Source organism: Ranitomeya imitator, chromosome 2, assembly GCF_032444005.1.
Source record: "Ranitomeya imitator isolate aRanImi1 chromosome 2, aRanImi1.pri, whole genome shotgun sequence".
Lineage (NCBI taxonomy): Eukaryota > Metazoa > Chordata > Amphibia > Anura > Dendrobatidae > Ranitomeya > Ranitomeya imitator.
In genome coordinates, this window is record NC_091283.1 from 369,143,820 (window position 1) to 369,215,908 (window position 72,089).

Here is a 72,089-nt window from a genome sequence, read left to right on the forward strand (position 1 = left end):
TCTGACAAATAACAGATAAAAGTATCGCATATATTGAAAAACATCACTTCAAGGGATTAATTAAACTAAAATTCCTAACTCCTAGGGAAATCTGAACAACAAAGTATGTGCTCAGGATTTCTGTTAGATATGATATCCCACAGTGGAAACCAAAAATTAAGGAGACTTTGTGTAAGTCATGATGGTTCTTGTCTCATGGGTGGTGAAGTGGGCTGAGCGGAGTTTGGTCTTCCTAATTTCTTTTGACTTGCTTACCACAGTGGGGGAGGGGAGGGTGATGGTAATCTTAGTTCCCAGTCGCAGATCTCTGGGAGCGGAATGTTTAAAGTTTTGCAGAAGGAGGGCAAGTCACTATGAGCTTTCAAGGATGCACTCTAGCTGTGAGAGAGAAGGGGAATCACCATCAATAGATGATGTGACGCTCCTGTAGAGTGGAGAGAAGGGGGCGAAGATGTCACCTTTCCTGCAATGTTATACAAGAATAGCTGGAAAGCTGATCCTTTATAGTCCAGGTTTCGCGTTGTGCGTGCCTTGGAGACAATAGCTTCTTTAGTAGCAAAGTCGTGAACACAGCATATAGTCATATGGTAAGGCTGAGGATCCCTTTGGCTTTAGAGCACGGTGATCTCTAGCTTAATTTTGTTAATGTTTGGGATTCTATTGAACATGGATTCCAAAATTTTGGGGAGGTCCTCATTTCCCTCTTGTTCGGGAAGGCCACTTAATTGGATATTAGTCTGTCATCCTCTATTATCGAGGTCTTCTAAATGCCAATTAGCAGCCCTAAGAGCTTCTGCCTGGGTGGACACGGATTCCTGGAGCCGAGTCAAATGTTTACGTGTGTTGTCGTGGGCTCCTTCTAATGACTCTACACGTTCCTCAATAAATTTAATATCTTGACACAACACAGCAATCTCGGATCTGCATGTAGACTTCATTTCCGAGATGAGGGCCCCCAAATCCTCATTAGTGGGAGTTTGTTGCAAGTAGGCATGTATTTCCTTAGGAAGAGAGGGTCTTAAAGGAGAATTAGTAATGGAAGAAGCAGAGCCAAGGTTACTGTTCCCTGACTCCAATTCCTCCATAAGGCTAAAAAGGATGGGGCAGCCCCTAGGTCTCCTAGGGAGTCAGTTCGGTTTGCAAAGGTAAGGGTGTCTTTGTTTATGCCCTTTGATGGGGGTCTTTGTGGTTTAGGAGGCACATTGGAAACAAGAAATTTTGCTGCTATAGGGTCTCCAGTAGCTTCTGTTGAAGATAGACAGATTTCTGTCATAGGGAGTTTGTCCAATGATGGGTTAAATTCCAGAGCTGAGGGAGCGAAGTATCACTGTCTTAGTGGTGGCATTTTATTGTACCATGGGTTTGTTAGACCTGTAATATTTGCAGTGTAAGAAGACGTCAAGGCTCCAAGATCGTCCAGAGAAAAGTTTGGTGGCGCACTAGAAGTGCGTGTCAGTGCACCAACCCGTTTGGAGGTGCACCTTGGATTTCCAACTTTGAGAGTTGTCAGGTCTATGGAGGAAGTTGTCTAAAGTCCCAGAATTAGTTAATGACATCAGCAGAGATCCAGCTTTTCCCCCAGATGTCTTTTTCCCCATGAGTTCTGGGGTAGGGATAGTGCGCGGCTCCTCTTATTTTTTGTTGCTAGGTAGTAGAGTTAGTGTCCTACATGTCTATTTTCTCTTGCATGTGGATATTCCTGTGCTTTAGGGACTGTGGAGTAAAGTAGGGTATAGGTAGGCGAAGACCATTAAAGTGTTGTCATAGTTTGTGTAAACATAATCACTAAGGGTATGTGTCCACGTTCAGGATTGCATCAGGATTTGGTCAGGATCTTATGCAGGTAAAATCCCTACCAAATCTGCACCTGTGGTCACTGGCAGGTCACCTGCGCTGTCCTTGCGTTGTTTCTGCAATGTAAGGACATGCTGCGTTCTTAAAAGACGCGCCGCATGTGCGTTTTTGCGGGTCTGCCGCATGCATCTTTTAATGCATAGTGGAGACGGGATTCCATGAAATCCCCGTCACATCTGGACGCTGCGTTTTTGACGCTTCGGCTCAACGCAGCGTCAAAACGCAGCATTTCCTGAACGTGGAAACATACCCTTGGAAATAAGGATGTGGTTACACGAATAGGCTACTTGATGTCAGCAGAGAGCAAGAGAAGAACCCTTTATAATGAGGAAAAAAATTTTAGGCCTTTTTAACAATATAAGTAATATATTACAAGATGGTTGAAAAGTATAAATACAGGAAAACCCCAACTAAAACTGCACCTCAGCATCTGCAGTACTCTCCTTAGTGGTTAGGAGGGCTTTTGGGATGCCGCTCTTCATGACAGCATTCCTAGATGACTGTTTTTCCAGTAAAGGGTTACTTACCTCCTTTAGAGTTTTATTATTTGAAGAGCATGAGGCTGTTTAATCAGAAAATGCAGTCAGTTCAGCCAGGTTATAAGTGAAGCTGGAGGGGGCTATGTCGGGAGAGAGGTTTCCCTCTCAAGTAACTGAGGTATTAGGGGAGGGAGAGCTGCCAGGAGTGATATTTGCACAGGCAGCACAGAACTGAGGGTGTGACAGGGCAGGAGAGCGCTCAGATAGAAAACTGAGCTGAGGCTACTTTCACACTAGCGTCGGAATCTCCCCGTCACAATGCGTCGGGCAGAGATTCCGACGCTAGCATTTAACGCACTGCACAACGGAGGCAGCGGATGCATTTCTCCGGCGCATCCGCTGCCCCATTGTGAGGTGTGGGGAGGTGGGGCGGAGTTCCGGCCGCACATGCGCGGTTGGAAAAAGCGGTCCGTCAGGAGCAAAAAACGTTGCATGTAGCGTTTTTTGCTCCCGACGGTCCGCCAAAGCACGACGCATCCGTCGCACGACGGATGCGACGTGTGGCAATCCGTCGCAATGCGTCGTCAATACAAGTCTATGGGGAAAAAACGCATCCGGCAAGCACTTTTGCAGGATGCGTTTTTTTCTGCAAAACGACGCATTGTGACGGATTGCAGTTAACGCTAGTGTGAAAGTAGCCTAAGTGGAGATTCCACTGATGTGGGTGATAATTGATTTATAATTCAGGCTGGGAGATTTCAGCCCCCAGATAGCTCCAGGCAGTGACAGCCGTCCTCTCTCCATAACCTTCCACAAGACCTCAGGAGACCTCAAGCCTTGACAGCGATGATGCTAGGACCCAGGGAGCCTCCACAACTCGACCAGGCAGGGAGACCGGATGCCCTAGTCTTCAAAAGGCCCAAAGAGAATCAAAGCAGATGAGGGCTCAACCTTGTGTTTGGCAGATATTAAAGAAGTTGTCCACTACAATATTTTTTTTTTTCATAAAACTTGATATTATGTGCCACTAAAAACATCTACTGTGTTTATTTTAGCAATATTACCTGTTATCATGCTGCATCAGCACATCTTCAGTGCTGGATTCAGCTCTCATGGGGTTAATCGACAACTTCCTTTCTCCTGAGTTATTGTGCTCTAATACTACAAGTTCCATGATGCTTTGCACTGCCACTAAGCCCGAACCTAGCACACCCACTCCAAAACACCCCCAAACCCCTCCTCTAGCTTCAAAAAGATTTGTGATGTCATTTCTGTCCAACCTCCTCTTTTACATTTGTCCAACCCACACTCCATTACACACAGATAGATGGATGGATGGATAGATAGATTTTTTCGTTTATCGCTCCCCTTCTTTCCAGAGCCATAATGTTTCTGTTAATATGGCTATGTAAGGGCTTATATTTTGCGGGACAAGTTCTACTTTTGAACGCCACCATTGGTTTTACCATGTCGTGTAACAGAAAATGTGAAAAAAATTCAAAGTGCGATGAAATTGCAAAAAAAAGTGCAATCCCACACTTGTTTTTTGCTTGGCTTTTTTGCTAGGTTCACTAAATACTAAGACTGTGTGCACACGTTGCAGATTTGATTGCAGATCCGCAGCGTTTTTTGCTGCACAGAATTGCATCAAATCCGCAGTGTAGTCAGGGGCGGATTATCAGAGGGTCAATATGGGCGGTAGCCCAGGGCCCAGTGGTCTGGAGGGGCCCTGGGCTACCGCACAGATTAATCCTCTGATAATCGTCTGTGAATGCCCGCCGGGCGGCGTTTATGTGCCCCCGGACCCGGTGGGCATTGGGCACTGGGCCCCTTCTCATCTGCTCACCGTGCCCTTTCCGGCGCTGCGGCGGTTTCCTATTGATGTGCGGGCACGCGCCCGCACGTCAATAGTTAACAACAACAGCCGCCAGCCAATTGGAGGCTGGCAGCTGAAGTCGGCCGCAGCGCACAATGACGTCAGACGCCGGCGAGTGTGCGCTGCTGAAGGGAGCTCGCCGCTCGACGGTGGACACACTGGGGGGCAATGCTGGAGGACACACTGGGGCAATGCTGGAGACACTGGGGCAGATTGCTGGAGGACACACTGGGGGCATTGCTGGAGACAGTGGGGCAGATTGCTGGAGACAGTGGGGCAATGCTGGAGACAGTGGGGCAGATTGCTGGAGACAGTGGGGCAATGCTGGAGACAGTGGGGCAATGCTGGGGACAGTGGGGCAATGCTGGAGACAGTGGGGCAATGCTGGAGACAGTGGGGCAGATTGCTGGAGGGCACACTGGGGGCAATGCTGGAGGACACACTGGGGGGCAACGCTGGAGACAGTGGGGCAGATTGCTGGAGGACACACTGGGGGGCAATGCTGGAGGACACACTGGGGGGCAATGCTGGAGGACACACTGGGGGGCAATGCTGGAGACACTGGGGCAGATTGGAGGACACACTGGGGGCAGTGCTGGAGACAGTGGGGCAGATTGCTGGAGACAGTGGGGCAATGCTGGAGACAGTGGGGCAATGCTGGAGACAGTGGGGCAGATTGCTGGAGGACACACTGGGGGCAATGCTGGAGACACTGGGGCAGATTGCTGGAGACACTGGTGGTAATATGCTGGACACACTGGGGCAGATTGCTGGACACACTGGGGGCAGGACTGGAGGCATGGGCAGAATGTAGACACAGGGCATGATTGGAGACACGGGGTAGAATGAAAGACATGGGGCAGGATTGGATCATGGGGCAGGATTGGATCATGGGGCAGGATGGATACGATGGAGACAGATGGGGAAGGATGGGGAGATCATATGGGGCAGGATGGATACTCATGAGTGCAGGATGGGAGAACATATGGCTGGAGTGAGGAATGAGATACACGGGGCCAGGGTGGGGAATAGTATTACCATAGGGGCTAATTAAGGGATATTATTACTTCAGTGATGTATTTATTTTATTTTTTGAGTATACTGTTTTAAATGGGGGGCGGTCCTGTTACTGTGCAGAGTGACACTATATCGCCTTTTTGTCTTCATGTGGTGTAATGTAGAAGTTGTGAAAAATTAAGTAATATGTTCTGCAAGCGGAGCTCGAGATAACTGTGTTATTTCCTGCAGAAACGAGTCCTGGCTGGAAGAAATGATGGCGGTCTGTGCTGGATGAAAGATGAAGGACTTCACCTAGAGACGTCACTGGTGAGTCAGCGTTACCTATACACTGACACTATACACTGTATACTATACAGGTCCTTCTCAAAAAATTAGCATATAGTGTTAAATTTCATTATTTACCATAATGTAATGATTACAATTAAACTTTCATATATTATAGATTCATTATCCACCAACTGAAATTTGTCAGGTCTTTTATTGTTTTAATACTGATGATTTTGGCATACAACTCCTGATAACCCAAAAAACCTGTCTCAATAAATTAGCATATTTCACCCATCCAATCAAATAAAAGTGTTTTTTAATAACAAACAAAAAAACCATCAAATAATAATGTTCAGTTATGCACTCAATACTTGGTCGGGAATCCTTTGGCAGAAATGACTGCTTCAATGCGGCGTGGCATGGAGGCAATCAGCCTGTGACACTGCTGAGATGTTATGGAGGCCCAGGATGCTTCAATAGCGGCCTTAAGCTCATCCAGAGTGTTGGGTCTTGCGTCTCTCAACTTTCTCTTCACAATATCCCACAGATTCTCTATGGGGTTCAGGTCAGGAGAGTTGGCAGGCCAATTGAGCACAGTAATACCATGGTCAGTAAACCATTTACCAGTGGTTTTGGCACTGTGAGCAGGTGCCAGGTCGTGCTGAAAAATGAAATCTTCATCTCCATAAAGCATTTCAGCCGATGGAAGCATGAAGTGCTCCAAAATCTCCTGATAGCTAGCTGCATTGACCCTGCCCTTGATGAAACACAGTGGACCAACACCAGCAGCTGACATGGCACCCCACACCATCACTGACTGTGGGTACTTGACACTGGACTTCAGGCATTTTGGCATTTCCTTCTCCCCAGTCTTCCTCCAGACTCTGGCACCTTGATTTCCGAATGACATGCAAAATTTGCTTTCATCAGAAAAAAGTACTTGGGACCACTTAGCAACAGTCCAGTGCTGCTTCTCTGTAGCCCAGGTCAGGCGCCTCTGCCGCTGTTTATGGTTCAAAAGTGGCTTTACCTGGGGAATGCGGCACCTGTAGCCCATTTCCTGCACACGCCTTTGCACGGTGGCTCTGGATGTTTCCACACCAGACTCAGTCCACTGCTTCCTCAGGTTCCCCAAGGTCTGGAATCGGTCCTTCTCCACAATCTTCCTCAGGGTCCGGTCTCCTCTTCTCGTTGTACAGCGTTTTCTGCCGCATTGTTTCCTTCCAACAGACTTACCATTGAGGTGCCTTGATACAGCACTCTGGGAACAGCCTATTTGTTGAGAAATTTCTTTCTGGGTCTTACCCTCTTGCTTGAGGGTGTCAATGATGGCCTTCTTGACATCTGTCAGGTCTCTAGTCTTACCCATGATGGGGGTTTTGAGTAATGAACCAGGCAGGGAGTTTATAAAAGCCTCAGGTATCTTTTGCATGTGTTTAGAGTTAATTAGTTGATTCAGAAGATTAGGGTAATAGGTCGTTTAGAGAACCTTTTCTTGATATGCTAATTTATTGAGACAGGTTTTTTGGGTTATCAGGAGTTGTATGCCAAAATCATCAGTATTAAAACAATAAAAGACCTGACAAATTTCAGTTGGTGGATAATGAATCTATAATATATGAAAGTTTAATTGTAATCATTACATTATGGTAAATAATGAAATTTAACACTATATGCTAATTTTTTGAGAAGGACCTGTATACAGAGGTCCTGTGTACAATGTCACCAGTGATCACTGTATTACCTATACATTATATATAGAGCTCCTGTGTATTATACCACCAGTGATCTCTGTATTACCTCTACACAGACACTGCATACTAAGTACAGATCTCCTGTGAATACTGGCACTTATGGTGACAGTATTGTTTTTTTGTTTTTTTTTAATTACTGATCAGTATTGTAGTATTCAGTCACTATGTGGTGGTAATATGTGGTCTGGAAATGGTGTTGTGGTATTTGTCCCTTGTATGTGCTATTTGGTCACCAAGTGGTAATATGTGGTCTTGACATGGTGCGGTGGTATTTGTTCCTTGTATGTGATATTATTCGATCACTGTGGTTGTAATTTGTGGTCTGGTCATGGTGCGGTGGTATTTGTTCCTTGTATGTGATATTATTGGTCAAGATATACCTAAATTGTATTGCAGATTTTAACAAATATTTAATAGGTTACAGTAGAGTAGGGCCTGGCCATTTTTCTGGAATAATCTGGTTCGGGTATATCATGACCCCCGTCACATGACCGGGGGGGCCCACAGTGTGTGAACAGCCCGGGGCCCTGGCTACCCTTAATCCACCCCTGAGTGTAGTGCACAATCAATGTAAGTCTATGGGAGCCGCAGACTTGTTGTGCACATGCTGCTGCAAAAGCCGCACCGAAACGCAGCTTTTTTTTTTCTCCACAGCATGTCACTTCTTTTGTGCCGAACTGCAGCGTTTCTGCACCTTTAGGCCGGGATCACACTACAGCGAGATATGGCTGAGTCTAGCAGGCTAAAACCAAGCTCTGGCACCGGCACTCTGGAGCGGAGCGTGTGGCCGCATAGCAATACATGGAGCCGTACGCTCCGCTCCGGAGTACCGGTGCCAGAGCTTGTATTTAACCTGCGAGACTCGGCCGTATCTCGCTGTAGTGTGACTCCAGCCTTAGACTTTCATTGAGTCGGGCACATCCGCTGCAAAACCGCAGATGTAAAAAAGATCTGCAGTTTTGCTGCAGATGTGGGTCCGAGAAACGCTGCAGTTCGGGAGGAGGGAAGTGTGTGGGTGGTGACTGTGTGCGTGTATGTGTGTGCGAGCGGGGTCTGCGGGCTGTTCGGGTGTGTGCGGGGCTGTGCGGGGGGTCTTTTGGAGTGTGTGTGCAGGCATCATCCGATGGGACTACAAGTACGCAGCATCCAATCTGCAGATAATTTGGATGTAAGGCTACTTTCACACTACTGTCGGTACAGGGCCATCGCAAACCGTCGGCCCAACGTACCGACGGTCGTTGTGCTAAATTTAGCACAACGTGGGCAGCGGATGCAGTTTTACAGCGCATCCGCTGCCCATTGTGATGAGCAGGGAGGAGGGGGCGGAGTTCTGGCCACGCATGCGCGGTCGGAAATGGCGGACACGTCGCACAAAAAACATTACATTGAACTTTTTTTGTGCATCACGTTCGCCAAAACACGATGGATGCGACGTGTGCCCATCCGTCGCTAATACAAGTCTATGGGCAAAAAACGCATCCTGCAAGCACATTTGCAGGATCCGTTTTTTGCCCATAACAATGGCCCAGAAGAAAAACCGCGCAAAAACGATATCTAAAAAATTAAAAATTGCATCAAAAGCGTGCAAAAAATGCACCAAAAATGCATCAAAACTGCACCCAAACCGCAGCAAAAACTGCATCAAAACTGCACCAAAAAGTGCATCAAAACTGCACCATATACGGCGTCAAAACCACAGCAAAAGCTGCACCAAAAACTGCATCAAAACCGCACCAAAAACTGCATCAAAACTTCACCAAAAACTGCATGAAAAAGCATAAAAAACCTGAATCAAAACCACACAAAAAAAAAACGCACCAAAAATCGCACCTAGAACTGCATCAAAACCGCACAAAAAAGCGGCATCAAAACTGTGCAAAAACCATGAAAAAAAATGCATCAAAAACGCAGCTGCGTTTTCTGCAAGGAGATGCAGATTTTGTGCAGAAAATTCTGCACCCAAAACTGCAACGTGTGTACACAGCATAAAACTGACCAGCCATTATGATTCCCCAGGTCATTACGAGTTCATAGACACCAAACACGTCTAGGTTATTTTTTATCTAAGTGGTGAAAAAAAATTCCAAACTTTGCTAAAAAGAAATAAAATAATTGCGCCATTTTCTGATACGCGTAGCGTCTATATTTTCTGGGATATCAGGTCGGGTGAGGGCTAATTTTTTGCACGCCGAGTTGACATTTTTATTTATACCACTTTTGTGCAGATACATTCTTTTGATCGCCCTTAAATGTATTTTAATGCAATGTTGCGGCGACCAAAAAAACATAATTTTGGCTTTCGATTTTTTTCTCTCGCTACGCTGTTTAGCGATCATGTACATTTTTTGTTGTTGTATTGAAAACAGCTGACATGTTGCGGCTTTGAAGTGGGCTCACCGCCGAAGCCCACCTCAAAGTGGGGGATACTGCCAGCTGACGTACTATTCTGTCAGCTGGCAGAAAGGGGTTAATGAACAATATGTTTCAGTAAAAAAAAAAAAACGAAAAAAAAAAAATGGCGTGGGCTCCTGCGCAATTTTCTGCACCAGAGGGGGAAAGCTGACGGCTGGGGGCCAATATTTGTAGCCTGCTATGAATATCAGCCTGCAGTTGTCTGTGTAGCCTTTACTGGCTATCAAAATAGGGGGATCCCCCCAAAAAATGACGTGGGGCCCCCCTATATTTTATAGCCAGAGAGACTGCGCAGACAGCTGCGGGCTGATATACATAGCCTAGAGAGGGGCCATGGATATTGTAGAAGTGTGTATGTGCAAAATTTGGGGGCTCTAGCTATTAAATTAAAGGGTTAAATCGAGGAAAAAATTGGCGTGGGCTCCCGCGCAATTTTCTCTGCCAGAATGGTAAAGCTAGTGACTGAGGGCAGATATTAATAGGCCGGGAGAGGGTCCATGGTTATTGCCCTCCCCCTGGCTATAAACATCTGCCCCCAGCCACCCCAGAAAAGGCACATCTGTAAGATGTGCCAATTCCGGCACTTAGCCCCTCTCTTCCCACTCCAGTGTAGGGGTGGGATATGGGGTAATAAGGGGTTAATGTCAACTTGCTATTTTAAGGTGACATTAAGCCGGGTTAATAACGGAGAGGCGTCAATAAGACGCCTATCCATTATTAATCCAATAGTAAGAAAGGGTTAATAAAACACGCACACATTAGGAAAACAGTATTTTAATATTCTTCATTTAACCATACTTACCATACTTCAGCGCCTGCAAAAAACGTAAAATAATAAACTGTATACTACCTGTCTGCCGTAGACCAATTAATAACGAGTGTCCCACGACGATCTCCCCTATAGAACAGTGACATCGGGTGATGTCACTGCTCTGTAGGACCCTCAGTGACACACTGACCGGAGACAATGGCTCCTGCAGTGCATCACTGAGGTTACTATAGTTCAAAGTCTCCCTTTATGGCAATTGCTGCCTGGGAAAATTTCTCACACTGCAATGGCATAAAGTGAGACTAGGGACTATTTTCTCACAGGGGCGTAGGAATACATTGTGAGGAATACATTGTGGAAGGATACCCTCCATCATTGTATTCCTGGGGCCCCTAGAAAGCAGGTCGCATCAGCTCCTGCTCTCCACAGGAGATCGTCGTGGGACACTCGTTTTAAATTGGATTTCTGCGGATCAGGGAGTATATTGGTTGTTTATTATTTTAATCTTTTTTACAGATGACACTGGCTTCAGGGATCAAAGTGACAAGTGATGGGGAGTATGTACTCTATGTTATATGTACTGTATGTCTGTATTTATGTTGTATGTATGTACTGTATGTATGTACTGTATGTGGCATGTTGCATGTCGTCGCATGTCACATGTTATTGCATGTCGCATGGTGCCTGTCATCGCATGTCGTCGCGTGGTGCATGTCGCATATCATCACATGTCGCATGCCGTATGTTGTCACATGTTACTGCATGCTGCATGTTGTTGCATGTCACGTGTTGTATGTCACCGCATGTCACGTGTTGCATGTCATCGCATGTTGCATATTGTCGCATGCCACGTTATTGCATGTCGCATGGTGCATGCTGTCACATGTTGTCGCATGGTGCATGTCATCGCATGGTGCATGTTGTCGCATGTTACATGTCATCACATGTTGCATGTTGTCGCATGCCACGTTATTGCATGTTGCATGCTGTCACATGTTGTCGCATGGTGCATGTCATCGCATGCTGCATGTTGTCGCGTGTTGCCTCATGGTGCATGTTACATGTCATCGCATGTCGCGTGTTGTATGTCATCGCATGTCGCGTGTTGCATGTCATCGCATGTTGCATTTTCACATGCTGCATGTCCCGTCATCGCATGTCACATGGTGCATGTCGTATGTTGTCACATGTCGCACGTTGTTGCATGTCGCATGTTGTCACATGTTGCATGTCACATGGTGTATGTTGTATGTACTGTATATGTTTGTATGGTTTTTTTTACATTCAACACATTAGCCGGATGATGGGACTACTACTGTCCCATCATTGGCTAATGTGTCACTCACTGTCACTGTTGCAGGCAGAGCCCGATGGGACTTGTAGTCCCATCGGATGAAGCCAGCACACAGAGACACCCCCGCCGCCACCACCACCGCACAGCCCCGCAGAAGACCCCAGCACGGGTAGCAGACCCACTGCAGACCCCAGCACCGCCTGCACATCCCGGCGCCGGTACGCAGACCCCCGCACATTCCGGCGCCGGCACGCAGACCCCCGCACATACCGGCGCCAGCACGCAGACCCCCGGCGCCGGTACACATACCCCCGGCACCCGCTCATCCCTGCCTAACCCGGCCCGCACATCCCTGCCTAGCCCCGCCCACCCCCAGCACAGCCCCGCAGGCAGCCCATAGCCCAGTCACTCTTGATGAGTGACCGCTGACTGTGAGACTGGTCACGCCTGCTCATGACGTCACGTCAATTTCCAGAGTCTGGGGATTTAATGAAATCCCATCTCCACTATGCGTGGTAACACGCATCCGGCGGCCCTGCGATTCCGGACATGCGATGCGTCTTTTTAGATCGCAGCATGTCCGTTTACCTTGCGGCGCCGCTGCAAGGTATAACACAGGGCCCTATGTGTGGGGTGCGATGATACCGGATGTGTGCAATGAACACATCCGGCATCATCGCGTCCCCAGAAGGGGGCGGAGCGATTTTGCCACTCCGTCCAAACTGCCGGCCATCCTGAACGTGGACACATACCCTAATGGTCTGTGTGGGATCCGATTATTTTTCTTGCACACATAGACTTGAATGTGTGAATATCATATGAGACTCGAATAGAAGGTAGTACATACTGCCATTTTTTTTTTTGCTCACTGACCGAGAATCATTCATCTGCAAAGCCATATTGAATAACATGGGTCAGTGTGCTGTCTGATTAACCCCTTAACAACCGGGCCATTTTCTGTTTTTGCATTTTGATTTTTTTACCTCGAGTTGCGGTGATGCGCCCTCTGCTGGATGTCCTCATATGAACTCGAGCCTGGGAACTTTTCAGAATATTTTCCCATGCTCGAGTTCATATGAGGACATCCAGCAGAGGGCAATCACCGCAACTCGAGGTAACTACAGGTCATTCACCTACATTCCATTCATTCCCCGGGGTTATTACAGGCAGGGGCGGCTGCATTAGCAGCCTTCTGCTTGTAAAATTAGTTAACCCTTTCAGATGGATTTACAGCGTGGGACGAGACTGATCATCGGAAGGTATGGAATATTGTTGTTTGGTTTTTTTACATTTGTTCCAGGTGACAAGGGTCTTCAGGTGGATTACCAGTATAATAAAATATTACAACAACCTGTGTATTTTATTAAAATACTTTGTAATAATGTGTTTGGCAGAAAGGGGTTAATTAAGACTAGCATTATAAACGTCAATCTTAATGAAGAGGTGTTTTATAGTAGGATGTACCATATCATTAGAAGATGCACAACACTTAATGAATTTGATGCATTTTTTTAGTGAAGTGTGTCTCGCCAGAAATGCTACTCCACTCAGGGACTGGAGTAACATTTCTGCCGTAAAAAATGCAGCCACTATTCGGGAATTGAACGGGCGTTTTGCGCTAAGATTTTGAGACTTTTGAATGTGTTTAACACCATTTTACTGATGCCAGCACTTGATGAAAAGAGGCGATAGTTCACCAAATCCACTATAGTCTTCATAGGAAATACTGTAAAAAAACTTGAAAGAAGCTTTATCATTATTTATTGGTGCAGCCTTTGTCCAGCATTCTATTATTTCGGCCATAAGCATGATACTCAATGTTGGGTCACAAGTACTTCAGTTCGACACTGGCAATGATAGTCCCTTCTGATTGGTTGGACAGGTGATGTGACGGTTGCAAGACATGATGGGTAAGTCAAAGGCACATAAGGCCTCTTTCACACTTACGTCTTTGAGCTCCCGTCGAAATCCGTCGATTTTTGAAAAAACAGGATCCAGCAAATTTTTCTGCTGGATCCTGTTTTTTCTCATAGACTTGTATTAGGGACGGATTGTGATGAATGGCCATCCGTTTCATCCATCGTGCACTGGATCCGTCGTAAAATTGCTGTCCTTCGGGCGGGACAACGCACAGAGGAACGTTTTTTCTGTACATCGGAAAATTGCTCAGCGACGGATCCTACGCTGCCCGTCACTGACTGTCAAAAGCAGGAATCCAGCGTCAGGTTCCGTCTTTTGAAACTGAGCATGCGGTGCCTATGCAGCATCAATAGTAACAAGATATGTTTAAAAAAAAAATAAAATAATGCTCATTAGTGGGAAGGCCAGCTGCCAGGAGCATCGCAAGCATCGGTAACGCTGCGCGGGACACCGGAAGGTAAGAATATTGCGATTTTTTTTAATTATTATTATTTTTAACCTGAGTTGTGTTGTGTATGTGTTTTCGCAGCGGAAAACCGCTGTGATGACGCATACACAACAGGTGCACATAGCCTCGACGGGTCCCAACAGGTGCACATAGCCTCGACGGGTCCGTTAGAAAATGGGCCCAGTGCACCCGTTTTTTACAATCTGTACAGGATCCGTCTTTTCAACATTTTGACGGATCCTGTGCAGATTGTAAAAACGTAAGTGTGAAAGAGGCCTAAGCTCTCTGGCTGATGCAATTTTCTGCAATGCATAAAATGATGGCTAGCATTATAGACGACTTGCACAAAGCCAAATGTAAATTGTTCACATTTGCCAGATTAAACAAATATCTAAATTTTTTTACAATAATTAGATGTGTGCAGAATTGATTCACTCATCTCTAGTAACAAGTTTTGAACTAGCATAATTTACCACATTCAGAATATGAATATGGAGGCTCCCCTTTGCAATAGTTGAGTTCTGTGCACCACTCTGTTGTCTATGCACTCTTGATGCAACTCTCTACAAGGTTGTAGCAATGCATAGAAATCTAGAAACCTGGGCACCAGCCTTTGGTAACGTTATTGTTACAGGAAAATCACAACGTTTCGGCCACACAGGTCCTTTAGCAAGCCATAAAATAGAGAGATATGCATAGCGTGTTGTCTCCCCTGTTTGAATGTTTCGATGGTGAACAAACTTTGATTCCATAGAAAAAAAATTCCCACATTCTATGCATGAAAATGGCTTCTCTCCTGTGTGACTTCTTAGAATCTTAACAAGACATGATTTGTGGTTAAAACATTTCTGCATATCAGGAAGGCTTATCACCTGTGTGAATTGTTAGATGTGTAACAAGATATGACTTCTGTTTAAAACATTTCCCACATACTGAACACAAATACGGCTTCTCCACAGTGTGACTTATCTGATGTCTAACAAGAGATGATTTTCGGATAAAACAGAGCCCACATTCTGAGCATAAAAATGGCTTCTCCCCTGTGTGAGTTTTCTGATGCACAGTAAAATTTGATTTATCATTAAAACACTTCCCACATTCTGTGCATGAGAATAGCTTTTCCCCTGTGTGAATTCTCTTATGTGTAACAAGACCCCACTTCTGTTTAAAACATTTCCCACATTCCGAACATGAAAATGGCTTCTGCCCTGTGTGAATTTTTTGATGTTCAACAAGATTTGATTTCCGAGAAAAACATTTCCCACATACTGAGCATGAAAATGGCTTCTCTGCTGTGTGACTTCTCTGATGCTTTGTAAGATCTGATTTGTAGTTAAAACACTTCCCACATTCTGTGCAAGAGAACGGCTTCTCCCCTGTGTGAATTCTCTGATGGGTAACAAGTAGTGATTTCTCTGTAAAAGATCTTCCACAATCAGTACATGAATATGGCTTCTCCCCCATGTGAATTCTCTGATGTATAACAAGTTTTGAACTAGTAGTAAAACATTTCCCATATTCAGAACATGAATTCTCCCCAATTTTAGTATTTTGATGCTGAAAAAGATTTGAATTCTGTGCAAAACATTTGTCACATTCTGAACATAAAAATTCCTTTTCTTCTGAGTGACTTTTCTGATGTTTAACAAGATTGGACACATCTACATAACATTTTCCACATTTTAAACATGGAAATGGACTCTCCCCTTTGTCAGATCTTTCCTGTTCAACATTCCTTCTGTTATTTTTCTTAATAGTCTGTAATGAGTTAGAAGATAGGACATGTTGAAAAGAATCAGGTGATAGATCTTCGTTGTGAAGGGCGGATGGTGTATCTGGAAAAATCGCATACTCTTGATATGCATCTTGTGTGATACCATGATCAGCTGCTTTAAAATCTGAAGATATCCCATGTCCTATTGCGCTTCTAATACAATGGCCTACAAAGAATAAAAGTTTTTTTATTTTTGTATATAAGAATCTTAATCTTATATTGATATTTTACAGTATTAAAGCATCTACATTTATCAGCTTCAGACAAATACTAGGAACAGTTTCAGGCCGGTTTCACACGTCAGTGGCTCCGGTACATGAGGTGACAGTTTCCTCACGTACCGGAGACACTGACTCACGTAGACACATTAAAATCAATGTGTCTCTGCACATGTCAGCGTGTTTTCACGGACCGTGTGTCCGTTTGGAAAACACAGAGACGTGTCAGTGTTCGTGGGAGCGCACGGATCACAAGGACCCATTAAAGTCAATGGGTCCGTGTAAAACACGTACCGCACACGGATGCTGTCCGTGTGCAATCCGTGTGCTGTGCAGGAGACAGCGCTACTGTAAGCGCTGTCCCCCCCGCATGTGGTGCTGAAGCCCCATTTATTTCTTCTCTCCAGCAGCGTTCGCTGGAAAGAAGGAATGAAAAATCATTTTTTAATTTTTTTGTTTGTTTTTAAAATAAAGTTGCCGGTAATCTGCCCCCTCCCACCCTCTGTGCGCCCGCCCGCTGGCATTAAAATACTTACCCAGCTCCCTCGGCGCTTCCATCCTCTCAGCGTCGCTGCTTGTCCACCCATAGGGGTGGAGACGCATATTCATTACTGTAATAAGCGGCACCACGTGACCGCTCATACAGGACAAGCAGCGATGCTGAGAGGATGGAAGCGCAGAGGGAGCTGGGTAAGTATTTTAATGCCAGCGGGCGGGCGCACAGGGGGTGGGAGGGGTCAGATTACCGGCAACTTCATTTTAAAAACAAAAAAAAATAAAAAAAAAGATTTTTCATTCCTTCTTTCCAGCGAACACTGCTGGGAAGAACAGGATACGATTAGAGAACACGGCACTCAGTAAATATGAGGATTGGCGGTGCTCAAGTAGGGTGTCCACCCCGTAGATAACAGATGAATAAAACTTGGCACTCAATTTGAGAAGAAAAGCTTCTTAGTTTATTGATGCATCCAGACAAACAAAAGTGCTAAACGTTTTCGGTCCACACCGGACCTTCGTCAGAGCGTTTCTTTGACATTGACTATGAAACATATAAATGAATACAGTGTCACATGATGCGGAAATATACGTCATATAATGCAAAAAACGAAAAAGAGATCTAATGGTGAAAAAACGAAAATCTACGTGATGCTCCATCTGGTTCAGGGAGACATGTGCCAGAGAGATGAGTCTATCCAGAACAATAGGTGCTCCGTGCGAGGTGGAGATATAGTCCGTGCTGAGATGCTGGATAAGGGAAGTAACAATAGTGCTGGAGATGGAAGGACGCTGGTAATAGTGCGACCTCAGGCCGAGAGGGTCTAGCTCAGTGAGGAGAGTAAACAAAAGGATACATAGCAGAAATGCACTCTACAGATACTAGAAACGCAGACATGAGATACAGAATACGCCTCCAGTGAAGCTATATGGAATAGCATAGTGGATGGTCTAACGTGAGGACCTAGAAGAATAAGAGATACGTGAGTCTGTGCACATAACTGTAACTGGGCATCCCAGAAAACAGGGAAAAAAAAGGAAAATGAATGAGGAAGAGAGAACAAAAAACGTAGGTAACATGGGTCCTGAAAGGGAAAAGTGGAAAAGGAGAATGATGTAAATGAAGCCTAACGGAAAATGAACGTCTGGAGCTACACACAGAAGTGTGCCTTTTCATGACGCGGCACTCTCCATTGTGATCCTCCAGGTACATACACTCATGCTGCTTATCTGGCTTTTCATTAGTATTCATTATGTGTGGTGTCCCTGTTAACCCTTTCCCCTCGGCTTTGGCTTTTTGCAGCATACTGCAGCTCTTGGATTTTCTGTTCTTGCTAACGCTCATCCAGGCTTTCTGGCTTCCTCATCCAGGTAGTATGTTGCTCCCACTTACTCCATTACTCTACCTCTCTTCTGTGTGTAGCTCCAGACGTTCATTTTCCGTTAGGCTTCATTTACATCATTCTCCTTTTCCACTTTTCCCTTTCAGGACCCATGTTACCTACGTTTTTTGTTCTCTCTTCCTCATTCATTTTCCTTTTTTTTCCCTGTTTTCTGGGATGCCCAGTTACAGTTATGTGCACAGACTCACGTATCTCTTATTCTTCTAGGTCCTCACGTTAGACCATCCACTATGCTATTCCATATAGCTTCACTGGAGGCGTATTCTGTATCTCATGTCTGCGTTTCTAGTATCTGTAGAGTGCATTTCTGCTATGTATCCTTTTGTTTACTCTCCTCACTGAGCTAGACCCTCTCGGCCTGAGGTCGCACTATTACCAGCGTCCTTCCATCTCCAGCACTATTGTTACTTCCCTTATCCAGCATCTCAGCACGGACTATATCTCCACCTCGCACGGAGCACCTATTGTTCTGGATAGACTCATCTCTCTGGCACATGTCTCCCTGAACCAGATGGAGCATCACGTAGATTTTCGTTTTTTCACCATTAGATCTCTTTTTCGTTTTTTGCATTATATGACGTATATTTCCGCATCATGTGACACTGTATTCATTTATATGTTTCATAGTCAATGTCAAAGAAACGCTCTGACGAAGGTCCGGTGTGGACCGAAAACGTTTAGCACTTTTGTTTGTCTGGATGCATCAATAAACTAAGAAGCTTTTCTTCTCAAATTGAGTGCCAAGTTTTATTCATCTGCTGACTGCTGGGAAGAAGGGATGAATACCGGCTTCAGCACCGCACGCAGGGGACAGCGCTTAACTGTAGCGCTGTCTCCTGCACGGTCCGTGTGGTCCTCAGTCGGCACACGGCTGCCGCACGTGTGCCACACTGATGTGCTACGTAAGCACATGGACACAGATAATTTCGGTACCGATTTTTCTGGTACCGGAATTATCTGGACGTGTGGGACAAGCCTTACTGAGACATTTCCACCTGAAAGGGACAGTACAAAGGGAAGAGTCAGATGGCCGTATAACTCGTATGGGGATTGCAACGCAATGCTCTGATTGGCTGGCTGTTCTTCAGGCTGGCTGTTCTTTCAATCCAAGCATGACATCATCATGTATTTCTGTATAGCTTTCACGCTCGGGACAGGACAGCCGCTGGCCAGTACGAACATTGCATTGTGATTCCCGTCTGATGTATAACTCAGTCTGGCTTTTCCCTAAGGTGCAGAGTTTAAAAAATCCCCTAGGCTTAACTCAGCAGTCTAAACCACAGTTTGTGGTCGCCAAAATAATAAAAAACACTGTGAGCTAATGTGCACAAGGACTGTTATTGTTAGAATCTGTTTAGTTTGTGACTATCCGCCATTTTCTTGTGGAGTTCTGGCTGCTGGTCTTTTTCCTCTGGTGCTGGGTTTGTCTTGGGTCAGGTGTTTGTATCACTCTTTATTAACCAGCACCTGCCTCCCATTCTTTGCTGGACAACAGTGTTAATCTGCTTGAGCTCTAGCTTGGTGCTTTGCTTAGTGTTCTGTGTGTGTTTTTTGTGCAGTGCTGGGACCTCTGGTTCTGCTAGCCTTAGATTCTGTTTTCTATTGGTTTCTGCAGCCTTCTCTGTGTTTTCTATTAGGAGGTGAGCGGTTTTTGAACCCAGTCCTTAGTTCTTTAGGGAACCCCTTCTGTTGTGATAGGCATTTCAGGAACACAATGTGCATAGCGATCAGAGCACATACAGTGATCTGACAATAACCCAAAATAATAGAACGAGCTCTGAGACGTGAGAACTCTGCAGACCGCAATCCCTGATCCTCTCCAAACACAACTAGAGGCAGCTGTGGATTGCGCCTAACGCTACCTATGCAACTCGGCACAGCCTGAGAAACTAACTAGCCTGAAGATAGAAAAATAAGCCTACCTTGCCTCAGAGAAATACCCCAAAGGAAAAGGCAGCCCCCCACATATAATGACTGTGAGTAAGATGAAAAGATAAACGTAGGGATGAAATAGATTCAGCAAAGTGAGGCCCGATATTCTAGACAGAACGAGGATAGGAAAGATAACTTTGCGGTCTACACAAAACCCTAAAGAAAACCACGCAAAGGGGGCAAAAAGACCTTCCGTACCGAACTAACGGCACGGAGGTACACCCTTTGCGTCCCAGAGCTTCCAGCAAAACAAATAGACAAGCTGGGCAGAAAAAATAGCAACAAATAGCAAAGAAGCACTTAGCTATGCAGAGCAGCAGGCCACAGGAATGATCCAGAGATACACAAGTCCAACACTGGAACATTGACAGGAAGCATGGATCAAAGCATTAGGTGGAGTTAAGTAGAGAAGCAGCTAACGAGCTCACCAGATCACCTGAGGGAGGAAACTCAGAAGCTGCAGTACCACTTTCCTCCACAAACGGAAGCTCCCAGAGAGAATCAGCCGAAGTACCACTTGTGACCACAGGAGTGAACTCTGCCACAGAATTCACAACAGTACCCCCCCCTTGAGGAGGGGTCACCGAACCCTCACCAGATCCCCCAGGCCGACCAGGATGAGCCACATGAAAGGCACGAACAAGATCGGGAGCATGGACATCAGAAGCAAAAACCCAGGAATTATCTTCCGGAGCATAACCCTTCCATTTAACCAGATACTGGAGTTTCCGTCTTGAAACACGAGAATCCAAAATCTTCTCCACAATATACTCCAATTCCCCCTCCACCAAAACCGGGGCAGGAGGCTCAACAGATGGAACCATAGGTGCCACGTATCTCCGCAACAATGACCTATGGAATACGTTATGTATGGAAAAAGAATCTGGGAGGGTCAGACGAAAAGACACAGGATTAAGAACCTCAGAAATCCTATACGGACCAATAAAACGAGGTTTAAACTTAGGAGAGGAAACCTTCATAGGAATATGACGAGAAGATAACCAAACCAGATCCCCAACACGAAGTCGGGGACCCACACGGCGTCTGCGATTAGCGAAAAGTTGAGCTTTCTCCTGGGACAAGGTCAAATTGTCCACTACCTGAGTCCAAATCTGCTGCAACCTGTCCACCACAGTATCCACACCAGGACAGTCCGAAGACTCAACCTGTCCCGAAGAGAAACGAGGATGGAACCCAGAATTGCAGAAAAACGGCGAAACCAAGGTAGCCGAGCTGGCCCGATTATTAAGGGCGAACTCAGCCAAAGGCAAAAAGGACACCCAGTCATCCTGATCAGCAGAAACAAAGCATCTCAGATATGTTTCCAAGGTCTGATTGGTTCGTTCGGTCTGGCCATTAGTCTGAGGATGGAAAGCCGAGGAAAAAGACAAGTCAATGCCCATCCTACCACAAAAGGCTCGCCAAAACCTCGAAACAAACTGGGAACCTCTGTCAGAAACAATATTCTCTGGAATGCCATGCAAACGAACCACATGCTGGAAGAACAAAGGCACCAAATCAGAGGAGGAAGGCAATTTAGACAAGGGTACCAGATGGACCATCTTAGAAAAGCGATCACAGACCACCCAAATGACTGACATCTTTTGAGAAACGGGAAGGTCAGAAATAAAATCCATAGAGATATGTGTCCAAGGCCTCTTCGGGACCGGCAAGGGCAAAAGCAACCCACTGGCACGAGAACAGCAGGGCTTAGCCCGAGCACAAATCCCACAGGACTGCACAAAAGTACGCACATCCCGCGACAGAGACGGCCACCAAAAGGATCTAGCCACTAACTCTCTGGTACCAAAGATTCCAGGATGACCAGCCAACACCGAACAATGAAGTTCAGAGATAACTCTATTCGTCCACCTATCAGGGACAAACAGTTTCTCCGCTGGGCAACGATCAGGTTTATTAGCCTGAAATTTTTGCAGCACCCGCCGCAAATCAGGGGAGATGGCAGACACAATTACTCCTTCCTTGAGGATACCCGCCGGCTCAGATAAACCCGGAGAGTCGGGCACAAAACTCCTAGACAGAGCATCCGCCTTCACATTTTTAGAGCCCGGAAGGTACGAAATCACAAAGTCAAAACGGGCAAAAAACAATGACCAACGAGCTTGTCTAGGATTCAAGCGCTTGGCAGACTCGAGATAAGTCAAGTTCTTATGATCAGTCAATACCACCACGCGATGCTTAGCTCCTTCAAGCCAATGACGCCACTCCTCGAATGCCCACTTCATGGCCAGCAACTCTCGGTTGCCCACATCATAATTTCGCTCAGCAGGCGAAAACTTCCTGGAAAAGAAAGCGCATGGTTTCATCACTGAGCAACCAGGACCTCTCTGTGACAAAACAGCCCCTGCTCCAATCTCAGAAGCATCAACCTCGACCTGGAACGGAAAAGAAACATCTGGTTGACACAACACAGGGGCAGAAGAAAAACGACGCTTCAACTCCTGAAAAGCCTCCACAGCAGCAGAAGACCAATTGACCAAATCAGCACCCTTCTTGGTCAAATCGGTCAATGGTTTGGCGACACTAGAAAAATTGCAGATGAAGCGACGATAAAAATTAGCAAAGCCCAGGAACTTTTGCAGACTTTTCAGAGATGTCGGCTGAGTCCAAGCATGGATGGCTTGGACCTTAACCGGATCCATCTCGATAGTAGAAGGGGAAAAGATGAACCCCAAAAATGAAACCTTCTGCACACCAAAGAGACACTTTGATCCCTTCACAAACAAAGAATTAGCACGCAGGACCTGAAAAACCGTTCTGACCTGCTTCACATGAGACTCCCAATCATCCGAGAAGATCAAAATGTCATCCAAGTACACAATCAGGAATTTATCCAGGTACTCACGGAAGATGTCATGCATAAAGGATTGAAACACTGATGGAGCATTGGCAAGTCCGAACGGCATCACTAGATACTCAAAATGACCCTCGGGCGTATTAAATGCAGTTTTCCATTCATCGCCTTGCCTGATTCTCACCAGATTATACGCACCACGAAGATCTATCTTAGTGAACCAACTCGCCCCCTTAATCCGAGCAAACAAATCAGATAACAATGGCAAGGGGTACTGAAATTTAACAGTGATCTTATTAAGAAGGCGGTAATCTATACAAGGTCTCAGCGAACCATCCTTCTTGGCTACAAAAAAAAACCCTGCTCCTAATGGCGACGATGACGGGCGAATATGCCCCTTCTCCAGGGATTCCTTCACATAACTGCGCACAGCGGTGTGCTCAGGCACGGATAAATTAAACAGTCGACCTTTTGGGAATTTACTACCAGGAATCAAATTGATAGCACAATCACAATCCCTATGCGGAGGTAGGGCATCGGACTTGGGCTCATCAAATACATCCCGGTAATCAGACAAGAACTCTGGAACCTCAGAAGGGGTGGATGACGAAATTGACAGAAATGGAACATCACCATGTACCCCCTGACAACCCCAGCTGGACACCAACATGGAATTCCAATCCAATACTGGATTATGGGCTTGTAGCCATGGCAACCCCAACACGACCACATCATGCAGATTATGCAACACCAGAAAGCGAATAACCTCCTGATGTGCGGGAGCCATGCACATGGTCAGCTGGGTCCAGTATTGAGGCTTATTCTTGGCCAAAGGTGTAGCATCAATTCCTCTCAATGGAATAGGACACTGCAAGGGCTCCAAGAAAAACCCACAACGTTTAGCATAATCCAAGTCCATCAAATTCAGGGCAGCGCCTGAATCCACAAACGCCATGACAGAATACGACGACAAGGAGCATATCAAGGTAACGGACAGAAGAAATTTTGACTGTACAGTACCAATAGCGGCAGACCTAGCGAACCGCTTAGTGCGCTTAGGACAATCAGAGATAGCATGAGTGGAATCACCACAGTAGAAACACAGCCCATTCAGACGTCTGTGTTCTTGCCGTTCAACTCTGGTCATAGTCCTATCGCACTGCATAGGCTCAGGTTTAATCTCAGGTAATACCGCCAAATGGTGCACAGATTTACGCTCACGCAAGCATCGACCGATCTGAATGGCCAAAGACATAGACTCATTCAAACCAGCGGGCATAGGAAATCCCACTATGACATCCTTAATGGCTTCAGAGAGACCCTTTCTGAAAATGGCTGCAAGCGCAGATTCATTCCATTGAGTGAGCACGGACCATTTTCTAAATTTCTGGCAATATAGCTCTATCTCATCCTGAGCCTGACAAAGAGCCAGCAAATTCTTTTCTGCCTGATCTACTGAATTAGGCTCATCTTACAGCAATCCAAGCGCCAGGAAAAACGCATCGATATTACTTAATGCAGGATCTCCTGACGCAAGAGAAAATGCCCAGTCCTGAGGGTCGCCACGCAAAAAAGAAATGACGATCCTAACCTGTTGCGCTGGGTCACCAGAAGAGCGAGGTTTCAAAGCCAGAAACAGTTTACAATTATTCTTGAAACTCAGAAATTTAGTTCTATCTCCAAAAAGACAAATCTGGAATAGGAATTCTCGGTTCTAACAAAGAATTCTGAACCACAAAATTTTGAATATCTTGAACTCTTGCCGTGAGCTGATCTACACATGAAGACAGACCTTTAATGTCCATTGTAACACCTGTGTCCTGAAGCACCCAAATGTCTAGGGGAAAAAAAAGACAAATCACAGTGCAAAGGAAAAAAAATGGTCTCAGAACTTCTTTTTTCCCTCTATTGAGAATCATTAGTACTTTTGGCTTCCTGTACTGTTGTGATAGGCATTTCAGGAACACAATGTGCATAGCGATCAGAGCACATACAGTGATCTGACAATAACCCAAAATAATAGAACGAGCTCTGAGACGTGGGAACTCTGCAGACCGCAATCCCTGATCCTCTCCAAACACAACTAGAGGCAGCTGTGGATTGCGCCTAACGCTACCTATGCAACTCGGCACAGCCTGAGAAACTAACTAGCCTGAAGATAGAAAAATAAGCCTACCTTGCCTCAGAGAAATACCCCAAAGGAAAAGGCAGCCCCCCACATATAATGACTGTGAGTAAGATGAAAAGACAAACGTAGGGATGAAATAGATTCAGCAAAGTGAGGCCCGATATTCTAGACAGAACGAGGATAGGAAAGATAACTTTGCGGTCTACACAAAACCCTAAAGAAAACCACGCAAAGGGGGCAAAAAGACCCTCCGTACCGAACTAACGGCATGGAGGTACACCCTTTGCGTCCCAGAGCTTCCAGCAAAACAAATAGACAAGCTGGGCAGAAAAAATAGCAACAAATAGCAAAGAAGCACTTAGCTATGCAGAGCAGCAGGCCACAGGAATGATCCAGAGATACACAAGTCCAACACTGGAACATTGACAGGAAGCATGGATCAAAGCATTAGGTGGAGTTAAGTAGAGAAGCAGCTAACGAGCTCACCAGATCACCTGAGGGAGGAAACTCAGAAGCTGCAGTACCACTTTCCTCCACAAACGGAAGCTCCCAGAGAGAATCAGCCGAAGTACCACTTGTGACCACAGGAGTGAACTCTGCCACAGAATTCACAACACCCTTCCCCTTATCTATAGGTTTTCGTTTGAGATTTACCTAGGATCATTGGTGGGCCTATTCGCAAGGAATGGGTCGCCCACTCCATCGTAGGGCTTCCTAGTCATAGTGCAGGGTCTGTTTTCTCCCTTCTACCTTTGTCTTGTGTTGCAGATCCGTAAAAATTATCTAACTATTATGCCGTAAATGAGCCAAACGCCAAAAGTAGCTGCTATAACAATTTTGTAAGGTTCTGATTTAAATGTTTTCAGTTAAGTCTCCAGGACATTGTTATGTTTGACATTTGTTAACCCCTTCCCGACCTTTGACGCCACGTAGGCGTCATGAAAGTCGGTGCCATTCCGACCCATGACGCCTATGCGGCGTCATGGAAAGATCGCGTCCCTGCAGATCGGGTGAAAGGGTTAACTCCCATTTCACCCGATCTGCAGGGACAGGGGGAGTGGTAGTTTAGCCCAGGGGGGGTGGCTTCACCCCCTCGTGGCTACGATCGCTCTGATTGGCTGTTGAAAGTGAAACTGCCAATCAGAGCGATTTGTAATATTTCACCCATTATAACGGGTGAAATATTACAATCCAGCCATGGCCGATGCTGAAATATCATCGGCCATGGCTGGAAATACTAGTGTGCCCCCACCCCACCCCTCCGATCGCCCCCCCACCCCCCCGATCTGGCCGGTACACTGCTCCGGCTCCCCTCCGTCCAGTGCTCCGCTCCCCCCCGTGCTCGTGTCCGCTCCCCCCGTGCTCCAATCACCCCCCCGTGCTCCAATCACCCCCCCTGCACTCCGATCCACCCCCCCCCGTGCTCCGTTCCACCCCCCCGTGCTCCATTCCAGCCCCCCCGTGCTCCATTCCACGCCCCCCGCGCTCCGTTCCACCCCTCCCGCGCTCCGATTCCCCCCCCCGTGCTCCGATTCCCCCCCCCCCCGTGGTCCCCCCCCACCCTATCATACTTACCGATCCAGCCGTGGTCCCGTCCGTCTTCTCCCGGGCGCCGCCATCTTCCAAAATGGCGGGCGCATGCGCAGTGCGCCCGCCGAATCTGCCGGCCGGCAGATTCGTTCCAAAGTGCATTTTGATCACTGAGATATAATCTATCTCAGTGATCAAAATAAAAAAATAATAAATGACCCCCCCCCCCCCCCCTTTGTCACCCCCATAGGTAGGGACAATAAAAAAATAAAGAATTTTTTTTTTTCCACTAATGTTAGAATAGGGTTAGGGTTAGGGGTAGGGTTAGGGTTAGGGGTAGGGTTAGGGGTAGGGGTAGGGTTAGGGCTAGGGTTAGGAATGTGCACACGTATTCTGGTCCTCTGCGGATTTTTCCGCTGCGGATTTGATAAATCCGCAGTGCTAAACCGCTGCGGATTTATGGCGGATTTACCGCGTTTTTTTCTGCGCATTTCACTGCGGTTTTACAATTGCGATTTTCTATTGGAGCAGTTGTAAAACCGCTGCGGAATCCGCACAAAGAAGTGACATGCTGCGGAATGTAAACCGCTGCGTTTCCGTGCAGTTTTTCCGCAGCATGTGTACAGCGATTTTTGTTTCCCATAGGTTTACATTGAACTGTACACTCATGGGAAACTGCTGCGGATCCGCAGCGTGTGCACATACCTTTAGAATTAGGCTATGTGCACACGGTGCGGATTTGGCTGCGGATTCGCAGCAGTGTTCCATCAGGTTTACAGTACCATGTAAACATATGAAAAACCAAATCCGCTGTGCCCATGGTGCGGAAAATACCGCGCGGGAACGCTGCGTTGTATTTTCCGCAGCATGTCAATTCTTTGTGCGGATTCCGCAGCGTTTTACACCTGTTCCTCAATAGGAATCCGCAGGTGAAATCCGCACAAAAAACACTGGAAATCCGCGGAAAATCCGCAGGTAAAACACAGTGCCTTTTACCCGCAGATTTTTCAAAAATGGTGCGGAAATATCTCACACGAATCCGCAACGTGGGCACATAGCCTTAGGGTTAGGGTTGGAATTAGGGTTGTGGTTAGGGTTAGGGGTGTGTTGGGGTTAGTGTTGTGGTTAGGGGTGTGTTGGGGTTAGGGTTGTGATTAGGATTATGGCTACAGTTGGGATTAGGGTTAGGGGTGTGTTGGGGTTAGTGTTGGAGTTAGAATTGAGGGGTTACCACTGTTTAGGCACATCAGGGGGTCTCCAAACGCAACATGGCGCCACCATTGATTCCAGCCAATCTCGTATTCAAAAAGTCAAATGGTGCTCCCTCACTTCCGAGCCCTGACGTGTGCCCAAACAGTGGTTTACCCCCACATATGGGGTACCAGCATACTCAGGACAAACTGCGCAACAATTACTGGGGTCCAATTTCTCCTGTTACCCTTGTGAATCTAAAAAAATGCTTGCTAAAACATAATTTTTGAGGAAAGAAAAATGATTTTTTATTTTCACGGCTCTGCGTTGTAAACGTCTGTGAAGCACTTGGGGGTTCAAAGTGCTCACCACATATCTAGATAAGTTCCTTGGGGGGTCTAGTTTCTAAAATGGGGTCACTTGTGGGGGGTCTCTACTGTTTAGGCACACCAGGGGCTCTGCAAACGCAACGTGACACCCGCAGACCATTCCATCAAAGTCTGCATTTCAAAAGTCACTACTTCCCTTCTGAGCCCCGACGTGTGCCCAAACAGTGGTTTACCCCCACATATGGGGTATCAGCGTACTCAGGAGAAACTGGACAACAACTTTTGGGGTCCAATTTCTCCTGTAACCCTTGGGAAAATAAAAAATTCTGGGCTAAATAATTATTTTTGAGGAAAGAAAACGTATTTATTATTTTCACGGCTCTGCATTATAAACTTCTATGAAGCACTTGGGGGTTCAAAGTGCTCACCACACATCTAGATAAGTTCCTTTCAGGGTCTAGTTTCCAAAATGGGGTCACTTGTGGGGGGTTTCTACTGTTTAGGCACATCAGGGGCTCTGCAAACGCAACGTGACGCCCGCAGAGCATTCCATCAAAGTCTGCATTTCAAAACGTCACTACTTCAATTCCAAGCCCCGGCATGTGCCCAAACAGTAGTTTACCCCCACATATGGGGTATCACCGTACTCAGGAGAAACTGGACAACAACTTTTGGGGTCAAATTTCTCCTGTTACCCTTGGGAAAATTAAAAAATTCTGGGCTAAATAATTATTTTTGAGGAAAGAAAACGTATTTATTATTTTCACGGCTCTGCATTATAAACTTCTATGAAGCACTTGGGGGTTCAAAGTGCTCACCACACATCTAGATAAGTTCCTTTGGGGGTCTAGTTTCCAAAATGGGGTCACTTGTGGGGGGTTTCTACTGTTAAGCCACATCAGGGGCTCTGCAAACGCAACGTGACGCCCACAGAGCATTCCATCAAAGTCTGCATTTCAAAACGTCACTACTTCACTTCCGAGCCCCGGCATGTGCCCAAACAGTGATTTACCCCCACATATGGGGTATCAGCGTACTCAGGAGAAACTGGACAACAACTTTTGGGGTCAAATTTCTCCTGTTACCCTTGGGAAAATAAAAAATTGCAGGCTAAAAGATCATTTTTGAGAAAATAATTTTTTTTTTTATTTTCATGGCTCTGCGTTATAAACTTCTGTGAAGCACTTGGGGGTTCAAAGTCCTCACCACACATCTAGATTAGTTCCTTTGGGGGTCTAGTTTCCAAAATGGTGTCATTTCTGGGGGATCTCCAATGTTTAAGCACACAGGGGCTCTCCAAACGTGACATGGTGTCCGCTAATGATTGGAGCTAATTTTCCATTTAAAAAGCCAAATGGCGTGCCATCCCTTCCGAGCCCTGCCGTGCGCCCAAACAGTGGTTTACCCCCACATATGGGGTATCAGCGTACTCAGGACAAACTGGACAACAATATTTGGGGTCCAATTTCTCCCATTATCCTTGGCAAAATAGGAAATTCCAGGCTAAAAAATCATTTTTGAGGAAAGAAAAATTATTTTTTATTTTCATGGCTCTGCGTTATAAACTTCTGTGAAGCACCTGGGGGTTTAAAGTGCTCAATATGCATCTAGATAAGTTCCTTGGGGGGTCTAGTTTCCAAAATGGGGTCACTTGTGGGGGAGCTCCAATGTTTAGGCACACAGGGGCTCTCCAAACGCGACATGGTGTCCGCTAACAATTGGAGCTAATTTTCCATTCAAAAAGTCAAATGGCGCGCCTTCCCTTCCGAGCCCTGCCGTGTGCCCAAACAGTGGTTTACCCCCACATATGAGGTATCGGCGTACTCGGGAGAAATTGCCCAACAAATTTTATGATCCATTTTATCCTACTGCCCATGTGAAAATGAAAAAATTGAGGCGAAAATAATTTTTTTGTGAAAAAAAAAGTACTTTTTCATTTTTACAGATCAATTTGTGAAGCACCTGAGGGTTTAAAGTGCTCACTAGGCATCTAAATAAGTTCCTTGGGGGGTCTAGTTTCCAAAATGGGGTCACTTGTGGGGGAGCGCCAATGTTTAGGCACACAGGAGCTATCCAAACGCGACATGGTGTCCGCTAACGATGGAAATAATTTTTCATTCAAAAAGTCAAATGGCGCTCCTTCCCTTCCGAGCCTTACCATGTGCCCAAACAGTGGTTTACCCCCACATGTGAGGTATTGGTGTACTCAGGAGAAATTGCCCAACACATTTTAGGATCCATTTTATCCTGTTGCCCATGTGAAAATGAAAAAATTGAGGCTAAAAGAATTTTTTTGTGAAAAAAAAGTACTTTTTCATTTTTACGGATCAATTTGTGAAGCACCTGGAGGTTCAAAGTGCTCACTATGCATCTAGATAAGTTCCTTGGGGCATCTAGTTTCCAAAATGGGGTCACTTGTGGGGGAGCTCCAATTTTTAGGCACACGGGGGCTCTCCAAACGTGACATGGTGTCCGCTAAAGAGTGGAGCCAATTTTTGATTCAAAAAGTCAAATGGCGCTCCTTCCCTTCCAAGCCCTGCCGTGCGCCCAAACAGTGGTTTACCCCCACATATGAGGTATCAGCGTACTCAGGACAAATTGGACAACAACTTTCGTGGTTCAGTTTCTCCTTTTACCATTGGGAAAATAAAAAAATTGTTGCTAAAAGATAATTTTTGTGACTAAAAAGTTAAATGTTCATTTTTTCCTTCCATGTTGCTTCTGCTGCTGTGAAGCACCTGAAGGGTTAATAAACTTCTTGAATGTGGTTTTGAGTACCTTGAGGGGTGCAGTTTTTAGAATGGTGTCAGTTTTGGGTATTTTCAGCCATATAGACCCCTCAAACTGACTTCAAATGTGAGGTGGTCCCTAAAAAAAATGGTTTTGTAAATTTCGTTGTAAAAATGACAAATCGCTGGTCAAATTTTAACCCTTATAACTTCCTAACAAAAAAAAATTTTGTTTCCAAAATTGTGCTGATGTAAAGTAAACATGTGGGAAATGTTATTTATTAACTATTTTGTGTCCACATAGAGCTATAGAATAGGACGGCACTAGAGCGATACCATATACAGCAGTCAGGACTTGAGATGGGATCCAGAGTATTAGGCGTCACGCTTACTACGGGGTACTAGGTGCTCAGCAGCTGAAAACTAATAGTTCATTTGTACTCATAAGTAAGAAAGTGTGCGGCACTCACCCCAAATTCTGCAGTGGAAAGCGTGAATTTTAATGGAAAACTTCAACAGATAAACATCCGTTACAACATAAGGTAAGCAGGAGGGTGCGGCGTTGGAGCCCGGACGACGGCCGCTTCGCACAGCAGGTGCCTCAACGGGTCCAGATGCAACATCTGGACCCGTTGAGGCACCTGCTGTGCGAAGCGGCCGTCGTCCGGGCTCCAACGCCGCACCCTCCTGCTTACCTTATGTTGTAACGGATGTTTATCTGTTGAAGTTTTCCATTAAAATTCACGCTTTCCACTGCAGAATTTGGGGTGAGTGCCGCACACTTTCTTACTTATGAGTATTAACTATTTTGTGTCACATATCTCTCTGGTTTAACAGAATAAAAATTCAAAATGTGAAAATTGCGAAATTTTCAAAATTTTCGCCAAATTTCCGTGTTTATCACAAATAAATGCAGAATTTATTGACCTAAATTTACCACTAACATGAAGCCCAATATGTCACGAAAAAACAATCTCAGAACCGCTAGGATCCGTTGAAGCGTTCCTGAGTTATTACCTCATAAAGGGACACTGGTCAGAATTGCAAAAAACGGCAAGGTCTTTAAGGTCAAAATAGGCTGGGTCTTGAAGGGGTTAAAGAATATGCATGGTAACCCAATTGTCTTTACTATATTAAGTACAGAATTATTATGTTTTTCCGCACTTTTGCTAGATATGTACTTAAAACCTATTTTAGCTTCACAACCTATGAAGATAATGAAAAAGAAATACCCAGTTCAGGTAGACTTATTAATTATTGTTCTTTACCCTTATTGTCATATTTCAGTTGTATTTTTTATATCCTAATTTTATCACCTATAACAATATCATGTTTTCACCTACATTTATTTAGTATTGGTGCAGCATGGTGGCTCAGTGAATAGTATTGCAGCGCTGGGGTCCTGGGTTCAAATGCCACCAAGGACAACATCTGCAAGAAGTGTATGCCCTTCCCATGTTTGTGTAGATTTCCTCCGGGTACTCTGCTTTCCTCCCACACTCCAAATGCATACTGATAGGGAATTTAGATTGTGAGCCCCAATGGGGACAATGATGATGTATGTAAAGCTGTGGAATTAATGGTGCTATATAAGCGAGAAAAATAAAACCTAAAGCAGAAAAACCTAAAATACCAGAGTTGACAATAAGTAACACAAAATGGTAACAGCTGGTGTCAGAAAAATCTATGACTTCTTTGCATTTAGTGGTTACTCACCTGCGTAGTCATATATAGGAATCTCCTCTTTACACCACTCATCACCCCACACATAGGTCTCTGTAGTATTAATATGGGTCAGATCTTCACCCTGAAACAAAGATTGTAAAAGTCACAGAGAGATGGAGAAGTCACATCTATGATCAACTCTAATCCTGCCATCTCCTCTGTTTTCATTACACAAATATAAAACATATAATACTGGTGGACACAACAAGGCTGAACACAAGATCTTCACAGCCATCTACACATCATAGGGGAGATCTCATAACAACTTCTATCCATCTACCTGATGGTCCTGAGAAACATTGGGATTTTCATGTTTAAAGTCCTGAGGAAGAAGAGGATGAGGACATCTCTCTGGTGTTGTCCTCTTACTGGAGAGATCTGGAGGAAACACATACAGGGACTAAATTCTTACTTTACATACAGATAATTAGATAATTAGAGGCCGTGTGTATTTAGTCCTGTCTATTACCTGGTGATGTGAGGGGCTGGGGAACCTCCATGACATCCTTGTACAGATCTTGGTGTCCTTCTAAATACTCCCACTCCTCCATGGAGAAATAGATGGCGACATCCTGACACCTTATAGGAACCTGACACATACAATGATACCGTCATCCCCCGATCCCTTCATAGTGTTATTGTATAATGTCCCAGCATTCCCAGCAGTGTCACCTCTCCAGTCAGCAGCTCAATCATCTTGTAGGTGAGTTCTAGGATCTTCTGGTCATTCATATTATCATGTATCAGGGAATGAAATAGAGGCCCCGTGATTGGGCTCAGGGGTCTTCCCCCTTCACTAGAGGTCTTCTTCACTACTGTGTAATCCTAGTTACAGAGACAAACATTAATAAATCTCACTACAAACATTTCTCACCTCTCCATTTCTGTTATTCCCATAGATAAGAATGATGTAATGTGACGTCATCAGAATCTCTCACCTCTCCAGTAAGCCGGAAGAGGATCTCTAGGGTGAGGTGTAATATCCTCTCCGCCATCTTGTCCCTGTCTCTAGCCATCCTTGATGGTCAATCAGGAAATTTCTCTTATATAGAAGATCTCCACTGACAAGATCCAATACGGTAGGGACCTGGATAGGACTAAGAGATCGCATATAATCATAAAAAATACAACATCTGGTAACACTAATTTGAAATATATAAGAAGATAAAGCAGCTTCTTAATTTTTTAAAGGCCACAATCTCATATGAACTATACAGCTAATCATTGGCCTCAGGAGCTGTTGCCAACAAACACTGGCTCCATGTTTCACCTGCAATGACCATGTACATAAGAGATGAAAACCAACAAACGATAACTGTGCTCTTGCATATTACTCAGAAATAATGTAATACATGTCCTTGTGATAAATTGCTTGTGGAACATACAAAAAGTCAGTATGACAATGACTGATGGCTGCTTGAACATTTCAGTAATATCAAGAGTTTTCATAAGCTTTAGGAAGGGTGACTATAGAATTAAGAAAATGTTTAGATCTCAATCAAAATGGGATATAATGATTTGCATCCACTGCATTACACCATGAAAACCTTTTATGTGAAACAAAGTGGTGGTAGTATAGGCCTGTTTTGCAGTACTTGGGTCAAGTTTGCCATTATTGAAGGAACAATGAATTCTCAATTATGTCAGAAAACTTTAAGGAAGATATCAGGAAATCTAAGGTGAATCTCAAAATAGTGTGGGGCATTTAGAAAGACAATCACCCAAAGTATACAAGCTATTCTCCAAAAAATGGTTAAAGAAGAATAAAGTTAAAAAAAACATGCCAATTAACTATTTTTCCCTAAACTTGTGTAATTGTTAGTGTAGTGTTAGTTTGTTAATATACTCACCTATCATCATCTTTGCCAAAATCCAGTGCCATTCCATTCCTCTCCGGAGTTACATGACGATGATTCAGACTCCCCTGGGTCATACTGCGCTCTCTGTAACCAGTAAGTGGCTTTTATAATGTAAACCTATCAAGCTTTAGAACAAGGCTCTCTAGGCTTACATTTTAAAGGGAACCTGTCACCACATTTGGCCGATATGAGAGACAGCCATCACATTTCAGGGCTGATAAGTGGCATTATAGAATGCTGTATATCAGCTCCCAAGCCAACCTGTAAAAGAAGAAAAATAACTTTTATCATACTCAACTGCTAGGCAGTCCGGTCCGAGGGGTGTTGCGCTTTTTGGTCCAGCGCCTCCCATCTTCTTGCAATGCCGCCCTCCGGTTTGCTTTGTGTGGATGATACATCCCTGCGTCATCCACACAGTCTCCTTGGCATCGTGGTCCTGTGCAGGCGTACTTATCTGCCCTGTTGAAGGCAGAGCAAAGTATTGCAGTGCGCAGGTGTCGGGAAAGGTCAAAGTGCTCCTCAAAGGTCATCATGTCCAACCCCCTGCTCAATGCAGCGTAGGATTCACTAAACCATCTCACACAATATCTGTCCAGCCTCTGTTTGAAGACGAACTCACCACTTGTCAAGGCAGCCTGTTCCACTCAATGATCACCCTGTCAAAAAGTTTTTTCTAATATCTAATCTGTATCTTCTCCCTTTCAGTTTAATTTCATTGCTGCTCATGTTTCCATGTGCAAATGAGAATAAAGATGACCCCTCTACAGTGTGACATCCCTTCAGATATTTGTAGATAGCTATTAAGTCTCCCTTTAGCCTTCTTTTTTGCAGGCTAAACATTCAGAGATTCTTTAACCATTCCTCGTAGGACATACTTTGCAGTACGCTCACCATCCTGGTAGCTCTTCTCTGAACTTGCTCCAGTTTTTCAATGTCTTTTTTTTAAAATGTGGTGCCCAGAACTGGGCACAGTATACCAGATGTGGCCTGATCAAGGAGGAGAAGTGGGGGGATAATTAATTCACATGATATAGACTCTATGCTACACTTAATACATCCTAAAACTGTGTTTGCCTTTTTTGTTGCTGCATGACACTGTTGACTCATGCAGTCTGTGATCTATTAGAACACCCAAGTCTTTTTCACACATGCTGTTGCTTAGTTCTATTCCTCCCATTCCGTAGACGTAATTTTCATTTTTTTTTTACCAGATGTAGAATACTGCATTTCTTCCTGTTAAATAACATTTTATTAGTCACTGCCCATTGTTCAACCTTATATAGATCCTTCTCTGTCTTCTCTAGTATTAGTTATCCCTCCTGATTTGCATCATCTGCAAATTATGAATGTCATGAATTATTATGTTATGAATCCCACCAAAACCTTGTCAGATGACAAATGCACTCGCAGGGTGCAGCAGGCCCCCGATAATAAATGCTAAAGCAGCACAGGTGCAAGCTACTGATGAGAGCAACCACCCACTCGCCCAAACATTAGAGGGGTTGGCTGCCTAGTAGCAAAAATGCACACCGGTAAGGTTTGCATAAGACACTATTCACACAGATAAATGTGATGCATAGTGTCTGGACAACCTATTGATCACGCCCATAGTATTGGCAGGCGGGCCGTCCAGCACTACATATATACATGCAACAGACAAGGAACAAAATAAAGGGGCCCTGCCGCACACTGCAAAAAGATGATAAAAAGTGCAAAAAAGATGAAAAATTAAATAATGTATATAATACATTAGATGAGGTATTAGTTACAATTTTGGCCAAAATGGATAAGCTTGCAACCCAATGTCAAGGATCCTCATCAACTTGCAAGTCCTACTCTAATATCAAAAACAAAAACAAAAACAGCTAACATAGAAAAACTAAAAAAAAAAAAAAAAACACGCAACATGAAGAGCAGACTCACCAAAACCTTGTCAAATGACAAATGCACTCGCATTTATCTGTGTGAATAGTGTCTTATGCAAGCCTTACCTGTGTGCATTTTTGCTACTAGGCAGCCAACCCTTCTAATGTTTGGGCGAGTGGGTGGTTGCTCTCATCAGTAGCTTGCACCTGTGCTGCTTTGGCATTTATTATCGGGGGCCTGCTACACCCTGCGAGTGCATTTGTCAAGGTTTTGGTGAGTCTGCTCTTCATGTTGTGTGTTTTTTTTTATGGGGGGGAGTTTTTCTATGTTAGCTGTTTTTGATATTAGAGTAGGATTTGCAAGTTGATGAGGACCCTTGACGTTGGGTTGCAAGCTTATCCATTTTTGCCAAAATTGTAACTAATACCTCATCTAATATATTATATACATTACTAGCTATTGAACCCGTTCTACGCCCGGGTGACAAGCATTTATATTGGTATATGGTCTCCATCCTGGTATGTGCTGCTCCATCCTGCGTCCCCATCCTGTCATGTGCTGCTCCCATCCTGCTCCCCCGTTCTGTCATGTGCTGCTCCCATCCTGCTCCCCCGTTCTGTCATGTGCTTCTCCCATCCTGTGCCCCCATTCTGTCATGTGCTGCTCCCATCCTGCGCCCCCGTTCTGTCATGTGCTGCTCCCATCCTGCGCCCCCGTTCTGTCATGTGCTGCTCCCATCCTGCACCCCCGTTCTGTCATGTGCTGCCCTATTCTGTCATGTGCTGCTCCCATCCTGCGCCCCCGTTCTGTCATGTGCTGCTCCCATCCTGCACCCCCGTTCTATCATGTGCTGCCCTATTCTGTCATGTGCTGCTCCCATCCTGCGCCCCCGTTCTGTCATGTGCTGCTCCCATCCTGCGCCACCGTTCTTTAATTTACTGCTCCCATCCATATGCCCCATAAGATGCTCCATAGTATATGCCCCGTATCAGGTGGCGTAAGTAACAAATAGCTGTGGCATGAAGTGCCACAGCCTCATGCCACAGCAATTTGTTACTTGCGCCACCTGATTCCTTTCCGCCGCCATTTTCTTGGTCCTCCTGCTGGCGGAATCGGCGCCTGCGCAGTCCGCGCTTTCCGGCACCATTTTCTTGAAGACACACTGCAGTCTTCAAGAAAATGGCGGCGGAAAGCGCGGACTGCGCAGGCGCCGATTCCGGCAGCAGGACCAAGAAAATGGCGGCGGAAAGGAATCAGGTGGCGTAAGTAACAAATTGCTGTGGCATGAAGTGCCACAGTTTCATGCCACAGCAATTTGTTACTTACGCCATTCCTTTCCGCCCATTTTCTTCGTCCTCCTGCTGCCGGAATCGGCACCTGCGCAGTTCGCGCTTTCCGGCGCCATTTTCTTGAAGACACACCTGCAGTGTGTCTTCAAGAAAATGGCGCCGGAAAGCGCGAACTGCGCAGGCGCCGATTCCGGCAGGAGGACGAAGAAAATGGGCGGAAAGGAATGGCGTAAGTAACAAATTGCTGTGGCATGAAACTGTGGCACTTCATGCCACAGCAATTTGTTACTTACGCCACCTGATTCCTTTCCGCCGCCATTTTCTTGGTCCTTCCAGCGCCATTTTTTTTCCTGACACTCTACAATGTAACGCTAGGAGCGTCGCGCCTGCACAGTCTATAAAGGCTTCGGACAGAGTGACGCTCCCAGCGTTATGTTATAGATTTAATTATACATCTTTTTTGCACTTTTTATCATCTTTTTGCAGGGTGCGGCAGGGCCCCTTTATTTTGTTCCTTGTGTGTTGCATGTATATAATATATATATATATATATATATATATATATATATATATATATATATATATAGCTGGACGGCCCACCTGCTGATACTATGGGTGTGATCAATAGGTTGTCCAGACACTGTGCATCACATTTATCTGTGTCTGCTCTTCATGTTGTGCGTTGTTTTTTTGTTTTTTTTAAGTTTTTCTATGTTAGAAGTTATGAATCCACCTAACCATAGCCTTGTCAATCCCATACTTGGTCATTTTTTTCAATAAGGATAGTATGAGATACTTAATCAGATGCTATGCTGAAGTCGAGTATACTATATCTACCACATTTTCCTGATCCACTCAGTCAGTGATTCCATCATAACAGAAAATTAGATAAGTCTGGCAATACTTGTATGCTACAAACCCATTCTGGCTTTGCTTAATTACTGTATTCTTATCCAAATACTTTCTGTTAAATAATTTGTTAAAAGATCTTTCCTGCTGTACAAGTAAGGCTCACTGGCTTGTAATTTTCCTGGCTCCATCTTCTTTCCTTTTTTGAAGATAGGGACATTTTCCCTTATCCAATCTTCTGGGACCTCCCTGTTCGCCAGGATTTTTCATAGGTACATCAGCTAACTCTTACAGTACACTAGGATGTAATTAATCTGGACCAGAAGATTTAAATGAATCTAAATTAGCTTAGTGCTCCCGTAACATCTTTCTGTTTATAGAAAGTGTGAATTTTTTTATTCCTTCTATGGCACTGTGAAGATCAGTTGATGTTACGATTGCTTTCTTAGAGAACATAGATATAAAATAGGAATTTTAAAGTTTGGCCTTCTCAACATAATTTTTGACCACTTCACACTTTTCACCCGGTAAAAAACCCATAGAATCTTTGACTTTTCTTTTGCTTTTGACGTACCCCCAAAATTAATTTTTATTGCTTTTGGTCTCCTTTGCAAGCCTCACTGGATTTAGCTCTTCTAATGCTTGCCCTACAATCCCTTCAAACAGAATTATATCCTTTAGTTATGTCTCCTTTTTTTTATTTAATATACATTTATTTTTTCCCGTTTTAACAAGTGAGTAAATTCTGGTCTCTTTAAATGCTTCCAATTATTCCTTCTTTTTGGGATTGTTAACGATTGTGAAGTGAGAATTTCATTTGGCGAAATCTCCCATCCTTCTTGGACATTTCTGTCCTGTAGAACATCCAGCCATTGGACCTTTCCTACCCTCTTTCTGAGTCCATTAAAGTCTGCCTTTCTGAAGTCCAACCTTAAAGTCTGAGTCCTTGTTGGTCTTCCTCCTCTTGTAATACAAAATTTTAGGACAGCACGATTGCTGGTTCCTAAATTCGTAGCCACTTTTACTTGCTCAACCGTGTTCTCCCTGTTGGTAAGGATTAGGTCCAAGATTGCAGATCTTCTTGTTCTCTCTTCTACCTTAAAGTTGTCAGCAAGAAAAGATAAGAAATTTCTGGACCCATTATTATCTCCATGGTCCAAGTCCATTCACTGGGAGGATGGATGAGAAGATGACTTGCAGGCCATACAGCAATGCAGAGACATAGAGGGCATGCAGATCCGTGGCAACCACTACAAAACAGCAGCGTTTGCAGACGACCTCTTATTAGTAATCTCAAAACCCTTAAAAAGTATGCCAGCCATAATGGACATCCTAGAGCGCTACAGTAAACTGTCGAATTTTAAAATGAACAAAACAAAATCCGAATTACTAAACATAGGTCTACCAACCAGGGAGGTGAACTACATCAAGTCCACATATCCCTTTCCCTGGCAACAGAAAAGCTTAACATACCTAGGCATTCAGTTATGCGCTACTGATAAAGACCTCTTTACTCTTAATTATAACCGACTATTGGGAGATACGACTTCATGTCTCAGGTCCTGGAAGGACAATTTCCTATCCTGGATAGGGAGAAAAAACATCCTAAAAAGTCTGATCTTACCAAAATTTCTTTATATGTTTAATATGATCCCTATCCAGGTCCCCCACTCTTTCCTAGCTAAAATACACTCCCTATTTCTTAGATATATTTGGCACAAAAATAAACCGCGTATTAATTTTAAAACTCTCACATTACCAAAAGATATGGGTGGAATGGGTGCACCAGATATTGTAAAATACTACCAAGCTTCGCACATATCTAGAACGATCCACTGGATCAGAAGCACAGAAGACAAACAATGGCTCAAAATAGAAGAAGCAATGTCCCCTTTACCACTACGCTCCATTTTGCTAGGGCAAAACAATGATCCGACTATAACTAAATCAAAAAATCTACATACACTAGCTACATTAAAGATATGGGGTAAACTTCATTGTGCCCTGATCCCTTCCCTCTCCCCATTAACAAAAGTCATAGACATTTTAGACTCACTGCCTAACCAAGCGGCACATATCTCATTAGAGCAACTATTTGAAGATGGAGCCCTTCTTCCCCTACAAGAAATACGCAAAATCCCCGGACTTTCAGGTCTAACATTCTTGCAATACGGTAAACTCACACATTTTCTTCGCCAGAGTCACCACTCGGTTGACTTCAATAGGTCCCTGACCTCCTATGAAACACTATGTGCCAGAAAGCTACCACCAACTCGTATCCTTTCAATAATATACCAATCTATACTAAAACTGGAAACATCACTGAAACGAGCCTATATAATGAAATGGGAAAAGGACATGGGTACTTCATTTTCTGAATCACAAATCAATCATATATACAGACATTCACATGGTCCCTCTAAATGCGTGCGCATCCAAGAAAACTCATTTAAAATTATCACTAGATGGTATGTGACACCCAATCGAATGCAGAAATGGAGCCGTGCCTCGTCTTTAAACTGCTGGAGATGCGGAACAGGTGAAGGCAGTTACAAGCATATATGGTGGTCTTGCCCAATACTATCCACTTTCTGGAGGGTGTTGGAATCTACCATACACGAAATAGTGGGTAAATGCATTGTCCTGAAGCCAGAATTTGTCCTTCTAAACTTTCCAATCTGGCCAGATGATGGGAATGCCTCTAAATTGGCCCAATTTATCCTGACGGCGGGGAAATCTCTGTTACCGAAATTTTGGAACTCAAAAACAATACCTACCGCAAAACAAATATATTCCAAGATTGAACAGCTTTACCACACAGAAGAACTGGCCTCAAAAATAAACCATACCATAGATAGGTTCCACAATACTTGGAGGTCTTGGACCCTATTTAGAACTAGATCGACATTCCTCTCCACAGTATCATCATGAATACACAAGTGTCCCAGGGAACTGCCGTCCCCCACCCTCTTCCCCCCCCCACCCTCCTGTCTGCCCTTCTATTTACTTCCTCCAACAAAGCCTTCCCTAGCTTTTCTCCTTCTCTTTTCTCTATTCTTTTCTCTCTCCTTTATTCTGTGACAAAGTTAATTTATCTAGATTGATTAAGTTAGTTCAAAAATGTATGTTTCAATGCTAACACTTTTATGTTCTCATTTAAAGAGGACAGTTATGCCTACTATGTAATTCACTCATTTCAAACTAGGCAACATGTTATGTTTACATTTATTGAAAACTGTTATATTATTCTGAAAATTTCAATAAAAAGACAATTGAAAGAAAGAGAAGATGACTTGCTCTCCCAGTTGCTTCACTTTCCAGCCTAGGTCTTCAAAGTCTCTCAAAGAAAAAAAAGTTGTTGTTCCAGTGCATGGGCGGACATACCGCCGGTTCAACCGGTGTGGCTGCACTGGGGCCCTGAGGCTCTGGGGGTCCATGCAGGCAAGGTTGGCGTTAGGGGCAGGCAGCTGCCTAGGGCCCCTGCTCCCCATGGGCCCTCAGCTAGCGGCACATCACGCAGCCGCTATGGGGCCCCTGTGAGGCAGGGGGCCCGCCTGCCTCCAGCGCTGACTCCCACGCCACATTGAACTATATCGGAATCTGCAGCTTCAGTTCTAAGCAATGATGTAGAGAGCATCAGATCACGCTCCCTTTCCCATCATTCCCTGCTCTGCCTCTGACACAGCGGGTGCGCGATGACATCATCACGCACTCACTGTGTGCCAGCCGGCAGTGCAGCCGCTGAGACAGGAGCAGGGAGCAGTGCAGGCACGAGGAAAGGTGAGGAGGGTGTTTTTTTTTTTTTTATACTATAACAGTGAGTACTGGACTGTGGGGCCATTCTCGGGTGGAAGATGCAGGCTGTGCTATATGCTACGTGGGCTGTTATATACTACGTGGCTGTTCTATATACAACGTGGGCTGTGCTGTATACTACATGGCTGTTCTATATACTACATGGGTTGTGCTATATACTACGTGGACTGTGTAATATGCTACGTGGGCTGTGCTGTATACTACATGGCTGTTCTATATACTACGTGGGCTGTACTGTATACTACGTGGCTGTGCTGTATACTACATGGCTGTTCTATATACTACGTGGGCTGTGCTATATGCTACCTGGGCTGTGTTATATACTACATGGTTGTTTTATATACTACGTGGCTGTGCTGTATACTACATGGCTGTGCTATATACTACATGGGCTGTTATATACTATGTGGCTGTGCTATACTACGTGGGTTGTGTTATATGCTACGTGGGTTGTGCTATATATTACGTGGGCTGTGCTGTATACTACATGGCTGTTCTATATACTACGTGGGCTGTGCTGTATACTACGTGGCTGTTCTATATACTACGTGGGCTGTGCTATTGCTATATACTACGTGGGCTGTGTTATATACTACATGGTGGTTGTTCTATATACTACGTGGCTGTGCTGTATACTACATGGCTGTGCTATATACTACATGGGCTGTTATATACTATGTGGCTGTGCTATACTACGTGGGTTGTGTTATATGCTACGTGGGTTGTGCTATACACTACATGGGCTGTGCTGTATACTACATGGCTGTTCTATATACTATGTGGGCTGTGCTATATATCACGTGGGCTGTTATATACTACATGGCTGTTCTGTATACTACATGGCTGTGCTATATGCTACGTGGGCTGTGTTATATGCTACGTGGGCTGTGTTATATGCTACGTGGGCTGTTATATACAACGTGGGCTGTGCTGTATACTACGTGGGCTGTGCTATATACTACGCGGGCTGTGCTATATACTATGGGGGTATATTATATTCTATGGGGGTTGTATTATATACTACGTGGCTGTGTTATATACTATTGGGGGTATCTTATAGTCTATGGGGAGGCTGTGTTATATACTATATGGCCGTGTTATATACTATGTGGGTACATTATATTCTATGTGGGAGGCTGTTTTATATACAATGGGGGTGCATTATATTCTATGGGGGAGGCTGTGTTATACTATGGGGGTACATTATATTCTAGGGGGGAGGCTGTTATATTCTATGGGGGCTGCATTATATACTATGGGGAGGTGGGCTGTTTTATATTCTATGGGAGGCTGTATTAGATTTTCTTAGGGAGGATTGCATCATACTCTATGATGGGGCTACATTATATTCTATGAGGAGGTGGGCTGTATACCTATTCTATTTGGGGCTACATTATATTCTATGGGGGCGGTATTATATTTATATTCTATGAGGGGTGGTTGCATCATACTCTATGAGGGGGCTACATTATACTATATGAGGGGGCTGCATTATATTCTATGGGGGGTTACATTATACTCTGTGGGGTGGGTGCATTATGCTCTATGGGGTGGCTGCATTATACTATATGTGGGCTGCATAATACTGTATCGAGGACTATGGGGAATACATTATACTATATGAAGAACTATGGGGTGCATTATACTATGGGAAGTGAATTGTACGACATGGATGATGATGGCGGTGCATTATACTATATGGAGCACTATGAGGAGTGTATTATACTATGTGTAGGACTGAGCAGTGTATTTTAATATACGGAGGACTATGGGGCATATTATATTATATGGAGGAGTATGGGACATATATTATATGGAGGACTATGGAGTGTATTTTACAATATAGAGGACTATGGGCCCTGCATTAAACTATGGGAAGTGAATTGTACTACATGGATGACTATGGCGGTGCATTATACTATATGGAGCACTATGAGGAGTGTATTATACTATGTGGAGGACTGAGCAGTATATTTTAATATATGGAGTACTATAGGGAGTGTATTATACTATATGGATGACTATGGGAAGTGTATAATACTAAATGGAGGACTGAGTAGAGTATTATGCTATATGGAGGACTATGGGGCATATTATATTATATGGAGGGAGGAGTATGCGGTGTGCATTTTACAATATGGAAGACTGTGGTACACATTATAATATATGGAGGACTATGGGGTGTATTATACTAAACAAACAAAATGCTGCATATTCATCGAGTGATTCGAAACAGAAATCATTGTTCTCAGCAGCACATCGCCGGTGTAAACTGTAGATGTGCTGCTGATAACATGATCCTGTATTGTGATCTGTTAGTGATCTATTAGTGATCATTCTGTCCCCATCATTCTTTCTCAGACGGTGGAAAGAGGCCGGGAAACAAGCAATGAACGATCGTACTCATTTAGTGGCCTGAACGCAGGGCATGTAAATACAACTGAAATGCTTCTGTGTGATGTGCAATATGTTAGCATTTGGGGCCCCATTTTAAACTTTGGCTAAAACCGGCTCTGCCTGCAGAGTGGCTAATATTGAGGCCAATCTGGCCAGTTTATCTGGCCCCGAGGATCCGGGGGGCCCCTGGCAAGATTGCCCTCATGTGCGGTGGGCAGCTCCGCGGCCTGCAGGAGAAAATGGCAGCGGAGCGGAGCTGCAGGGAATGGATCCGTCCTGCTTACTGCCCGCACTTCCTGTCTTACACAGCAGCGGATGAATTACATCATCATGCGAGACAGAAAGCTGCCAGTGATGGTGGAGCTTCAGGATACCGTGCGCAGAGGCGAGGTGATTGTAAGTATGCAGAGAGGTGACTGGTGCTGTGTGTGTGTGTAGGTGGAGGAGAGGGCAATGATGGGGGTGATGGGGCAGAAGGCAATGATTGGGTTGACAGAGAGGGCAATGATAGGGGTGGTGGGGGAGGAGGAAATGATGGAGGTGGTGAATGGGAAATAATGGGGTGGTGGGGATAAAGCAATAATGGGGGTGGTGAAGGGGCAATCATGGAGGTGGGGGAAGAGGGCAATAATGGGATGCGGGGGGAGGAGGACAATGAGGGGTGTGGGGGATTGGGATGGGAGGAAAGGGGATTTATAATGGATTTAGGTACGTGGAGATGGAAGATGTTATTATCGATTATTATGTCTAACACAGTCCCTTAGTATATAGTAGTGTACTCACTTATGTATAGCACAGGCCCTTAGTATGTGTGTATATATATATATATATATATATATATATATATATATATATAATATGTGTGTTTGTTTGTTTGTATATTGCCGAGCCACGTAGTATATTGCCCAGCCACGTAGTATATTGCACAGCCCACGTAGTATATTGCACAGCCACATAGTATATTGCACAGCCACATAGTATATTGCACAGCCCACGTAGTATATTGCCCAGTCACATAGTATATTGCCCAGCCACGCAGTATATTGCCCAACCACGTAGTATATTGCCCAGTCACGTAGTATATTGCCCAGTCACGTAGTATATTGCCCAGTCACGTAGTATATTGCGCAGTCACGTAGTATATTGCCCAGTCACGTAGTATGTTGCCCAGTGGCGTAGTATACAGCACAGAGCCACATAGTATATTCCACAGCGACGTAGTATACTGCACAGAGCCACGTAGTATATTGCACAGCGATGTAGTATACAGCACAGAGCCATGTAGTATATTGCCCAGCCACGTAGTATATTGGCCAGTCACGTAGTATATTGCCCAGCTACGTAGTATATTGCCCAGCCACGTAGTATATTGCCCAGCCACGTATGTCACAGGTTAAAAAAATAAAAAATAAACATATACTCACCTTCCGATGCCCCCTTGTAGTTCGGTCACATGACCGTGACGTCATGGCAGGTCCTTCTCGCGCAGGCGCGCAGGACCTGTGATGACGTCGCTGTCACATGACCGTGACGTCATGGCAGGTCCTTCTCGCGCAGGGCCTGTGATGACGTCGCGGTCACATGACTGTGACGTCATGGCAGGTCCTTCTCCCATACCATCCTTTGCACCGGAACCTGCCGCTCGCATGGAGCGGTCACCAGAGCTTCGCGAAATGTGAGTATATAATGATTTTTTATTTATTTAAATTATTTTTAACATTAGATGTTTTCACTATTGACGCTGCATAGGCAGCATCAATAGTAAAAACTTGGTCACACAAAGTTAATAGCGGCGGTAACTGAGTGAGTTACCCGCAGCTTATCGCGGTCCGTTACCGCTGGCATTAACCGTGTGAGCGGTGACTGCGGGGAGTATGGAGTGGGGACAGGGCGCTGACTGCAGGGGAGGGACTAATCGGACTGTGGCCGTCGCTGATTGGTCGCAGCAGCCATGACAGGCAGCTGGCGAGACCAGTCAGCGACTTGGATTCCATGACAGACAGAGGCCGCGACCAATGAATATCCGTGACAGAAGGACAGACAGAAAGACGGAAGTGACCCTTAGACAATTATATAGTAGATATATAGCTTTGTTGCCTTAAAAGGATGCGGGTCCAGACACATTTCCTGCACAGGGGCACCAAGTTGTCTGTGTCCGCCACTGTTCCAATGTCTGGTAAAATGGTTCTTTCTTTATTTTAAGTCCATTGAAAATTTACAAAATTACAATGGCTGCATAGACAGGGCAAGGGAGCAAGACTCGTTTCGAACGCTCACTTGCGTTCTTTATCACAGCTTGGCTACACAATCAATAGTGTAGTCTCTGCCTCTATCCGTTATCTCCTGGTATTTGACCCTGGACCGTGACCTGATTTACGCCTTTGATGGTGCAATTACACAGTCTCACCCTTCCGCTGACTCACCGGGATAATGACAACTGTTACTTTAGAGCTCCCAAGGTCGACTAACCCACCTGTGGCATGCACACAGAGAGGTGGTAACGACAAGCATAGGAAGATGACAGTCCATTCAGGTACAAGGCCAGTTGACTGGAGGGTTACAAACTGGATTCATCTTCAAGGGTCGACGACCCCACCAGTGGCACACACACAGAGAGTGGTGCATTATACTATGTGGAAGACTATGGTTGGTGCATTATAATATATGGAGCCAATTACACTATATGGAAGCCATGATAATACTTGGAGGACTATGAGGCAGCCTTTATATTTTATAGAGAGCTGTTTGATGGCTGTGTTGGAGGCCATTATGCAGTGTGAAGAGGTGTAGGTGACATTATACTATATGTAGGTCCATTATACTACATTCAGGGCTGAGTGGGGGTCACAGTTGGGGATCATACTGTGTCGGGTAGTTGAGGGGGGTACAGCAGGTTCATCCTACAGTGTTTGTGGAGGATACTGTGGAATAATTCACTGTGGGGGATTATATAGTGTTTGTGGGGCACTTTTCTTGGCAGCATACTTCATGGGGGCAATGAAAAAAGAATGTAGTTGCAGAGTTGTGAAGTATGTACCTATGTGCCCCAGCCAATTTTTTTTTTTTTTTTTTGGGGGGGGGGGGGGGGGAGGGTCCAATTACAACTTCTGCTATGGGGCCCCATGATTTCTATGTACGCCCCTAGTGCAGGATGCATTGTCCCTTTCACATATGCGTCTGCTGCCTGACTGATTGGTCATAAATTACACATCACATCCAATGCCTCCGGTACATACAGGCATCCAGCCATGTTTTTCCCGATCGGCAATTGGTCAGTGGCGCTCATCCCTCTTCCAGCTCCCACATCCCTCACTCAACCTAATTGGAAGTCTCCTATTAGCTCCGGACAGCCCTGTGTGCGGCGCTTGTGATTGGCTAAGAGAATGAGACGTGGTCTGTTGGGGAAGACGCACCATTTTGCCAGCTTAGTGCAGTGGCTGCTTGTTGATGCTCAGACTGCAGGTTGTTGCATGTGGTGTGTGGACGGTGCTGCATGGTGGAGATGTCTGACTAGCTAGTGCCAGGCAGCGGCCACATTGGAGCTGCCCAGAGTTTTGTAGGCGTGTGCCAGAGATAATAGGTTGGCAATCAGTGCTGCCTCCTGTGCTCTAATGATGCAGGACTGTGTCTGCCCACAGGACCACCGTTCTGCAGCCATCATTGTGTGTATGTATGCTTGTGCCAAGCCTGCCATTGCCATTAACGATCCTTGTTCTGGATTCTTCTGTGTGGTTCTTGTATATGCAGTGATGGCGCTGACATACTTGTGTTCGGACATCTTTTTTTCTATTTCTCTAAATTAAAATATCCACTATTGCACAAATTTTTACAGGGAAGATATAAATCTGTATCAACCAGATTTACTATGGGGGGGGAGGGGTGCCGTTTTGCAGTTCGCCTCTGGCGGCGGAGAGGCTAGGTTCACCCCTGCTACTGACAATCTGTGTAAGATATATGATTACACCCCCATCTTCAATCATCACAAGATAATTCCGAAGGGGACTTCATCAGAGAAAATATCTTTGCAGGAAATACAGGGATTAAAAACAAAGGAATGGAGTAAAGTTTCTTTGATGAAGCACCCTTCACACTGTGTGGGACATCTGATTATTTAGAGAGTAACCCAAAACACCAACAATAGAACTTAGCGCACACATACAGGGTGAGGCACAGGGCTCAGGACGTGTTCACACAGTCATACATGAAAGACTGAAGAAAAAGGAACCCAAAAAGACGTTTTGGTAAATGTGGAAACCCCTGACCCTAAATGTAGCAAAATGCAGTAAATGCAATAAAGAAAACCTCAGCAATGAATAAGTGGCTTAAGTTTTGGGAGTGAGAGACGACGTTTAATGAGGCCCCAAATCTTTACCCAATTCTATCATATTTTACCCTATAATATATTGTGCTCTCGTGTTTTCTCCTTTTTCTGCCCCACAGTCTCCTCCTCCAGGATCGGTGTCCTCAGTACAGGACCGACGCCACAGACATTTCATGGGAAATCCCTTTATTCTAAACTATTACACCCGAAATTAGGGAAATTACAGTTTCTCCATTTCTCCAGATTTCTATGGAGAGAAAAACCCGACATTTCCATTCCCTGTAATCTCCACCATCTGTCCCCAAACCAGAGCGCCCTCCCCTGTATACATGAGCACAGCCAGCGTTCTATTACTGTACATATACACATGGCAGAGCTGGGGGCACTATCTCCGGGAATGGAGGGGTTACTGCCCCCTGCCCCCGCCCAGTAATGGGGAATCTCCAGCACCTACCTCCACCTGCAGAGCCGCACACCACATATATGGCTGTTCTGTGCACACAGGACCTGTGATGAGGTCACAGGAGGGGAGGAGTCAGGGGTCACATGATCAGGGGCCTCAGTGTATGCAGGACTCTGCTGTGCTGGTTGTCATGGTGCTGGATGAGGGGAAGTTTCTGTGTGGGGTCAGGAGGGGTTTACAGGGTGGATGTAGCAGAGCCGTGTGTATACGAGGTGTACGGAGCGGAGCCGTGCGTGTACGAGGTGTACAGAGCGGAGCTGTGTGTACGAGGTGTACAGAGCGGAGCTGTGTGTGTGCGAGGTGTACGGAGCGGAGCCGTGCGTGTACGAGGTGTACAGAGCGGAGCTGTGTGTGTACGAGGTGTACAGAGCGGAGCTGTGTGTGTACGAGGTGTACAGAGCGGAGCTGTGTGTGTACGAGGTGTACAGAGCAGAGCTGTGTGTGTACGGGGTGTACAGAGCAGAGCCGTGTGTGTACGGGGTGTACGGAGCAGAGCCTTGTGTGTATGGAACTGAGCCACGCATGTATGAGGTGTACGGAGCGAAGCCACGTGGGTCCGGAGCGGAGCCATGTGTGTACGAGGTCTATGGAGGGGATCCGCGTGTGTACCAGGTATACGGAGCAGAGCCGTCTGTGTACGATGTGTGCGGAGCAGAGCCGCGTGTGTATGAGTTGTACAGAGTGGAGCTGTGTGTACGGAGCGGCGTGCATACGATGTGAACAAAGCAGAGCCATGTGTGTACAAGATGTATGGAGCGGAGCCGTGTATGGAGCGGAGCCGTGTGTGTGTGTATGATGAGGAGATGCGTGTTTACGGGGTGGAGCCGTGCATGAACAATGTGTATCGGAACGGAGCCAAGTGTGTGCTGAGCTACGTGTGTACGACATCTATGGACATGATTGAGAAGGAGGCAGTGGATGTGGAGAACCTGACAGAAAACAGCTAGTGCAGATGATATTGGTAATAGTGGTGACGTGGGCAGCTCTGGTGGCACTCTAAAAATTGTGACATGCTATTGCATTTACTCCCCTGTAGTCTGATACCCCAAAATAAAATCCTGAATGACAAATTGCCCCCAGAAGTCACATAATTAGTAAATTGAGTCCACCTGTAATGTATTCTCAGTATAACTACAGCTGTTCTGTGAAGGCCTCAGAGGTTTGTTTGAGAACATTAGGGATTAAACAGCATCATGAAGACCAAGGAACACACCGGATAGGTCAGGGATAATGTTATGGCGAAGAGAAAAGCTCGGTTAGGTTATAAAAAAAAAAGCCCAAGTTCTGAACATCTCACAGGGGACTGTTCAATCCATCATCCAAAAATAGAAAGAGTATGGCACAACTGCAAACCTACCAAGACACAGCAGTCCACCTAAAGTGACATTCCAAGCAAGGAGAGAATCAGCAAACAGGCCCACGGTCACTTTAGAGGAGCTAAAGAAAATCTAAAGAAATCCAAAACTCAAATGCGAGAATCTGTCCACAGGACAACTATTACTTGTGTACTCCACAAATCTGGCCTTTCTGGAAGAGTAGTAAGTAGGGTTGAGCGAAACGGGTCGAACATTTTCAAAAGTCGCCGACTTTTGGCTAAGTCGGGGTTTCATGAAACCCGATCCGACCCCTGTGCGGGGTCGGCCATGCGGTACGCGACTTTCGCGCCAAAGTCGCGTTTCAATGACGCGAAAAGCGCCATTTCTCAGCCAATGAAGGTAAACGCAGAGTGTGGGCAGCGTGATGACATAGGTCCTGGTCCCCACCATCTTAGAGAAGGGCATTGCAGTGATTGGCTTGCTGTCTGCGACGTCACAGGGGCTATAAAGAGGCGTTCCCGCCGACCGCCATCTTACTGCTGCTGATCTGAGCTTAGGGAGAGGTTGCTGCCGCTTTGTCAGAAGCAGGGATAGCGTTAGGCAGGGTCCATTAACCACAAAACCGCTTGTGCTGCAGCGATTTGCACTGTCCAACACCACCCTCGGTGTGCAGGGACAGTGGAATTTTTTTTTTTTTTTTTTTTCCCCTCAGCGCTGTAGCTCATTGGGCTGCCCTAGAAGGCTCCCTGATAGCTGCATTGCTGTGTGTACGCCGCTGTGCAAACCAACTGCTTTTTTCAAAGCACAAATCCTCTTGTTCCTTCCTTTCTGCACAGCTATCTTTTTTGTTTGTCCACACTTTTTATTTCATTTGTGCATCAGTCCACTCCTTATTGCTGCCTGCCATACCTGGCTGAGATTACTGCAGGCAGGGAGATAGTAGCTGCCTGCCATACCTGGCTGAGATTACTGCAGGCAGGGAGATAGTAATTGTAGGACATTCCCTGTTTTTTTTTTTTTTTTTTTTTTGGTGGGAGATTAAGATTGGCAATTTGGCATTTCTGCTAGAGTGCCATCCCTGTGTGTGCCATCTCTCTCACATAGTGGGCCATAGAAAGCCTTTTCATTTTTCTGTATTTTTTTTTGTGGGGTGTATAAATTCTCCCTGATAAAAATACAGTGGGAGATTAATATTGGCCTTTGGGCTTGTGTGCCAGTCCTGAGTGTGCCATCTCTCTCACAAATAGTGGGCCATAGAAAGCCTATTTTATTTTTTTTTGGGTTTTATAAATTCTCCCTGAAAAAAAGGGAGATTAATATTGGCCTCTGGGCTTCTGTGCCAGTCCTGAGCGTGCCATCTGTGCCAGTCCTGAGCGTCCCATCTCTCTCACAAATAGTGGGCCATAGAAAGCCTATTTAATTTTTTTTTTGGTTTTATAAATTTTCCCTGAAAAAAGGGAGATTAATATTGGCCTCTGGGCTTGTGTGCCAGTTGTGAGCGTGCCATCTGTGCCAGTCCTGAGCGTGCCATCTCTCTCACAAATAGTGGGCCATAGAAAGCCTATTTAATTTTTTTTTTGGTTTTATAAATTTTCCCTGAAAAAAGGGAGATTAATATTGGCCTCTGGGCTTGTGTGCCAGTTGTGAGCGTGCCATCTGTGCCAGTCCTGAGCGTGCCATCTCTCTCACAAATAGTGGGCCATAGAAAGCCTATTTAAATATTTTTTTGGTTTTATAAATTCTCCCAGAAAAAAAGGGAGATTAATATTGGCCTCTGGGCTTCTGTGCCAGTTGTGAGCGTGCCATCTGTGCCAGTCCTGAGCGTGCCATCTCTCTCACAAATAGTGGGCCATAGAAAGCCTATTTAAATATTTTTTTGGTTTTATAAATTCTCCCAGAAAAAAAGGGAGATTAAATATTGGCCTCTGGGCTTCTGTGCCAGTCCTGAGCGTGCCATCTGTGCCAGTCCTGAGCGTCCCATCTCTCTCACAAATAGTGGGCCATAGAAAGCCTATTTTATTTTTTTTTTGGGTTTCAGAAATTCTCCCTGGAAAAAAAAAGGGAGATTAATATTGCCCTTTGGGCTTGTGTGCCAGTACTAAGCGTTCCATCTCTCTCTCTCTCTCAGTCAGTGGGCCATAGAACGCATATTTTTGGTTTTATTTGTTTTCTAAATTCTCCCTGAAAAAATCATTTTATTTTATTTGGTTTCTAAATTCTTCCTGATAAAATCATATTTTTTTTATTATTTTTATTTCTAAAGTCTCCCTGAAAAAAAAAAAAAAAAAAACAACCAAAAAAACAGTGGGAGATTAATATTGGCCTTTCTGCTTGTGTGCCAGTCTTGACTCCTGGGTGTGCCATCTCTCTCTCTCTCTCTCTCTCTCTCTCTCTCTCTCTCTCTCTCTCCAATTGTGGTCCATAGAAAGCCTATATTTTTTTTCCTTGATTTGGGTTCTAAAATCTACCAGAGAAAATAACTACATCAATCATTGGTAGAAAAATATTGGCCTCTGGGTTTGTGTGCCACTCCTGACTCCTGTGTGCGTCATCTCTCAGTCAGTGGGCCATAGAACGCCTATTTTTGGTTTTATTTGTTTTCTAAATTCTCCCTGAAAAAATTATTTTATTTTATTTGGTTTCTAAATTCTTCCTGATAAAATCATATTTTTTTTATTATTTTTTTTTCTAAAGTCTCCCTGAAAAAAAAAAAAAAAAACAGTGGGAGATTAATATTGGCCTTTCTGCTTGTGTGCCAGTCTTGACTCCTGGGTGCGTCATCTCTCAGTCAGTGGGCCATAGAACGCCTATTTTTGGTTTTATTTGTTTTCTAAATTCTCCCTGAAAAAATCATTTTATTTTATTTGGTTTCTAAATTCTTCCTGATAAAATCATATTTTTTTTATTATTTTTTTTTCTAAAGTCTCCCTGAAAAAAAAAAAAAAAAAACAACCAAAAAAAACAGTGGGAGATTAATATTGGCCTTTCTGCTTGTGTGCCAGTCTTGACTCCTGGGTGCGTCATCTCTCAGTCAGTGGGCCATAGAACGCCTATTTTTGGTTTTATTTGTTTTCTAAATTCTCCCTGAAAAAATCATTTTATTTTATTTGGTTTCTAAATTCTTCCTGATAAAATCATATTTTTTTTATTATTTTTTTTTCTAAAGTCTCCCTGAAAAAAAAAAAAAAAAAAACAACCAAAAAAAACAGTGGGAGATTAATATTGGCCTTTCTGCTTGTGTGCCAGTCTTGACTCCTGGGTGCGTCATCTCTCAGTCAGTGGGCCATAGAACGCCTATTTTTGGTTTTATTTGTTTTATAAATTCTCCCTGAAAAAATCATTTTATTTTATTTGGTTTCTAAATTCTTCCTGATAAAATCATATTTTTTTTATTATTTTTTTTTCTAAAGTCTCCCTGAAAAAAAAAAAAAAAAAACAACCAAAAAAAACAGTGGGAGATTAATATTGGCCTTTCTGCTTGTGTGCCAGTCTTGACTCCTGGGTGCGTCATCTCTCAGTCAGTGGGCCATAGAACGCCTATTTTTGGTTTTATTTGTTTTCTAAATTCTCCCTGAAAAAATCATTTTATTTTATTTGGTTTCTAAATTCTTCCTGATAAAATCATATTTTTTTTATTATTTTTTTTTCTAAAGTCTCCCTGAAAAAAAAAAAAAAAAAAACAACCAAAAAAAACAGTGGGAGATTAATATTGGCCTTTCTGCTTGTGTGCCAGTCTTGACTCCTGGGTGCGTCATCTCTCAGTCAGTGGGCCATAGAACGCCTATTTTTGGTTTTATTTGTTTTCTAAATTCTCCCTGAAAAAATCATTTTATTTTATTTGGTTTCTAAATTCTTCCTGATAAAATCATATTTTTTTTATTATTTTTTTTTCTAAAGTCTCCCTGAAAAAAAAAAAAAAAAAAACAACCAAAAAAAACAGTGGGAGATTAATATTGGCCTTTCTGCTTGTGTGCCAGTCTTGACTCCTGGGTGTGCCATCTCTCTCTCTCTCTCTCTCCAATTGTGGTCCATAGAAAGCCTACATTTTTTTTCCTTGATTTGGGTTCCAAAATCTACCAGAGAAAATAACTCCATCAATCATTGGTAGAAAAATATTGGCCTCTGGGCTTGTGTGCCACTCCTGATTCCTGTGTGCGTCATCTCTCACTCAGTGGCCCATAGAAAGCATATAGTTTGTTACATTTGTTTTCTAAATTCTCCCTGCAAAAATCTATTTTTTTTTTTTTGGGGGGTTTCTAAAGTGTTCCTGAAAAAAATAAAAATAAAAAAAAAATAATAGTGTGACATTAATATTAACATTTGTGCTTCAGTGACAGTCCTGCGTGTGGGGCATCTCTCTAATTTGCAGCCACCAAAAAAAGAGTGTGTAACATTGGGCCTGATTTTCGCTGTGGTCTCACCAACCTGTAAAGGGGTAGCTAAATCATACAGAAGTTATAGCTCACCGTGTAAGTTGTGTGACTGCAACAAATAACGTTAGTTTGGTTACGTTTTTAAAACAATGAGGAAGTCTAGTGGAAGAGGTCGTGGCCGGGGGCGTTCATTGTCAGCTGGTAATGAGGGTAGTGGTAGTGGTGGAGCATCAGGTGGTCGTGGGGGAAAAAATATTGCACCTAAGTCTGGAGCTGTGGAGCCAGGTTCGTCGTCCGGCTACACAAGGCCTCGAACGCTCCCTTTTCTGGGATTAGGAAAACCGCTTTTAAAGCCGGAGCAGCAAGAGCAAGTTTTGGCTTATCTTGCTGACTCAGCCTCTAGCTCTTTTGCCTCATCTCGTGAAACTGGTAAAAGTAAAAGCAGCGCGTCGTTAGTGGATGTTCACGGTCAGGGACAAGTCACTTCCTTGTCCTCTTCAGCAAAAACAACAACAGAGAAGAATGCAGCAGGCGACACAACGGGTTACTCCATGGAGCTCTTTACACATACCGTCCCTGGCTTAGAAAGTGAAGCAGTTAACAGTCCATGCCCATTACAAATTGAATCTGACATGGAGTGCACTGACGCACAGCCACAGCCAGACTACTATGCTGGTCCTTTGACTCAGACCACAACATTGCCCTCGCAGGGTGCTGATCAAGAATCAGACCCTGATGAGACTATGTTGCCCCATCACGAACGCTATACCACCGAACGACACGGTGACACAGACGAAGTTGCGCAGGAGGTACAAGAAGAGTTATTAGATGACCCAGTTCTTGACCCCGATTGGCAGCCATTGGGGGAACAGGGTGCAGGCGGCAGCAGTTCTGAAGCAGAGGAGGAGGAGGGGCCGCAGCAGGCATCAACATCGCCACAGGTTCCATCTGCCGGGCCCGTATCTTGCCCAAAACGCGTGGCAAAGCCAAAACCTGGTGGAGGACAGCGTGGCCATCCGGTTAAAGCTCAGTCTGCAATGCCTGAAAAGGTATCCGATGCTAGAAAGAGTGCAGTCTGGCATTTTTTTAAACAACATCCAATTGATCAGCGCAAAGTCATCTGTCAAAAATGTTCTACTTCCTTAAGCAGAGGTCAGAATCTGAAAAGTCTCAATACTAGTTGCATGCATAGACATTTAACCACCATGCATTTGAAAGCTTGGACTAACTACCAAACGTCCCTTAAGGTTGTTGCACCCTCGGCCAATGAAGCTAGTCATCAACGCAACATCCCTTCCGGCAGTGTAGGACCACCATTTAGCGCACCACCTGCTGTATCTGTGCAGGTATCTTTGCCAGGCCAAAGCAGTCAGGGTCAGGGAATCACCAGTTTCGTAGTAGGAAACACTGCATCTAGGGCACCGGCGGCAACAATACCATCTCCCACCGTCTCTCAGTCTGCCATGTCCACCGGCACCCCCGCTAGTTCCACGATCTCCAGCTCTCCAGTCCAGCTCACCCTACATGAGACTATGGTTAGAAAAAGGAAATACTTAGCCTCGCATCCGCGTACACAGGGTTTGAACGCCCACATAGCTAGACTAATCTCGTTAGAGATGATGCCCTACCGGTTAGTTGAAAGCGAAGCTTTCAAAGACCTGATGGACTACGCTGTACCACGCTACGAGCTACCCAGTCGACACTTTTTTTCCAGAAAAGCCATCCCAGCCCTCCACCAGCATGTTAAAGAGCGCATCGTCCATGCACTCAGGCAATCTGTGAGCACAAAGGTGCACCTGACAACAGATGCATGGACCAGTAGGCATGGCCAGGGACGTTACGTGTCCATCACGGCACACTGGGTAAATGTGGTGGATTCAGGGTCCACAGGGGACAGCAAGTTTGGGACAGTTCTGCCTAGCCCACGGTCTAGTAAACAGTTGTCTGTAGCCGTTCGCACCCCCTCCTCCTCCTCCTCCTCGTCCTCCTGCAGAAGCAAGAGCTCGTCCACAGACCGCAGTCGCACAAACACTCCATCCGCACCTGCCACTGTTGCACACCAGGTCTCCCATTATGGGGCAGCTACTGGCATACGTCAGCAGGCTGTATTGGCTATGAAGTGTTTGGGCGACAATAGACACACCGCGGAAGTTCTGTCCGAGTTCTTGCAGCAAGAAACGCAGTCGTGGCTGGGCACTGTAGATCTTGAGGCAGGCAAGGTAGTGAGTGATAACGGAAGGAATTTCATGGCTGCCATCTCCCTTTCCCAACTGAAACACATTCCTTGCCTGGCTCACACCTTAAACCTGGTGGTGCAGTGCTTCCTGAAAAGTTATCCGGGGTTATCCGACCTGCTCCTCAAAGTGCGTGGACTTTGCGCACATATCCGCCGTTCGCCTGTACACTCCAGCCGTATGCAGACCTATCAGCGTTCTTTGAACCTTCCCCAGCATCGCCTAATCATAGACGTTGCAACAAGGTGGAACTCAACACTGCACATGCTTCAGAGACTGTGCGAACAGAGGCGGGCTGTTATGTTTTTGTGGGAGGATACACATACACGGGCAGGCAGTAGGATGGCAGACATGGAGTTGTCAGGTGTGCAGTGGTCGAAGATTCAAGACATGTGTCAAGTCCTTCAGTGTTTTGAGGAATGCACACGGCTGGTTAGTGCAGACAACGCCATAATAAGCATGAGCATCCCCCTAATGCGTCTGCTGATGCAAAGTTTGACGCACATAAAGGATCAGGCGTCTGCACCAGAGGAAGAGGAAAGCCTTGATGACAGTCAGCGATTGTCTGGTCAGGGCAGTGTACATGACGAGGTACCGGGCGAAGAGGAGGTGGAGGATGAGGAGGATGATGGGGATGAGTATATTTTTAATGAGGAAGCTTTCCCGGGGGCACGGGAAATTGGTGGCGTGGCAAGGCCGGGTTCTGGTTTTTTGAGGGACACAAGTGACGTAGATTTGCCTGCAACTGCCCCTCAACCAAGCACAACCGCAGATTTGACAACGGGAACTTTGGCCCACATGGCGGATTATGCCTTGCGTATCCTCAAAAGGGACACACGCATTACAAAAATGATGAACGATGACGATTACTGGTTGGCCTGCCTCCTTGATCCTCGCTATAAAGGCAAATTGCAAAATATTATGCCACATGAGAACTTGGAACTAATATTAGCAACAAAACAATCAACTCTTGTTGACCGTTTGCTTCTGGCATTCCCTGCACACAGCGCCCGTGATCGTTCTCACACGAGCTCCAGGGGCCAGCAGACCAGAGGTGTTAGAGGGGCAGAAATCAGAAGTGGCGTTGGACAGAGGGGTTTTCTGACCAGGTTGTGGAGTGATTTTTCTATGACCGCAGACAGGACAGGTACTGCAGCATCAATTCAAAGTGACAGGAGACAACATTTGTCCAGTATGGTTACAAACTATTTTTCATCCCTTATCGACGTTCTCCCTCAACCGTCATTCCCATTTGATTACTGGGCATCCAAATTAGACACCTGGCCAGAATTGGCAGAATATGCATTGCAGGAGCTTGCTTGCCCGGCAGCTAGTGTCCTATCAGAAAGAGTATTCAGTGCTGCAGGTTCAATACTAACAGAAAAAAGGACTCGTCTGGCTACCCAAAATGTAGATGATCTAACCTTCATTAAAATGAACCACAACTGGATTTCAAAATCTTTTGCCCCACCCTGCCCGGCTGACACCTAGCTTTCCTATGAAAAGGTCTTGCCTGTGGACTATTCTGAATGACTTTTCCAATCTCGTAATTTTCTTCACCTGATTGTCCAGCATACGACATGTTTCCACCTCACGAAATGGCCAAACTCCCCACACGGGGCCGTGCTATCGCCACTTTGCGCTTGGACCCTTGAGAGTGCTGTTTGTCTGAAGAGGTGGGTGTGGCCGCTTTTGGTCGACGGCACTGCCACTGGGTCCCTCATAGTACAATAAAGTGTCTCTGGCGGTGGTGGTGCGCACCCAACGTCAGACACACCGTTGTAATATGAGGGGCCCTGTGCCTGTACCGCCGGCCACAAGACAGTTCCCCCCCCCAGCTCAAACAGTGCTGTACCACTAGCAAAATTATCTCTCACAGCTTCACCAATGTGTAGTCTAGCCGCTGACATCCTTCAATGCCTGGCACTGACAATACCATTGTTTTGACATTTTTGTTATGTTAGGCCTTCGAAGCCTGTCTGCGGTCCCTTCTTTCTACAACTACTACACTGACCAGGCCACTGCTGGCCGTGTTACCCTGGAACCAATTTAAAAGTGCCTACAGTCAGCCCAATTTTGTTATGTTAGGCCTTCGAAGACTGTCTGCCGTCACTCCTTCCACTAGACTTCCACTGACCATACACTGCTGCCCATGTACCCCTGGAACCAATTTAAAGTGCCTACAGCCAGCCCAATTTTGTTATGTTAGGCCTTCGAAGCCTGTCTGCGGTCACTCCTTCCACTAGACTTCCACTGACCAGACCACTGCTGCCCGTGTACCCCTGGAACCAATTTAAAAGTGCCTACAGCCATGTGTTATTATTTTAGGCCTTCGATGCCTGTCTGCGGTCACTCCTTCCACTAGACTTCCACTGACCAGACCACTGCTGCCCGTGTACCCCTGGAACCAATTTAAAAGTGCCTACAGCCAGCCCAAGTTTGTTATGTTAGGCCTTCGATGCCTGTCTGCGGTCCATTCTTTCAACTACTACTACACTGACCAGGTCACTGCTGCCCGTGTACCCCTGGAACCAATTTAAAATTGCCTACAGCCAGCCCAATTTTTTTATTTTAGGCCTTCGATGCCTGTCTGCGGTCCATTCTTTCAACTACTACTACACTGACCAGGTCACTGCTGCCCGTGTACCCCTGGAACCAATTTAAAATTGCCTACAGCCATGTGTTATTATTTTAGGCCTTCGATGCCTGTCTGCGGTCACTCCTTCCACTAGGCCTCCACTGACCACACCACTGCTGTCCGTGTACCCCTGGAACCAATTTAAAATTGCCTACAGCCATGTGTTATTATTTTAGGCCTTCGATGCCTGTCTGCGGTCACTCCTTCCACTAGACTTCCACTGACCAGACCACTGCTGCCCGTGTACCCCTGGAACCAATTTAAAAGTGCCTACAGCCAGCCCAAGTTTGTTATGTTAGGCCTTCGATGCCTGTCTGCGGTCACTCCTTCCACTAGGCCTCCACTGACCACACCACTGCTGCCCGTGTACCCCTGGAACCAATTTAAAATTGCCTACAGCCAGCCCAATTTTTTTATTTTAGGCCTTCGATGCCTGTCTGCGGTCCATTCTTTCAACTACTACTACACTGACCAGGTCACTGCTGCCCGTGTACCCCTGGAACCAATTTAAAATTGCCTACAGCCAGCCCAATTTTTTTATTTTAGGCCTTCGATGCCTGTCTGCGGTCCATTCTTTCAACTACTACTACACTGACCAGGTCACTGCTGCCCGTGTACCCCTGGAACCAATTTAAAATTGCCTACAGCCATGTGTTATTATTTTAGGCCTTCGATGCCTGTCTGCGGTCACTCCTTCCACTAGGCCTCCACTGACCACACCACTGCTGTCCGTGTACCCCTGGAACCAATTTAAAATTGCCTACAGCCATGTGTTATTATTTTAGGCCTTCGATGCCTGTCTGCGGTCACTCCTTCCACTAGGCCTCCACTGACCACACCACTGCTGTCCGTGTACCCCTGGAACCAATTTAAAATTGCCTACAGCCATGTGTTATTATTTTAGGCCTTCGATGCCTGTCTGCGGTCACTCCTTCCACTAGACTTCCACTGACCAGACCACTGCTGCCCGTGTACCCCTGGAACCAATTTAAAAGTGCCTACAGCCAGCCCAAGTTTGTTATGTTAGGCCTTCGATGCCTGTCTGCGGTCACTCCTTCCACTAGGCCTCCACTGACCACACCACTGCTGCCCGTGTACCCCTGGAACCAATTTAAAATTGCCTACAGCCAGCCCAATTTTTTTATTTTAGGCCTTCGATGCCTGTCTGCGGTCCATTCTTTCAACTACTACTACACTGACCAGGTCACTGCTGCCCGTGTACCCCTGGAACCAATTTAAAATTGCCTACAGCCATGTGTTATTATTTTAGGCCTTCGATGCCTGTCTGCGGTCACTCCTTCCACTAGACTTCCACTGACCAGACCACTGCTGCCCGTGTACCCCTGGAACCAATTTAAAAGTGCCTACAGCCAGCCCAAGTTTGTTATGTTAGGCCTTCGATGCCTGTCTGCGGTCACTCCTTCCACTAGGCCTCCACTGACCACACCACTGCTGCCCGTGTACCCCTGGAACCAATTTAAAATTGCCTACAGCCAGCCCAATTTTTTTATTTTAGGCCTTCGATGCCTGTCTGCGGTCCATTCTTTCAACTACTACTACACTGACCAGGTCACTGCTGCCCGTGTACCCCTGGAACCAATTTAAAATTGCCTACAGCCAGCCCAATTTTTTTATTTTAGGCCTTCGATGCCTGTCTGCGGTCCATTCTTTCAACTACTACTACACTGACCAGGTCACTGCTGCCCGTGTACCCCTGGAACCAATTTAAAATTGCCTACAGCCATGTGTTATTATTTTAGGCCTTCGATGCCTGTCTGCGGTCACTCCTTCCACTAGGCCTCCACTGACCACACCACTGCTGTCCGTGTACCCCTGGAACCAATTTAAAATTGCCTACAGCCATGTGTTATTATTTTAGGCCTTCGATGCCTGTCTGCGGTCACTCCTTCCACTAGGCCTCCACTGACCACACCACTGCTGTCCGTGTACCCCTGGAACCAATTTAAAATTGCCTACAGCCATGTGTTATTATTTTAGGCCTTCGATGCCTGTCTGCGGTCACTCCTTCCACTAGACTTCCACTGACCAGACCACTGCTGCCCGTGTACCCCTGGAACCAATTTAAAAGTGCCTACAGCCAGCCCAAGTTTGTTATGTTAGGCCTTCGATGCCTGTCTGCGGTCACTCCTTCCACTAGGCCTCCACTGACCACACCACTGCTGCCCGTGTACCCCTGGAACCAATTTAAAATTGCCTACAGCCAGCCCAATTTTTTTATTTTAGGCCTTCGATGCCTGTCTGCGGTCCATTCTTTCAACTACTACTACACTGACCAGGTCACTGCTGCCCGTGTACCCCTGGAACCAATTTAAAATTGCCTACAGCCATGTGTTATTATTTTAGGCCTTCGATGCCTGTCTGCGGTCACTCCTTCCACTAGGCCTCCACTGACCACACCACTGCTGTCCGTGTACCCCTGGAACCAATTTAAAATTGCCTACAGCCATGTGTTATTATTTTAGGCCTTCGATGCCTGTCTGCGGTCACTCCTTCCACTAGGCCTCCACTGACCACACCACTGCTGTCCGTGTACCCCTGGAACCAATTTAAAATTGCCTACAGCCATGTGTTATTATTTTAGGCCTTCGATGCCTGTCTGCGGTCACTCCTTCCACTAGACTTCCACTGACCAGACCACTGCTGCCCGTGTACCCCTGGAACCAATTTAAAAGTGCCTACAGCCAGCCCAAGTTTGTTATGTTAGGCCTTCGATGCCTGTCTGCGGTCACTCCTTCCACTAGGCCTCCACTGACCACACCACTGCTGCCCGTGTACCCCTGGAACCAATTTAAAATTGCCTACAGCCAGCCCAATTTTTTTATTTTAGGCCTTCGATGCCTGTCTGCGGTCCATTCTTTCAACTACTACTACACTGACCAGGTCACTGCTGCCCGTGTACCCCTGGAACCAATTTAAAATTGCCTACAGCCAGCCCAATTTTTTTATTTTAGGCCTTCGATGCCTGTCTGCGGTCCATTCTTTCAACTACTACTACACTGACCAGGTCACTGCTGCCCGTGTACCCCTGGAACCAATTTAAAATTGCCTACAGCCATGTGTTATTATTTTAGGCCTTCGATGCCTGTCTGCGGTCACTCCTTCCACTAGGCCTCCACTGACCACACCACTGCTGTCCGTGTACCCCTGGAACCAATTTAAAATTGCCTACAGCCATGTGTTATTATTTTAGGCCTTCGATGCCTGTCTGCGGTCACTCCTTCCACTAGGCCTCCACTGACCACACCACTGCTGTCCGTGTACCCCTGGAACCAATTTAAAATTGCCTACAGCCATGTGTTATTATTTTAGGCCTTCGATGCCTGTCTGCGGTCCATTCTTTCAACTACTACTACACTGACCAGGGCACTGCTGGCCGTGTACCCCTGGAACCAACATCAGAAAATATAAAAATAAGTATTTTGCTTATAAAAAAGAAAATACTGGTGAGATATCAAATGCAGACATTTTAACATTAAAAACAAACACACAACTCTAATCTGGTACAGTACTAAAAATGGCCACCAGCTACAATTACTTTCTCCTGCAAGTAGTTAACTGAAAGTTTTTTTAAATTGAAAACACACATATGGCATCCACCGAGTGTTGTCCTGTCGCGTCTTCTTTATATTATTGCCGAGAAGATGCAAAATAATGAAAATAATAAAATCATTAATTACCAAAATAATAGAGAAAGTCAACACCACATTGCAAATAAACATTCATTCCAAATAAAGAAGCAGGGCGCGTCCGAGGGTGAGTATATACCTAATAAGAATATAATCACCCTCGGACGCGCAATGCTTATTTCCAACAGCCTTCCTTCCTAAGAATCAGCCCTTCCGTCGTGTAGAGAGACGTTGTGTTACACTCCAAGGTGTTCCCCAGGTTGCCTTTCCTGAGCTTCGATCTTCCGGCTCTCGTTTAGTAGTTCTTGGAAACTACTCTGCATTAGGCCTTCAAATTGGGTATGGGGTGTAGAGAGATGGTGTGTTCCACTCCAAGGTGTTCCCCAGGTTGCCTTTCCTGAGCTTCGATCTTCCGGCTCTCGTTTAGTAGTTGTTGGAAACTACGCTGCATTAGGCCTTCAAATTGGGTATGGGGTGTAGCGAGAGGGTGTGTTACACTCCAAGGTGTTCCCCAGGTTGCCTTTCCTGAGCTTCGATCTTCCGGCTCTCGTTTAGTAGTTCTTGGAAACTACACTGCATTAGGCCTTCAAATTGGGTATGGGGTGTAGAGAGAGGGTGTGTTACACTCCAAGGTGTTCCCCAGGTTGCCTTTCCTGAGCTTCGATCTTCCGGCTCTCGTTTAGTAGTTGTTGGAAACTACGCTGCATTAGGCCTTCAAATTGGGTATGGGGTGTAGCGAGAGGGTGTGTTACACTCCAAGGTGTTCCCCAGGTTGCCTTTCCTGAGCTTCGATCTTCCGGCTCTCGTTTAGTAGTTCTTGGAAACTACACTGCATTAGGCCTTCAAATTGGGTATGGGGTGTAGAGAGAGGGTGTGTTACACTCTAAGGTGTTCCCCAGGTTTCCTTGCCATTGCTTCGGTCTTCCGACTCTCGTTTAGTAGTTGTAGAAAAGTACACTGCATTAGGCCATACAAAATGGGTATGGGGTGGAGAGAGATGGTGTGTTACACTCCAAGGTGTTCCCCAGGTTGCCTTTCCTGAGCTTCTATCTTCAGGCTCTCATTAAATTGTGGTTAAATGGAACAACTGCATTTGGCGTACTAGTTGGTTTGGGGCCTACTATCGGTGTCTGCCACTCCTTGCTGTTCTCCTCCACTGAACAAAGCTGTGCCGCCTGTTTACTACGGTTGCCAATTTTGAACTGCATTTCGACTACTTACTGATTTGGCCCTACTCTCTGTGTCAGCCTCTCATTCCAGTTGTCCTCCACTGCAATGCCCCCTGGTTATTCCTGTGTTACCAATTTTGAACTGCATTTAGCCCACTTTCTTCTTTGGGCCTATATCTGTGTTTCCACTTCATCGTGCCCATTGCCCAGCCAGTGATAGATGAGTCTGCTGGTACATTGACCCATAACGCAACATTCCCCGTGCACGCTACACAACAACATTGTGACCCTGCTGAAAGTCAGGTTGCTCTTCCCGCATACCATACCACCTTACACGGGGACAAAGAGGAAGGTGCAGATGAAAGTGCAGGTTCCTTCATCAGGTGGGGGGAGGAATACTAGTTGGCGACGTCACTGGCACAGGGCCTCTCATAGTACGCAAAAGTGTTGCTGCCGGTGGGAGGCGCCCCCGCCGTGCAAACACACCGCTGTACTTTGAGGGGCCCTGTGCCAGTGCCAATGCCAACGAGTGGGCCCCCCCTGCTTGCTCAGGTTCACAGCACTTGCAAAGTTGAAATACTTACCTCTCCCTGCTCCACTGCCGTGACGTGGTCCAGATTTCCTGGGCCCACTAATTACTTGAACCAGCCCTACCCCCCACAACTTTAGCCAAATGACCCCCAATTTCAAATGCCTTCCAATTATTATAAGGTAAATTACGCTTGACAAGCTTCATTAAGAAGAATGGATGGTTTTGACATTAAAATGGCCACTCTAGGTGTTTTCCTGGCCCCCACTCACTGCCGACTATGCTGCCCCATTGACTTGCATTGGGTTTCGTGTTTCGGTCGATCCCGACTTTACGTCATAATCGGCCGATTTCACTCGACCCGACTTTGGACATAGTCGGGTTTCGCAAAACCCGGCTCGACTCTAAAAAGGTCAAGGTCGCTCAACTCTAGTAGTAAGAAGAAAGCAATTTTTGAAAGCAAGCCACACGAAGTCCTGATTGCAGTTTGCAAAAAGCCATGGGACTCCGTTAGCATGTGGAAGAAGGTGCTCTGGTTTGATGAGATGAACTTTTTAGGCTAAGTGCAAAACGCTATGTGTGATCGAAAACTAACTACACATCACCCTGAAAACAGACAGGGAAACTGGTCAGAGTTGATGAAAATACAGGTGCTTCTCACAAAATTAGAATATCATCAATACCTTCATTTATTTTAGATTTCAAAAAGTGAAACTCTTATTATATAGAGACATTACAGAGTGATCTATTTCAAGTGTTTATTTCTGTTAATGTTGATGATTATGGCTTACAGCCAACGAAAACCCAAAAGTCATTCTCAGTAAATTAGAATTAACAAAAAATACCGGCAAAGGCTTCCTAAGGTCCCTTAATCTGTTTCAGTGGGCTCCACAATCATGGGGAAGACTGTTGAATTGACAGATGTCCAGAAGGTGGTCATTGACACACTCCACAAGGATAAGCCACAAAAGGTCATTGCTAAAGAAGCTGGCTGTTCACAGAGTGCTGTATCCAAGCATATTAATGGAAAGTTGAGTAGAAGGAATATTCTCGGATACAACCTTAATGGTTCTTGCTGGGAAACTCTCCAGTGTGACTGAATTACAACAATGCTGCAAAGATTAGAGGGCCAAAATTCCACCAAGACTAATTGCGAGTTATCGCAAACGCTTGATTGCAATTGTTGCTGCTAAGAGTTGCCCTACGAGTTATTAGGATTAGGGGCAATCGCTTTTTCATACCTTGCCCGGTAGGTTTGTATTTGCTTTTCCCCTAATAATAAAGACCTTCATTTAAAAATTGCATTTTGTGTTTACTAGTGTTATCTTTGTCTAATATTTAAATTTATTTGGTGATCTGAAATATATGAAGGGAACCTGTCAGCAGGATTGTGCACAGTAACCTACAGACAGTGTCAGTGTCACGCCGTTCTGTCTGTATTTGGTTTTTGGCGTGACAATGCATGTTTGCTTTAACCCTTTACTCTTTTCCCCTTAATTTGACCTGGGATATTGTTGGCTGTTACTTGGATTGAGCCTTCTCAGTTCCCTGCTCTGCTGCGCAGTCATACATGGGTGTTTAGATATTTGCCCTGCTGCATACCTTCATGTGCGGTCCCTGGTTGCTGCTGTGAAGCTGTCCACGGGTTGTGAGGTCATTTGCAGCTGGTGCATGACTTTCCACGTGGCTCAGTGCATACAGTTTCAGTCAGGTGCCCTGAGCCTCAGATCCTGCACTGATGGTGCTGTAATGGTTTCTATTTGTGCTTAGGGCATGCACGGCCACACCTCCCTTGCTTTTATCAGGGTTAGGGTGTGTACTTCAAATGCTGTCCCCAGCCAATTGCTGAGGGGCAGATCATATATAAAGTTCCCCTGCCCTATGGGCGGAGCCTGAGCTACACTCACAAAGCTCTTGAACTTTGCTATTTTGTTACCAAAGTCCTTGCATTGATTCCTGTTCTGTTGCCTGTCCTGGAGGCGGTATATCCAGGCCCGAATCCTTGATCCTGTACCTGAACCTGTCTGAACTGTGTCTGCTGTGATTATGTTCCTAGAATCCCTCTGCATCTGGAGTCTTCACTCCCAGTGACTTTGAGTTTCTTGAAACTGGTATTTCTGCTGAGCATCTACTACTCTGTGCTCTGACTACCATGCAGTGTTAACCCCATCTGGCTCATGTCCAGTACGGCGGTGTTTGCACCATCACGCTTGAGTTCCTTCCTAGGTCCGATGCACGGAGCCTGACGACCGCAGTCTGGAATTTGATGACCACTGTCTGGAGCTTGGAGCCGGATGACTCTGGTGGTGCCTGTAGGTCGTGTCGGATGTCCGGAACCAAATGACTCGTCTGATGTCTGCCGGTGACCCTGGGTCCAGATGTCCTGTCTGTACCCTGATGTTCTGCCTGTGTCTTGATGACCTCATGGACCCTGATGTCCTGTCTGTTCCCTGATGTCCACCCTGTGTCTGATATCCTGATGTAACTGATGACCTGGGCTGCCACGCCAGTGTCCCAGCTGACGAACTGGGCTGCCACATCAGTGTCCCAGATGTCTATCTGCCCCGTCAGTGTCCCAGATGTCTATCCGTGTTCTATGTCCTGATGTAACTGATGACCTGGGCTGCCTCGCCAGTGTCCTAGCTTATGACCTGGGCTGCCACGCCAGTGTCCCAGATGTCTATCCGGTATTCCTGTGTCCTGATGCCCTTCCTGTGTCCTGATGTCTTTCCTGAGTCCAGATGTCCTGTTTGTATCCTGATGTCTTGATGCACCCTGATGTCCTCGTTTACCCTGATGTCCCGCCTATGTGTGCCTCGGTGATCCATTGGTGCCTTGGGGTCCACTGGGTGGTACCCTTCCGAGGTGTGGAATCGGGAGCCTGTTTTATGTACTGTGTGATTTTACTTTAGTAAACTTTACTTTCTCTATGTGTCCCAGGTAGCAAAAGAAAAAAGCAGGATGCACTCACCAATCTTCAAAGTAGCAAATTTTATTGAGTCTTCACAATTAAAACTTCATGGCCGGGGGAGAAGAAAAGGAGCTTGTGCGAGCAGGGGAGACGACGGCCGTTTCGCGCGGTCCTTGCGCTTCAACGGGTCTGCAGATTGGTGAGTGCATCCTGCTTTTTTCTTTTGCTACCTGGGACACATATGTTATTTATGGTTTTGCACCCGATATCTTTTTCGCCATGGCTGTTGCTGACATGATATAGCTTTTTAGTTCCGGCTTTCCTGAAGATTATGGATTTAGTTGGGGCAGTGCCGTCCATATGCTATTTTTTCTCTTTTATTCATTTTTACTTTCTCTATACCTGAGGTATCCGTGTAATCAAGTCCTACGTGTTTCTTTCTTTGTCCACATGCTCAGCTGCCACAGAACCCCGGTCTCTGCCCCCCCCTAGTTCGGGTAGGCCCGGGTCCCCCTCTGCAGATTAAAGGGTCCATATTGCGTCAACGGGGGACGCGCGCCCCACGCCTTCTGAGGTTGGACGGCTTGGGGGCGTCTATGGGCTGGGCCGCATTGTCGGCCGCAGCTGATCATGACAGTCAGGATGGCACCGTTATATTGATTAAAATGATACTTTGGTTGATTAAATCCGTCTTGTGGTTGTTGTGTACGTTTTATTGTCATAGCAACATAGTTTTTTTTTTATTCAAATATTTTTTAAGTATAAAATTTCAATATAACATTTCACATTAAGGCTGAGTTCACACTGCGTTGCAGGCATCCGTTAGATGGACTACGTTACACCACGGCATAACGTGTCGGGTCAGATGCATCACTAGCGCATGCCCACAACGGGCATGCGCTAGCGATGTGCCGTCATTGAGTGACGGACCCTGGGACGCGGGCTGCAGCGTTTCCGGGTCCATCACTGCTAGCGCAGAGAGAGCATCTGCTAGCTCTATCTGCGCTAGCGCGATGGCATGTCGGAGCTTGCATTAACAGCAGCCCGTTAACGCATGTGTTGAATGGGCTGCTGTTAACGCAATGTGAACCTAGCTTAAGGCATACATTTTCATTTTTTCTGTTCTTAACCATCCCTTACCCACCCCTCCCCCCTCCTTTCCCTTTTAGACAGCTCACGCTTTTCTCTTAACATGCCCTGTAGTATGATATACATTACCTGTATACAATGACTTATTATGATTCATAGTAACACAGTTAGCAAGGCCAAGAAAAGATATTTGTTCATCCAGTTCAGCCTTTATTCCATTGGAATAAATCCCTAGATCTACGTCCTTCTAAAGCAGGGGTCCCCAACTCCAGTCCTCAAGGCCCACCAACATGTCATGTTTTCAGGATTTCCTTAGTCTTGCCCAGGTAATAATTGCATCACCTGTGCAATGCAAAGGAAATCCTGAAAACATGACCTGTTGGTGGGCCTTGAGGACTGGAGTTGGGGACCCCTGTTCTAAAGAACCTAATAACTGTAAAATACAATATTGTTACGCTCCAAGAAGACATCCAGGCCCCTCTTGAACCCCTCGACTGAGTTCGTCATCACAACCTCCTCAGGCAAGGAATTCCAGATTCTCACTGCCCTAACAGTAAAGAATCCTCTTCTATGTTGTGCAAAAACCTTCTCTCCTCCAGACGCAGAGAATGCCCCCTTACGACCATTACCTTCCTTCGTGTAAACAGATCCTCGGAGAGATGTTTATATTGTCCCCTTATATACTTATACATGGTTATTAGACCACCCCTCAGTCGTCTTTTTCTTTAACACTAAATAATTCTAAGTTTGCTAATCTCTCTGGGTATTGCCCTCCTTTGCACCAATGCCCACAACTGTACACAGTACTCCATGTGCGGTCTAACCAGGGATTTGTACAGAGGCAGTATAATGCTCTCATCATGTGTATCCAGACCTCTTTTAATGCAGTCCATGATCCTGTTTGCCTTGGCAGCCGCTGCCTGCTCCAGGTAAGTTTATCATTAACTAGGATCCCCAAGTCCTTCTCCATGTCAGATTTACCCAGTGGTTTCCCATTCAGTGTGTAATGGTGATATTGATTCCTTCTTCCCATGTGTATAACCTTACATTTATCATTGTTAAACCGCATCTGCCACCTTTCGGCCCAAGTTTTCAACTTATCCAGATACATCTGTAGCAGAATACTATCTTCTCTTGTATTGACTGCTTTACATAGTTTTGTATCATCTGCAAATATCAATATTTTACTGTGTAAAAATAAATATGTTGAAGAGAATAGGTACCAACACCGACTCCTGCGGTACCCCACTGGTCACAGCGACTCAGTTAGAGAATATACCATATATCCACCCTCTGCTTTCTATCACTAAGCCAGCGCCTTGCGAAAGTATTCGGCTCCCTGGAACTTTTCAACCTTTTCCCACATATCATGCTTCAAACATAAAGATACCAAATGTAAATTTTTGGTGAAGAATCAACAACAAGTGGAACACAATTGTGAAGTTGAATGAAATTTATTGGTTATTTTACATTTTTGTGGAAATTCAAAAACTGAAAAGTGGGGCGTGCAATATTATTCGGCCCCTTTACTTTCAGTGCAGCAAACTCACTCCAGAAGTTCATTGTGGATCTCTGAATAATCCAATGTTGTCCTAAATGCCTAATGATGATAAATATAATCCACCTGTGTGTAATCAAGTCTCCGTATAAATGCTCTGTGATAGTCTCAGGGTTCTGTTTGAAGCACAGAGAGCATCTTGAAGACCAAGGAACCCAACAGGCAGGTCCGTGATACTGTTGTGGAGAAGTTTAACCCCTTTCTGACATTAGACGTACTATCCCTTCGAGGTGGGGTGGGCCCGTATGCCCACCGACGGGATAGTACGTCATAGCGATCGGCCGCGCTCACGGGGGGAGCGCGGCCAAGTGTCAGCTGACTATCGCAGCTGACATCCGGCACTATGTGCCAGGAGCGGTCACGGACCGCCCCCGACACATTAACCCCTTCATGACTCAGCCTATTTTGACCTTAAAGACCTTGCCGTTTTTTGCAATTCTGACCAGTGTCCCTTTATGAGGTAATAACTCAGGAACGCTTCAACGGATCCTAGCGGTTCTGAGATTGTTTTTTCGTGACATATTGGGCTTCATGTTAGTGGTAAATTTAGGTCAATAAATTCTGCGTTTATTTGTGATAAAAACGGAAATTTGGCGAAAATTTTGAAAATTTCGCAATTTTCACATTTTGAATTTTTATTCTGTTAAACCAGAGAGATATGTGATACAAAATAGTTAATAAATAACATTTCCCACATGTTTACTTTACATCAGCACAATTTTGGAAACAAAATTTTTTTTTGTTAGGAAGTTATAAGGGTTAAAATTTGACCAGCGATTTGTCATTTTTACAACGAAATTTACAAAACCATTTTTTTTAGGGACCACCTCACATTTGAAGTCAGTTTGAGGGGTCTATATGGCTGAAAATACCCAAAAGTGACACCATTCTAAAAACTGCACCCCTCAAGGTACTCAAAACCACATTCAAGAAGTTTATTAACCCTTCAGGTGCTTCACAGCAGCAGAAGCAACAAGGAAGGAAAAAATGAACATTTAACTTTTTAGTCACAAAAATTATCTTTTAGCAACAATTTTTTTATTTTCCCAATGGTAAAAGGAGAAACTGAACCACGAAAGTTGTTGTCCAATTTGTCCTGAGTACGCCGATACCTCATATGTGGGGGTAAACCACTGTTTGGGCGCACGGCAGGGCTTGGAAGGGAAGGCGCGCCATTTGACTTTTTGAATCAAAAATTGGCTCCACTCTTTAGCGGACACCATGTCACGTTTGGAGAGCACCCGTGTGCCTAAAAATTGGAGCTCCCCCACAAGTGACCCCATTTTGGAAACTAGACGCCCCAAGGAACTTATCTAGATGCATAGTGAGCACTTTGAACCCCCAGGTGCTTCACAAATTGATCTGTAAAAATGAAAAAGTACTTTTTTTTCACAAAAAAATTC

At 45.3% G+C, this 72,089-nt stretch overlaps 1 protein-coding gene and 2 long non-coding RNA genes across 4 annotated transcripts; 1 reads left to right on the forward strand and 2 right to left on the reverse strand.

The window, feature by feature from the left end:
• Positions 1-14,016: 14,016 nt before the first annotated feature.
• Positions 14,017-49,257, reverse strand: LOC138663935 (zinc finger protein OZF-like). Of its 2 annotated transcripts, XM_069750304.1 has the most exons (8): positions 49,214-49,253; positions 34,520-34,680; positions 33,301-33,459; positions 33,035-33,187; positions 32,832-32,952; positions 32,643-32,740; positions 32,354-32,444; positions 14,230-16,033 (listed from the first exon to the last, which is right to left on the reverse strand). In XM_069750304.1, the coding sequence occupies exons 3-8, from the start codon at positions 33,376-33,378 to the stop codon at positions 14,949-14,951; spliced, it is 1,626 nt and encodes a 541-aa protein (XP_069606405.1). In that variant the 5' UTR covers positions 33,379-33,459; positions 34,520-34,680; positions 49,214-49,253; the 3' UTR covers positions 14,230-14,948. The 2 variants fall into 2 exon arrangements, with proteins under 2 accessions (XP_069606406.1, XP_069606405.1); XM_069750305.1 differs by lacking the exon at positions 34,520-34,680 and having other exon boundaries at positions 14,017-16,033; positions 49,214-49,257.
• On the reverse strand, positions 17,019-17,727 carry LOC138663932 (uncharacterized). Its single transcript, XR_011318259.1, has 2 exons — positions 17,438-17,727; positions 17,019-17,322 (listed from the first exon to the last, which is right to left on the reverse strand). It is a non-coding gene; the product is annotated as an uncharacterized lncRNA (long non-coding RNA).
• Positions 17,745-18,716, forward strand: LOC138663934 (uncharacterized). Its single transcript, XR_011318260.1, has 4 exons — positions 17,745-17,787; positions 17,884-17,951; positions 18,191-18,297; positions 18,413-18,716. It is a non-coding gene; the product is annotated as an uncharacterized lncRNA (long non-coding RNA).
• Positions 49,258-72,089: the final 22,832 nt, after the last annotated feature.

Bases quoted from the DNA above. Each gene is read 5' to 3' on its own strand.
- LOC138663935 (XM_069750305.1), bottom strand. From the start codon at position 33,378: ATGGCTAGAGACAGGGACAAGATGGCGGAGAGGATATTACACCTCACC. The intron at 32,953-33,034 runs GTGACACTGCTG...TGTATGTGTCAG, and splicing joins TTGAGCTGCTGACTGGAGAG to GTTCCTATAAGGTGTCAGGA. The intron at 16,034-32,353 runs GTGAGTAACCAC...TATTCTTTGTAG, and splicing joins TCCTATATATGACTACGCAG to GCCATTGTATTAGAAGCGCA.